The sequence below is a fragment of the Pseudopipra pipra genome, chromosome 2, assembly GCF_036250125.1.
Source record: "Pseudopipra pipra isolate bDixPip1 chromosome 2, bDixPip1.hap1, whole genome shotgun sequence".
NCBI classification, from domain to species: domain Eukaryota; kingdom Metazoa; phylum Chordata; class Aves; order Passeriformes; family Pipridae; genus Pseudopipra; species Pseudopipra pipra.
The window spans coordinates 73,447,177-73,519,265 of NC_087550.1; the positions used below are offsets into that span (position 1 = coordinate 73,447,177).

General features: G+C 35.6%; 1 long non-coding RNA gene across 1 annotated transcript; it reads left to right on the plus strand.

The window, feature by feature from the left end:
* The first annotated feature begins 6,306 nt into the window (after positions 1–6,306).
* Positions 6,307–39,954, plus strand: LOC135409873 (uncharacterized). Its single transcript, XR_010428402.1, has 4 exons — positions 6,307–6,885; positions 7,874–7,971; positions 17,008–17,495; positions 38,043–39,954. It is a non-coding gene; the product is annotated as an uncharacterized LOC135409873 (long non-coding RNA).
* The last annotated feature ends 32,135 nt before the right edge of the window (positions 39,955–72,089 follow it).

Consider the following 72,089-nt stretch of genomic DNA (forward strand, 5'->3'; position numbering starts at 1 on the left):
TTAAAAATTAGTACAGAGTAATATTAATAGATACATTTTACTTCAATGTTTATTTCAAAGTTAACAGAAAATATTTAATTGTTTGGAATTTTTTTTTCTCAGCTAAAAATTGGTCTATCTAGGAATCTGTTAATTTAATGAACTTTATTATGATTTAGGTTCTTATGGTATTCCCCAAAACTGAATTTATTATTTTATTTTAGAATATCATAGATCCTACAATTGACAATTACTTATTTGTAGTTTCTGAAGGTAATTCTTACACTGGTCAGGAAGTAATAAATGAAATACTTATGGCTTCAGTGCTGTCTCTATATTCAAAATATTTTCATAATCAATCATAACTGATACAAATGAAAATGTTTTGTTCTTTGTCATAGATTTAAGAAGTTGGTCTGTATTTGAAATACTAGGAATATATGTCCATTCTATCTTATTTATATTACTTATGAAAATAAAATTACATAGTCAAAATATCCTTTGAGGGTGGTGATCTGGTGGTATGAGAGCAAGAAAAAAGAGTAGAAAAGAGAGCTTTGAGGGTGTTGGGGAGAAATCATACCTCTTCCACCAACTCTAGAAAGCTTATCAAAAAGGTGGTTAATTAATTAAATCAGAAATGTTTAAGTGCAGTTTTTCCTAACACTATTTTAAAAGTGAATACATCAATAAGACTTAAATTAAAGCACTCTACAAATGGGTAGAAGAGGAATATATTAGTATTACTGACTGCTTGTGATGGTTCTGAACTATTAAAAATATATCACTTACTGTGTTTAAAATAAAGATTCTATTTAGCATATTGGCAAAAAAATGTAATGGCTTCTGAAGAGGCAACCTAGAGAATTTATAAGACTTCTCTTACAAATAGTATGCAATTTGGTAAATTAGGGTTTTTTTTTAAATTCCTAAATACCAAGTTAAATAGCTAAATAACTAAAGGACAAATACATAATTAAACATTCTATAAAATTTGCTAAACTTCCTCTTATTTCCCAAATGAAATATGTACAGCCATGCAAGCGCTATGCATCTATAAATTTTCTGTGCAAAACCATGAGTGTAAAACTGGGAAAAAAGCCTGCACAAATGCTGATTAAATATTTCAATCTTGTAAGATTCTTTAGTTGCAATTCTTGTGAGAGAACAGTTCAGTGGAAATCCTCACTTGAAATATGAACTGAAACAATTGTAAAACCTCATGTTACCACAGATGCTTCTCATTAGCCATTTTGAGGTAAAACACTGAAATCCCACAGACTTGATGTAGTGTGAAAACAAAAGGACGTGTCTGAAAACTTGAGTTTTCTCAAGATTGTCACAGTATGTGATGAATGAGGAAATGTCTTCAGACAGAAGTTAAGCACTTTTTATTTCTGTGTTGGACTTTTTTTCTGCTGCAAGAAAGGTAACTTTTTCAAACATTGTTCATAGAACCTGTTGTTAATGAATGTGATTTGTAGATCATGCATTTCAATGTATGGATGATCAGAAAAATGAAGACATTCTTTGTTTAAAATATACAAATCTGCCTTGCTTGTAATAGGAATGAAGACATAACAAATGAGAATGAATGAGACCAGAAACAAAACTGAGGACCCTGTGGTGTCACTCAGGCAGAGACTTAAATACCAGAACTGATATTTAGGAAAGCAAACTGGAAAATGTAATGCCAAACCTTAACCTTAGTTATGTAGGATAACAATCATGATCATATTTTCTACCAAAAACTTCCTCACAGGCTTATTCTTACAATCACTCTGCTGTGGATGAAGTGATCACCTAAGTGTTCAAGCTCACATGAAGTCAGAGGATGTATCTTCTCAACTAAATCCATTGGAAGTCTATACTTACTCTGGGTGAATGCAGCACAATGTGCTTCTGTGGTTAAATGTCTACTGCTTCTCTAATAATTTTGTGCCTGCATAGCTTATTAGAAAGTAATGATGGAGTTGGATGGTTTGGATATATTGATCCTGTGCAGTAGTTGTGGGTCAGGATTACTACTGCCTTCTAGTTGTCGCTGAGTAACTATGCCCAAGTCATATGAAACATGCCAAGATGCAAACAAAGAGGAAGTAAGCTCAGATAACACATCTTTATTGTCCTAAACTGAAGTAAGGTATTCAATATAATCCAGATAGGTCCCTTTATGCATCTTAAAATATATAAACTCCTGTTTTGGTTTCAACAAGCAGATGTGGATAGGTCTTATTCAACTTCAGCAGCCAGAGGTGTCCCAAAGCTTTCTGAAAGGAACTTCATCAGGAATCTTAAAAAGTTCACATCTTTCCAATGCAGTATTTTTTCTTTTTTTTTTTTTTTTTTTTTGTGTATGCCAGCTATATAGATGAAGGAAACTGATCTCTAAAGTTCACTTGAGACTCAAAGAAGGTCTTAATTATATAACTAGTTTATGCCTAAATGTAAGGAGCACAATCTACTAGGTTCACTTAAGTTCATAAGCACTTTCTCATCCCTGCTAACTTTTATAGGACATAGGATGCCCCTTTCAGGATTTTTTTTAAAAAACAGTTTCGTAAAATATTGATTAAAATAGGCCTCTAGGTTAAGCAGATGTTTCCCTTAGCTTAAAATGAAATGACTGAAGCTAAAATCATGGTGATAAAGATGACATGAATTTGTAGGATTCTGAAAATATTTGTGCTTTCAAATACTCTGCCATTATTTCAGATTTCTGAATCAGCTGTTGAGGGTGTTAAGAAAACTGAACTTTAAAAATATTCTCGTTTAGGAATGGTACTCCTCAATTCAGTGCCCCCCACTGAGACCCTCCCAAACCACATGTTGCTCTCTCTTGGTCATCTTTCCCCTCACTTCCTGTTTTGGTAGGATGGAGTTGAGAATTGGAGGCACAAAAAGAAAAGGTCACAGGTTGAGATAAGAACAATTTACTGGAAATAGCAATGAGATAAGTAAATGAACAGTAACGGCAACAATATTAATAACAAAAGTGTGGAAAGAGGGAAAATTATTCACATGTAAAAATGCTCATTACGGAGCCCACGGCTATAAACAATACCTGATGGCAGTCCCTTGCCACATTTTCTGGACCGGAAGGAAGACCTTCTCCCCACAAGAGAGAGTCCCTTTCCCCCAGCCCTGGCAATGAAGTGAAGTGTTATCAAATAACAACAGGGGCCTGGCCAGACCTCTACTTGGCTACTGCAAAAAGTTACCCCTGTCCTGGCTGGAACCATGCAAAAAAAAAAAACCAAACTGACAAAAAAGCTCAAACAAAACAAAACAAAACAAAAAGATAGATAGGAAGTGAAAAGGAAAAAAAAAATGCCCCAAAACCAAGTCAAAGTCCCTCACAAGATATACACATTTATTTACATAGATTTCAGTTTTGACAGCTAGCCACAATTCGACAGTATGCTGTCCAGTAAATCTTTTAAGGAAAAGAAAAATATTTCCCTCTTTTTTATTTTATTTTTTTTGTAAAAACTGGAATTTCACAAAAATGACAAAAGAAAATTGATTTTTTTTCTTATTTCACATAAGTTTCAGTCTTCATTGGAGTGAATTTAATTATTCTTGAAGACTAATGCACTAGGATCAACACATCTAATTTTGAATAATGTTTTTACCTGCATTACGCATGTTGGAAGATGGTTTTCTCAGTGAGCATTGTTCTGATACGAACAGATGGAAGGCATTATATTTTAGTTAACTTCTAAGCTTTAAAACTACATCTTCATTTCCACAGTAATTATGTCACTCATTCTAGTGTTGTCTTTCAGGCAGTTTGATTGTAGGAGAAAATATTATCTTGTCCTCCACCAGAGCTTATCAGAAAGTTAAACAAAGATATGAAAAGCCTAACAGTTACATTTTTAAGGTATAACTTCACATTTATTTACCTAGACAGCACTGCATTAAACCAATGAAAATATGAGTGTTTTCTTAAATAGGACAATTCCCCACTTAAATTCCAATTTTTCTACAGTTGTGTATATGTGAATGACTTCTGGTAATATGCTTACATATCTGAATAAAAATCCAACATAAAATACCACCTGTTTTTTCAGATAAACCTTCTGTTTCCCTCTTTGAATGCAGCCACATATGGTAAATTAGATTAGCATGGAAAGTAATAAATTCTGTGATGAAATATAAGATCAAAATGAGGAAGTTTGCAAAGGATTAGTAATGTGCTCGTTTTTGTTTACTTCTTCATGAGAGGAGTAATGAATGGATATTAAAATTCTTTTTTGTTGGAAGTCTTTTTATGTCCTGTTTTGGACATGCTTACTTAAGTATTAAGATTGATTTGTCTTTTAATATCAAACCCCATATCATTTGATTATTTTTAAAAATACAAAATAACAAAAATAACAAAAAAACCCCTTCACCTCTTTGGAAGTTAATTGTGTCTAAGTGGGACAAAAATAGCAAAAAAGGGAAACCAAACAAAACCAACAACAATAAAAAAGAAAACAAACACCCGAAACATCTCAGCCAACCAACTAACCAACCAACCAAAACCAGCACTCAAGGTCACATAAAGGGAAAAAAGTGATGGTTCTGCTGATGTCAGGGAGTAGTTTGTAGACTGCAGAACCTTTCACTCTCAAAACTGTTGAGTAATTTTGTCTGTGCAAAAAAATTTTTTCTTCTTATTACATGTTTTTCAAGCTGTGGTTCTTTGTGTGTAAACACTTGGGGAGGACCACTCAATCTCTTTAAGAAAGGAGATCTACTTCTTCCTTACTTGTTGCCTGGCAACCGGGAGCTAAATCCAAGTTCTTCATCCCCTGCAAACCCCTGTTACTACCCTGCAGGGAAATGGCTTTTTATGAAGGCAACTTTACAATTTTTCATCCCCAGCTTCAAGAGCTGTCAATTGCATGGGATTTAGCTAAGATGTTCTTCCAGGAAATTAAGACGATACAGGTCTTCTTACTAAAAACGCTACTTCTTACTAAAAATGCTACTATGAAGCAAAATGGCTGAAAAGTGAAATAATACAGATTTTAATGCTTTGATTTTTCAATCTTGCCTGTTTACACAGACATACTGTTCAAGCTAGTTATTTCAGATTCTCTCATATCAATGACAAAACTGAGAACAGTGTTAGCAATTCATAAAGTTTAACATGCAAATTCCCAGAAACTTATAATTTTTTCTGGCTACCTTGAACAGAGATGAATGGCCTGTACCATCCAAAAAAGGGGGTTGTCAGTAGATTTATTAAGACCCTTAGCATAAGTTAAAAGTGCATCAGGTGACTCCTACATGCTGTACTTTAGTTTTGTCTGAAATAGTCTTGGGCCTATATCCCAGAGCCAGGTGTAATTCTTAATAATAATAATCATGGAGCAGATAGGAGGTGAGGGGAGGGGAAGGGAGGGGAAAGGAAGGGGAAGGAAGGGGGAGGAGAGGAAGGGTAAGGGAAAGGCAAGGTAGGGAAAGGGAAAGGCTGCAAATATGTATTTGAACTTTCTTCCGTGAAATTTAAAACTTTACATCACTGTGTTTCTAGCTTCTTGCATTGTGCCATTTCTTGTTTAAATGGCACAATGTAAACAATTTCTTGTTTACAAAAACATTGAAGTACCTTGCCGTTTCCTATATAGTGTACATCCAAAGATCCAAACAGCAACAAAGGTAAATCACAAGCTGATATTGGCGTTTCTAATCTTAATTGTAAAAATTATGGATTTTCTAAAACAAGTTCTTTAAATACATTGTCAACTGGAATTGAAAGTTTATTTATTCTTTAAATAGAGGGACTTCTCACATCAGTTTTGGTTTTTACATGGGTTTTGCAGGTAATATGGATCAAATAGTCAGTGTTCTTTCGTCAATTTGTTTTTTATATTTCTGGTATTATCAAATAACTTTACAAACAAATATTTTGTAGCAAATTGCATTATCAGTTATATGGGATACTGAACTCTTTGTTTAGTCGTTCTGTATCAGACTAAAAAAAGTAGTTTATTCATAGACATAGCAAGTACAGTTAAGTGTTATGGGGTTTATTTAAATTGTAAGGGTCTTAACAATTTCTGGTGACGTTTCTTGTTTAGTCTACTTAGTGATTTAGTAATCAATGGAAAAATGCAGCATATAAGATACATATTTAAAGTTACTAAGAAAAATTATAATATTCTTAGCGAAACAACACAAAAATTACTGATATGTGTTCTAGCATATAATGAGTATAACCCTGAGGAATATGTACATTTATTCCATGTTACTTGAAAATTTCAGCCTTATTCTCCTCCTTATTTCTTATAAAATATCATGAAGATTCAATATGGCATGCCTTCTATTTATATGGTAGCAAGTTTCAATTCAAAACTTAAAAAAATCTAACCTCCTGACAGGTCAAAGTAGGAAAAAGACACACTTATTTTCAGTAGGGACACACCTAATTACTAAATCAGGAAGCCTAAAGGCTCTTACCTGCCAGCTGTAGTAGTCTGGTTCTGCATTTCTAACAGTTTTCTCACATTGAAAATCATATTTCCTGCTACACTTCAGACAAAGAAAGCTCGTAGAACAGTTGCTGAAAACCTTCTCCTTTAATATAAGCATAACTATTTTGTTTCTATTGCAACTATATAAATCTACCTTCTGCTTAGCCACCTGTAGAAAATTGCACCCAAAATCATGCAGAAAGTTATTGCACTGAACCTTGAAGACAGGTACTCTGACATCCAGCTGGAAATTCAAACTGTTCTAAAACTGAGAAAGTTTCTAAATAGCCAGTATTTGAAGCCATGAAAGGGTTTGGTCAAACAACAAGAGCAACAAAAATTAGGGGTGCACCTCTGAGGACAAGAAACATGCTGTCTTTGTGCCAATTAGAGGAGATACAGTGTCTGACTGGCTTTTTTATTGCTTCAAAACAGAGTAAGAGGACATCAAGGTTCACTGGATTAAAAATTTTTAGTTCTGTCCAGTAGTTACTCTGAGATAGTTATATTATACCTTTTTATCCTTTCAGGATCATATTAATGAGTTAAAATGCTTACTTGCTTAAGTAATATTACATATTTCATCCAGAGATAGGCAAAGTTACCTCTGAAAGACAATTGCTGGTTTTTGACTCCTGAGGCTTCTCTTTTTTGGCATGTACTCCCATTCTCTGTAGACATTAAGGACTACTTTTAAAGTGTGAAAGGTGATGCTTAGGCCCATAAACATTGATGCTACTGGAAGACAGACATTTCACCTGGGAGTTCAGAGTTGGTTTGTACAGCAAATTCAGATTGTCATGGTGAGCAGGTGACATTTTGCTTTTAGCTGTTGTCCTGAAATTAACAAACTAAATTTACTATCATGCTATTGTGATGCCTTCACAGAAAATAATTTCAGGCTTGTAAAGGTAAAGCTGACTGAACAAACATGGTATGATGAGATTTAGGACATTTGTTAAATCTAGTCTCAAGGTGATTATAGAATAGCCTGAAGTGCTACAGAAGCAGCTATGTTGGGGACTTCTGGGGGCTGTTCATCACATTTTGAAAAGTTAACATGATGTGTGAATCAAAAGGAATCAACACTGGTGTTTTAGAACATGGGTTGTTTATAACTACCAATAGAAACAAGCCCAATTCAAGTTAAATAGGGTGTACTGTTCTGTCTCTTGACAGCTAAGTTATTTTTGATCATACTAATGAGAAACTACTATCAGGATAGTTTGGTTCTCTCTGTCTAACTGAACTTTCTTGATAATTTTTCACCAATTGATATACTTTCTCTTAAGTATTTTGTTAGTAAATGACATGCAATTTTGGCAGAATGAGGCTTTTCCCTGCATCTTCCTCTTAGCTCTAAATAAGAAAACTTTTGTTTCTGCCATGGTACTACATCCATTAGATATTTTATTTTCTTCCAGGATAATGACCTGGACATCTGGGACAATCCTTTCGTTAGTTTTGGCTACATAAGAGATTGCATTGTTCAGACAAAAAGGTTGCAAGGTACCCTCTTCAGGTAAGGATCAGATGGCAAAATTAGCATGCAGAAAAAAAAATTCTCCAAAAAGCTAAAACCTCAAACAAGTTAATAAATTGCACACAATAACTAAATGGATCAAGAGCACTCTGGTCTGCATTAGGGTCTTTCCTGCAGGCAGCCAAGGGAAGTTATCCTTCCCCCCTACTCAGCACAGGCGATGCCACAGCTGGAGTGCTGAGTCCAGATCTGGGCTCTTCAGTACAATCAAGCAAGCAAGCAAGTAGGCAAGAAAAGACAGCAAATAAGCAAGCAAGCAAGGAAGGAAAAATATCTCAAAAAGTAGAGATTATTAGTTGCTTTGAAAAGCGTAAATTGAGAGGAATAAATTACTGCAACTACAAGATTTCTAACAAGATTTCTAACAACAAGATCTACAGCAAAATGTACAAGATTACTAACAGCAGATATATTGATAGATAGGAGTTATTAAAAATAACATTATTAAAACAGCCCTACAACAGGAAAGGCATCCTGTAGACTTTAATCTACTCATTATTTATAAAAACAAAAAAAAAAAAACAAAACAGCAAAAAACCTAAATTACTTCACTACCCAAAACAAAAACAGTAAAAATCCCAAATTGCTCCACTACGCAAAAATTGTGATTGTTTCTTTATAGTCACAGAAGCCTACATAATTTTGTCTAGCAATTTAAAATAATGAAACTCTAAGTAATAAATATGAAATCATGAAACAGTATAAAAAATGAAATATTTAAGTTATTCAAATATCTTAGCCATTAAAATTTGAACCATATAACTTTGATTGAAACTATTTGCCTTGCAACATTTTTTCATTCAAATAGCTTCACTGAATTTTGCAGGGGACTAAAATACCCAGTCCCCCCCAAAAAAAGCAACCTAAAATCAAAACCATTCCAAATTATAAGGTAGTTCAAATAAGTCTAAAAGGACATTTCCGTGTTTTGTTATTTTTATACAAAATAGTGCAATAGATTGGAAGATTACAATTCCATTATTTTTTGTTGTCTGGAAAAGTGAAGAAACAGCACAGAAATAATGTTATTTGGCATGAATCCGTTTGAGTCTTTCCCGAAAATTGTCACCGATTAATTTATAGTAGGATAGATGCCAGAACATAACTACACCACCCAGTGACATATCATGTCCTTCTTTACTATTGAAGATCACTGTATTTTACTCTCCCATCCTGTTTAAACCCCCACTGTCCTACCAGGCTAACAGGGCACTTGCTCTGTCCAAGATGTGTCCAAGTCCAATAGACTTCAAATGGAATTCTATATTTTATTCCTATCAAAGTCAGTGGTTTAATGCTGATTCTAGAAAAGGTAGAATTAGCCCATGGATAAACAATTTGAAAATTCTAATCTTAATAGTAGAATCATAGAAAGGTTTGGGTTGGAAGGGGCCTTAAAGATCATCAAGTTCCACACCCCTTCCATGGGCAAGGACACCTTCCACTAGACCAGGTTGCTCAAAGCACCATCCAACCTTGCCTTGAAGAGTCCCAGGGATGGGGCATCCACAACTTCTCTGGGCAACCTGTTCCAGCGCCTCACCACTGAGGAAAGTTGCACAAAAAAGTCTTGAGCTAGGTACACACTAATTTTTTAAAACTTTAAATATTAACAATTTCTAAACTCTGTGCTACATTGATTACTTTTCACTCAGATATCTGTATTTCATAATTTTGTGAGTATACATACATACCTTGTTCAGCTAAAATTTGTAACTTAATTTATTTTTTACTCCTACAATAACATTATTGAAATAACATTACCAAATGTCAATGTCAAATAGAAATGCCCTGTTCTGTGGGTTTTTTCATGTGCTGTAATATTTTGAGTGAAAATACAACATTCTATTGTAGAGTACTTAATTTAAGCATACTAGTGTTCACCTAATACTCTTTGTAGTTCTTTGGAAATACAGAATTAAATGTTGTAAGTGGAAACAGCTACCACTCATCTTGGAAAATGAAAACTAAATTTCTGCATACATACATTTACAAAGTATAAATTGTATCCCAGAGGCAAGAATTACTACAGTGCTGTCTAAGTCACATTAGGGGCCTTAATGTTGACATTTAATTTGGTAAATTATCCAGACTTCATATTCTGTACTCAAAATTATATAGTTCTCTTTTGGAAAATCAGGCAAAGAAACTCTTTCATATTCTTTCATGTTAAATGTAAAGAAATACAATCTTTACTGCAGCTTGGAGAATAGGTAGTTCTGAATGACATTGACTGGTAATAAAGCAGTACAGGATTTGAACTATTATGCTCAAAAATCTTTTTCTTTTAACTATTGCATAATTGAAAAGAGAAAATTAAAATAAAAAATTGGCGATAAAATCCACCATAATATTATTCTCTTCTTCTGAAAGAAAATAGACACAAATTTAATTGCTTGTGAAATGAAAACAAAAACAAACCAAACCAAACCAACCAACCAACCAACCAACCAAAAAACACTAAACAAAACAAAAAAAAACCCAAACCCACAGAATAAAGGTCCCTTTTTGATTACCTCTGGACATCATTTCAGCCAACCTCCCTGCTCAAGCAAGGTCACATAGAGCCAATCGCTCATGACATGTCTAGATGGATTTTGAATATCTCTGAGAAGAAAGACTCCACAGCCTCTTTGGGCAACCTGTGTCAGCATAGTTGGTCACCCTTACAGTGAAAAAATGTTTCCTGATGTTCAGTGTGTTAGTCTGTATATATTGCCTCTCGTCGTGCCACTGGGCACCATTGAAAAGAGCCTCTCTGAGCCTTCTCCAGGATAAAGAGTCTCAAATGTCTCAGCTTCTCCTCATAGGAGAGATGCTTCAGACCCTGAATCACCTTAGTGGCAATTTTCTTCTGGACTCTTTCTAGTATGTCCACATCTCTTTTGTACTGGTGGCCCCAGAACTGGATAGAGTACCCCAGTTGTGACCCACCTGATGCAGCTTTGAACCATTCTGCCCATGTATCCTGTCACTGGATTCCAGGAAGACGAGATCAGCAACTCCCTCTCCACTTCCCCTCCTCAGGAAGCTGTAGACAGCAATAAGGTCACCCCTCTGACACCTTCTGCCTAAATTAGACAAACAGAATTTTTAAAGTGTAGTTGGGAAATGTACACCTTTATCATTAAATAGTTATTAATTATTGCCATTTTTTGTCATTGCCATTTGAAAGCTAATAAAAACACTGTATCAAGCATCAGCTTTAAGAAAAATCTGTATTTCAAATATGGTAGTGATCCTGAAGCTATCACTCAGCTGTTGGGCTGCTAACAAACTATGAGACAGAGGTTCTTCTGACCTGTATAAGAGACTCTTACATTTTCTCAGCCTGAGCTGCAAATGAGATAGGGCTCCATGGTAAAGGAGAATGTGTTTTACATGTTATTCTCAGCAGAAGTTAGAAGGAGTCAATAGACATGCGTAGCAGTGTGATGGATGATATGAAGCAGGGATCCTCAGGCTCTTCTGTCTTTGCCACCTGGTAGTTCACATACTACAGCTAAGCTATACTTGGCTTGGTAGGAGGCCAGGACTTGTCACTGTCACCACTGATTTAAAGCACTGTACCTAGGCTTAGCACATTTATCATCCTTCTGGACTGTAATGAACTCTTCCTGTGTTGGATATACCCACAGAATTGTTTCAGATATTTTTAATAATTTTAATGCTTAGTCTGATGTGCACTGGACACATTGCTCCTAAGCAGTTATTGTTCAGAGCAGAAACAAAGAATAAACAGGAGGTAACAACTGGCTAATGGGTTGTATCTGATGAATGTATAGCTAACATAAATATGGAAATAAAGTATGTACAATAAGATGTTGTTCTTAATGTTCAATTAAAATCTTTTTATTTTGTCACTTTTAAGGAAGGTTATGTATTTTATACACGTTTGTTTGTCTTTGAGAAGAGAGCCCACTGGGAGAACTACGGTCATATTACAGTATTCCCAAAATCAGCAAAAAGGGAAATGTTGTACCCATCTCCCAGAAGCTCTGCTAAGGCACACAGAGGACAGGGAAGTGATTCAAGACAGCCAACAAGATTTGACGAGTGGACTGTTAAATGGATAAGGAATTGGTTGGATGGCCACATGCAGAGGGTAGTGGTTAAAGGATCGGAGTCCTGATGGACACCAATGACAAGCTGTCCCTCAGAGGTCTGTATTAGAATAGCTGTTATTTAATATCTTCATTAATGACATAGACAGAGGGATCAAGCGCACTCCCAACAAGTTTGCAGATGACACCAAAATGAGTGGTGTGGTTGACACCCCTGAAGGACAGCATACAATCCAGTGGGGCCTGGATAGGCTCAAGAAGTAGGCCCATGGGAATCTCACACAGTTAACAAGACCAAGTGCAGGGTGCTGCACCTGGGTTGGGGCAACCCCCGGTATCAATCCAGGCTGGGGGATGAACAGATCAAGAGCAGCCTTGATGAGAAGGACTTGGGGATGCTGGAGGTTGCGAGGTTGGACTTCAACCATCAATGTGCACTTGCAGCCCAGAAAGCCAATCATATCCTGGGCTACATCAAAAGAAGCAACCTGATCTAGTGAAAGGTATTCCTGCCAATGGCATGGGGGTCGGAATTATATGATCTTTAAGGTCCTTTCCAGCCCAAGCCATTCTATGATTCTATGAATATTATAAATGGGAAAAGCATTTATATTAATTCTGTGTTTATTAGAAAAATAAAGCAAAAAAATGTTGTTAACTTGGATTGGCTAGCACAAACATGCAATACACGTGAAACTAGAAGTGAAGAGAGATATAATTTTATTTTTAATGAAAGTTGGAAGTTTGAAGTAATCAAAATTTGAACAAAGTTTCCTTTATTTGAAATTTATGCTATTTTAATTCAAAATCTCTAAATATACTAGCTTTCCTCAAAGAAAAATAAATGAAAACTTTAAAATAACTTCTTTTTCTGGGATAAATGTGTCCATAATACTTTGTGATTTTGACACAAATGTTTTTATCTCTGGTAAAGGGGTTAAAATACCAATTATTGACATCTAGGTTGATTATTAGACATGTCCTAGAAAGACAGTCTTTGCAAAGATACTCTTTTTTTCAGATATTTTTCCTGAAAGAATAAATGTCACTCCATATCATCAGTTTCTTAGAAACACTGAATAACTGAGGTGGGAATACACCTGTGAAGGTAGCCCAACTTTCCTGCTTAAATCAAGGTCAGCTAATGCATGTTTCACAGGGTCATGTCACCAGATTTTTGACATCTTCAGGAACTCCACAGCCCCTCTGGGCATCCTGTGTCCGCACTTGACTGACATAGTGAAAGACTTTTACTGTAACATAAGGAAGTTCAGAATTCCCATGTTCCAGCTTATGTCCCCCCACCTCCTCTTCTCCCACTGTGGGTTTCTCAAAGGTGTCAGGCTCTTAACTGCCATTCTTATTTAGTAGTCATAAACAGCAAAAACTTGTCCCTTTCTCTATCTCTTTGTATAGCTCAAAAATTCACATTTCCTCAGATTTCCTGTGCTCCAGCACCCTGACCACCTTTGTGACCCATTTAGCAATGGGTTGTTCTATAATGCCCTGTTGTACTGGGGAGCACAGGATTAAGCATAAATGCCTGTCAATAGCAGAAACATTAGGAAAATTTATTTTATTAGTTCTGCTGATGTATTAGCATGACACATATAAAGCTATGTGTGGATTTATCATTACAAGCAAGAAGTGAGAAGAAGTTTGTAAGGAAAGTTCCAAAACCTAAAAGAATAAGTAATTACTTTACAGATATATTAGGACTAAGCATGAATTATACAACTTAGGAAAGCTGCATACACTGAAATTGGAGCATATATAGTATTGAAAGTCCAGGTAAAAACTGAGAATACCCCAAATTATTAAGTCAAGCTGCCTTGTACCTCATGAGACAAGTTAAAATAAATAAAAATTTTTTTGTAGTTAAAACTATCTACAAATATCTATATCTAAAAGAAAAACAAAACCCACAACCCAAAACAAGAACATTTATCCACAATGCACGAGAAAGAAAGATATTATGGACAACCTAAACCTAAAAAGTACACATATACTAATATGAATAGATATGACTCTGAATTTAAAGAAAACTCAGCTTGGAGACAATTCTTGGGAGAGCTTATTGGGAGCGGAGACCAACATCCACCTCACTACAACTTCATTTCAGGTAGTTATAGAAAATGATAATGTTTTCCCTAAGCCTCCTTTTCCTCCAGGCGAATGAAACAGGAGGCCAGGCCCAAAAGAGTTAACTAAGAAATTTGGGCCTGCTAACAAGCTAGAACATCCAAAATGATGTGTGTTGGTTCTGTTCTACTTACTGGACCAAAGCTTAAGAGAATAGTACAAGAACATGCAATAGGCCTAGAGGTAATAAATTAGAAATGCAGTAGGATAAGGTAGACATTTGAATAGAAGAAATAGGCCGGGAGCCAGGGCTTTTTCCAAGCTTCAGTGAGCGGGTCAAGAACAATAGAAGACAAGAAAGGTCAGGCTGAGGAAGATGAGTTTAAGCCCCCAGAACCATGGAGGAAGAGCAGAAGTACCACCAAAATTGAGGGCCAAGAGAAGGACCGCCCCAAGCCCCACCTGAGCTCCACCTATACTCCGCCTGTTATTAATATGTATAGATAGATGTTGTAGTCACTTGAATATGCATTTAATCACATCTGAAAATTGTATAAAGATGCTGATTTTGTGTGAAGCCTTCGAGCAAGTTTGTCCAGCGCGAGCTGGCTTGCTCCCAGCGTTGAATAAACAAATACCTTGCTGCTTAAAGATAAAAAAAGTCTCTGAGCAGTTTCTCGGACCGAGTTTTTCAGATTCAGTAAACAACCCCAGTTCCCTCAGCAGCTTCTCAGAAGACTTGTGTTTCAGACCCTTCACCAGGATTGTTGTCCTTCTCTGGATCCCCTCCAGCACCTCAATGTCCTTCTTGTACTAAAGGGCTCAAAAACTGAACATGGGATTCAAGGTGCATCTTCACAAGCGCTGAGTACAGGAGAATGATTACTGCCCTGGTCCTGCTGGTCATGCTGTTTCTGATACAAGTCAGGATTCCATTGGCCTTCTTGGCCACCTGGGCACACTGCTGGCTCACTTTCAGTGGCTGCCAGTCAGCACCCCCAGGTCCTTTTCTGCCAAGCAGCTTTCCAGCCGCTCTGCCCCCAACCTATAGCTGGGGAGCAGTGAGCAAATTCCTTGTTTTGCTTCACTTGCATCTGCGGCTTTTGCTTTGCTTATTAAAATGTATTTATCTGTGAAATGTCTCACTTTTGCGATTATCTCCCCATCTCACCAGGTGGGGAGTAAGCAAGTGCCTGTGTGGTCCTTAGTTGCTGTCTGGGTTTAATCCACTACAACAATCTATGCAAATACAAGCCTATTAGACAAGTCTCGCTATTAAAAACAGTTTCAGATTCAAATAATGAAGAAGAAAAATATAGAATACTCATATTGAGGGTGAATGGAGACCAGAGACAAATAATGGGATAATATAAATGTATGGTTTGAGTTGGAAGGGGCCTTGAAGATCATTTAGTCCCAGCTTGGGCTGACATGGGCAGGGACACCTTCCACTAAACCAGGTTGCTCAAAGCCCCATCCAACCTGGCCTTGAACAGTTCCAGGGGTGGGGCATCCACAGCTTCAGGGGAAACAAGGGCACCCACAACAGAGAAAACCTGTTTCAGTGTCTCACTGCCCTCGTAGTAAATAATTCCTTCCTCATAGCTAAACACTTTCAAATTAAAGCTATTACCCCTTATCCTGTCAGTACCTGCCCTTGTAAAAAGACCCTCTCCAACTTTCTTGTAGGCCCCATTTAGTTACTGAAAGGCTGCTAGAAAGTCTTCTCAGAGCTTTCTCTTCTTTATGAACAACCTCAACACTCTCAGCTTGTCTTCATAGGAGAGGTGCTCCAGTCCTCTCATCATCTCGGTGGCCCTCCTCTGGGCTCACTCCAACAGGTCCATGTCATTGATATTGTTGGGGTCTCTGAAGTCCAGGGTAGTGAGCTTGTCATGCCCTAAGGACCTCAAAATCCACCATTTCCTGATCAATGCAGCCCAGGCTGCCCTTGAGGTACAAGTTCCTCAACAGACTCTCCTCACTGGTGAGAACAAGGTCCAGGGTAGCATGTCTCCCTCCCTGGCTGCTCTAGCACTTAGACAACGAAGTCATCATCAATGCATTCCAGGAACCTCCTGGATTGTTCATGACCTGCTGGGACATAAGCTCCATCATAAGTATTCCAAAGGCAGGCTGTATCAGACTAGACGTATCTAAATACTGCTCTCATATAAGATTTTTTTGTTTCTTTTAACATAAAGTGGTCAAGCTGAGAATATGAATCTCATGAGATATCTTCTCACTCGTAAAATTTTTATCTAAAAGTGATGATTAATATAAGGAGAGAAGGAAGAAATTAAATGAGGGGAATATGGAAGAAGTTACTTGAAGTGTTTCTTTAAGGATCAGATTTGGGATATATTGAGTTTTCCTTTAATGGTCTTGGCAGAGGAAATGTAAGTGCTGATGAAATATGTTGAAGATGGGTTTGCTGAAGAGGTTTTATCAATATATAAGAGGATTGAATATCATAGGTAGAACTCAAGAATCTCAAGGGTGGGAGGAATAGAAAAGAATGGAAATTTAACAATACACAAAAAATCCTACATTAGGGAAAAAATGAACATTTCATTTACAAGTCCAAAATTTTTCTTTAAGAAATTGCTAAGAAATAGGTATGTTAGCTGATCCTCTTTGACATGTGGGCATACATCCCAGTTTCTGAAACTTGCTGGCCACAAAATACATTGAAATCACAAATCAAGACATTGTTTATGCAATGCACCTAAGAAAGGCAGAAGTATACAATTAAGTTTTAGCAAACAAGTCTTTTTCCAGTGGCATTAAATTACTAATAATGATATTACATTAGGTGTAAACAGTCTCCATAATAATATGTATATTTCTGATTTCATTTGTGTATTAGGTTTGCGTGTCAAGGTTTTGATACAGGGGTGGCTGCTCTGAGCAGAGAATCTGCTAGAAGCTTTCCCTACGTCTCATAGAACCACTGCCAGGTGGCTCCAAGATGGACCCACAGCTGGGTGAGACCAAGCCTGTCAGCAATGGTGGTAGCACCTCTAGGTTAACATATTTAAGAAGAGATACATCTGCAGCCCATGGAGGACCCTACACCAGAGCAGGTGGATGCCTGAAGGAAGCTGGAAAGCACACAGTGGAGCAGGTTTTCTTTCAGGATTTGTGACCTCTTGGGGCACCCAGGCTGGAGCAATCTGTTCCTGAAGGAGTGCACTCTGTGGAAGGGACCCACACTGGAGAAGTTTGTAAAGAACTGCACCCTGTGGGAAGGACTCATGTTGGAGAATTTCATGGTGGACTGTCTCCCGTGGCAGGAACCTCGTGCTTGAGCAGAGGAAGAGTGTGAGGAGTCCTCGCCCTGAGCAGGAGGGTTTGGTAGACAGGTGTGATGAACTGACTGCAAACCCCATTCCCCATCTCCCTGTGCTGCTGGTGGGAAGAACTTAGGGAACTCAGAAGTGAAGTTGAACCCAGGAAGAAAAGAGGGATGGAGAGAGGTGTTTTAAGATTTGGGTTTTTTTGTTATTACCCTATTCCTAATTGATTGGTTTCCCCTAGACGAATCTGTTTTGCACATGATGGTTATTGGTGAGTGATCTCTCTGTGTCCTTATCTGCACCTACAAGCTTTCCGTTATATTTTCAGCTGTTCAGCTTAGGAGGGGGAGTGGCTTTGGTGGGCACCTGGCATCCAGCCAAGGGCAACCCACCACAACTAGTTATAAAAGTGAATTTGAACTGTTGTCAATCCAGTAGAGGAATACTGTTATGGTCAGAAGAAAGGGAAACATTCAAGTGGAGAGCAAATCATCTTAATATACTTAATTTATTGGTTTAAATTTTGAAAAGGGATATAAAGGCTGTCTTTAAGTATACATGGGATAAACTCCAGTGACAAAAAGTTCCTATGTGAAGTGATAAACTATTTTGATACAAAAATGTATCAGTATATACCTCGATACTGGAAATGAAAGTTTCTAAAAATGGATGTGAAAATAATAGGCTACTACATGTTGAAAAGCAAATTTATAGTAAAATCCAGATACCTTTTTCCCAGTAGTGATTTTTTTTCCCTGAACTCGCATATAACTGTGTTTAAGGACATAAGTGATTCCATCTGGCCCCCTATATTCCTGACTAGAAAAGGAAAAATATGACTGTTATGGAAGAGAAGTAAGATGAAGAAATCCAGTTCTGGATGGTTTATAACTGCTTTTACTAAAACCATCCTGTGTCTGCAGTCTCCTCTTTTACTCTACATCTACATAACAAATAATCAAAGTTAGTAAGAGTCTGCAGTAGTCTCCTGAACTCATTTCCAGGGTAGGATGGAAAAACCCAATTTATTTAATTGTGTACTTTTATTTCTTAGGAGTTATAGAGAAGGGGAAGCAAATTTAGTTTGCACTGAAAAATTTATTAATAAAACTCCCAAGCTTGTAAGGCTAAGTCTGCATCTCTAATTATAGTTTTGTTTTATCTTGCTCTAAATCTTTTTCTGTATATCTACTATGCATATATTCATATATAGAATATATGTTTTTGTATCATGCACATTTTTGGCAATTCAGTAGAATCTATTATTATATTATATCAATATCAGACAGACATGCACACAGGAAGTAAGGCAGCTGGGTGACGGTAGTTAATGCGTGTGTAGGGCAGGATAGAACCCAGCCCCTCATTTTTTGTATCAATTATATCTGGAAGTAAGAACAAAACTAGAGATTAAAAAACAGCATAGCATGTGTCATGGTTTTCTAATGACATGGTTGCAAGTAAAACAAAGCTTGAAACTTCCTTGTAGTCTTGCTGGTTTTATATGGTTTGTAAGCTGTGCTTTATCTGAAGGAACATATACATGTTTAAGTTGCTACCTTGAGATGAGCTCAGTTTCTTGGAGCATGGTGCTAATAACACAAAGGTTGTGGTTTTGATCCCTGTACAGGCCATTCACTTAAGAGCTGGACTCAATGATCCTTATGGGTCCCTTCCCACTCAGAATATTCTGCGAAGAGTCCTTTCCGCATAAAATGGTTGACTGTATCCTAAGTTAGGATCTGATTAGGGAAAATGAGTATATAATGCAGAACTAATTATGAATACAAAAACTAACACTCATTACATTCAATAAATGATGAAACAGCTAAGACTAAGAAACACTTGCTGAGTAATTATACTCCTCTTTTACACAAAATAGAGTTGGAAATAACCAGTCTAAAAAAATATCTAATAACTCAGTATTACATGAAGGTAGGCTCCCTGATATTATTTTCTGTCTTCATAAAGTGCAGCTTTTCAAAACTGAAATCCTCTAGACCATTTAATGTCTTTAAGTGCACATTTCTACTGTGAAATATTGTGATTTAAGGCACAGAACAGTTTTGTTAACTGCAGTTATCCATTATACACCAGTGTTATACACCAGTCACTAAAGTAAAAATTCTATTTGAATGATTTCATTTGTTGCTAATTATAAAAATATTGAAAAATGAAATTAAGTTAGAATTCCCACATAAAGACTACCTGTTAGACAGGAGGTGATTGGGAGAAACAGGAGTTGGGGAGAGAAAGAAATCAAGCAAGAACAAAAGAGCAGAATAAGAAGTTATGGTAAATGTTACTCAGGAATACTTTCCTGTATGATACTTTGCTAAGGAATTATTAAATGCAAGCAGTCATGAGGGAATCTGAGGGAGAATAAAGGTGTTGTGACTGAGGTGGAATCCTTCATAGAGAATGAGGGTGTGCTCGACAAAAACCATCAAAATATTAAACATGTAAAAGCCTTTAGCCAGCACATTTTGATGATAGCCTTGGAAAAATCAGTCACTGTAAAAATGTTCAGTACTTAAAAAATATAGGTCCTATCTCCTAAAATCAGTGGTCAACTTTTTGCTTGCCTTTCCTTTTACTGTGGCTCAGAAACTGTCAGTGGGAAAAGACAAAACATTGTTCAGGATTAAAGGAGTATTTTGAGCACACAATGTTCTTTGTAAAGCTGTCAAACACAGTACTGAAACTAGTAGTAATAACTTGCAGAAATTAATATTTTTAATTTAAGAAATTATGGGTTTGAACAGCTTGCATTATATACTACAATTTGTCATTGTCAGAAGTATGGAGAATATAAAAAAATATAAAACTTTTTGCTTTTGTTGAAAAAGGGAAGCATATGATTGAAGACTATCTCACAGTGGAATGTTTTCATGTATAATTTTCTAATTTTTTATTTGTTTAGATTTACAAACTAGAAGGTTTTTAACCTGTATTGTTGATGATGATGTTTTATTAGATCCATAATTCTTAAATCAAATTAAGAGTTTTTTAGAAAGGAAATTGTGAGTTAATTATATTTTAAATGTGAAACCTAAATAAATAATTTCTAATCAGAAAAGAAAATTTCAAATCTTTTTGAGGTCAATGGCACAATTCTGATCTCAAGACAAGAATTTCCTCTAAGGACCTCCCATTCCTAGCTAAATATGAACATATTTGAAAACTTCTATATGGCTTAAGATTGTAATCTTGTAAATACATCTACCAAGTGAAATGCTTACTTCAACAGTCATCAAGAGACATAGACTTTTAAAGGTTGTTAGATACTTATCTGGTAGAAAAAATGTCCGGGACTCCAAATCTATGCCACTGATAAGTGCAGGAAAAATTCTTCTACTGGCAACAGTGGAGACTGTCACTATCAAAATCTTATGCAGGCTTACCTGAGTTAAAGCTTTTGAGTTATTTTCTTTGCCTTACACAAGCACAGACAGTGACAGACAATGGCAGTAAGCATACCAGCAACAAGCCCGGCATCACAACTGATAGAAGAAAGTACATTGGGCTCATGGTGTAGATGCATGGAGGACAGGGTGAGTCTGAATTAACCAAGAAGACACAGTATTAATTAAAGTGAAAACAGTTTCCATAGAACTAAGTTGAACAATGCTTTGAAAAAACTTGGTTATAAAGAAAAGTTCAATATGATATGAAGGCTTGTAAAGTTCAGAATAGTTTGTGATGTTTAGAAACCCTTGAGTTAATGCGTGATGCAACTTTACATAACGAAAATACTGGACTCTATAATTGTGAGATGAGGTTAATGCACTTCAGTCTTGGGATAATAAAGAAAACTTTTGAGCAAAGTAAAAACTACCCAAACATCCAAGGAATCTACAATGTTTAGTTTGTAAAACTGCTTGTGTACAGCATGTTCATTGAGCTCTCCAAGCTGATGCAAAACCAGTACTGGTTGGTAATTATGTGTATTTGTCAATAAACTTGTTCTAAGTACAAATACAATTTTAGGAGTTTTCTGATGAAGGAAAGTGTCTGGTGTGTTTAACCAGATTTATTACGTGTGAAATGGGGTTTCAAACCACGAATGTAGCATATTTCTACAGTTTTACATTAATTCCATTAAGTTCAGCAACCCTCTTTTAGTGACTAAATGGCTCAAGATATATAAAAATTAATTTTGATAGGAAAGCCCAAAGTCAGTTGCAAGTCCAAGAGCTATATTCTCTGCCAGCTTTCATCTGGGCTAGTTATTTGTTCACTTGCAGATCAGATCATTTACATATGGTATTAATGCAAGAAGCACAAGAATAAAATGCCTTATGTTTTCTTTTTTATTTCTTTTTTTATGATTATCTCGAAACAGGTAAAATAAATCTCTTCAGAGTATTCACTCATTTGGAAAAAAATATGTATTTTTTTAAATTTTAAGGTCAAAATCTCTATATTATTATTATTGAGAATAATGTGGCTGAAATATTTCTGTTATACATAGAATACTATCTACCTAGACTAACCATAAGATAAAAGCTTATATGGCTTGAACTGCCATAACAGGTATTTTGGTTAGATACTAGTAAACCATTCTCAGCTGCATGTGCAGAATAGATTGCCTAAGGAAATATCTGTGTCTCGTTCAGTGGAGACTTTGAAAACCATGTTAGACAAAAATGAAGGAAATTGATTAGGGATAGTTGATTCCATCATGCTTCAGGAAGATGGACTGGATAGACTCCCAAGGTCTTAATTTTTTTCAGTTTTCCCAAGATTAGTGTGTGTGTTTTTCATATATACATATATATATGTGTGTGTGTGTGTGTATGTATATGTATTTATATACATATGTATGTATGTATCTGTGTATGTGTACAGTTATATAAACTTTTCCAACTGCTTCTATAGATAGAGCTTAGATGCAAGCAAAGCAATCTAGGTAGTTTTCTTTATTTCTCATTTTGTTTTTGCCCTGCCTCAGAATATGTGATGTCCTGGAATTGTGCTCATATCCAAGGTATCTTCTAATAGAAATGTGCATCCAGATGGTTCTTGAATATTTCCAGTGAGAGAGACTCCACAGCCTCTCTGGACTGCCATTCAGAGTGACCTTGGCAGGCTGGAGGAATGAGCTATCGGTAACTTCTTGAGTTTCAAGAAGGACAGATAGAAAGCCTTCCCTTTGAAAAGGAAGACCCCTTTAAGAGCCATTTCCTAACTGTCAAAAAAACTTAAAGAAAGTGTCATCCTCAGGATTCACTGAAGATTACTGTAATTTGGTATTTAATTTGCATATTAAAATTATTCTCAAACTCCATTAATGATATCCTGAACTCTGAATGAGATTACATTCCTGCAATTCAGAAGCTCCCCTTCTGTAACTCAGCACAACTAGATATATTCATAAAGAGCAGTGGGCAATGACACCAAGGACAAACTTTACATGATTATATATTTTTTGCAAGCTTTTACCTTTAAAATCTCAATGATCTTCACCCCTTTTACAGATGAACATGTGTCAGCTTGTCTTACTTAAAATGTAAAAATATCAAACAAATACCACCACTTACAGCCAAAAACTGACCTTGAAAATAAGACCCTGTCTACACAGAAACTATGGTAATGATATAGGGTAATTAAGATACATAAGATCTTTATGTGGGTATTCTCATTTAGTTTCAGAATAAATTTAATATTATTTAACTTAATCTATTTTTAAAATTAATTATGCTAAATCATATTAAGGCCACTTAATAAGGAAAAAAAAAGCCCATAAAGACGTTAAGTCATTCAAATTAATTCATTTTCAGAGTTCATTAGAATCAACATAATGATTTGTTGTTATTCAAGAAAGTCATGGCCGTCACTGTACCTCTGAAAACTCATCATAGAGGTACCACTAATTTACATCCAATTTTTTCCTGTACTGTGGGAATGATAACTTTATTCTTTTCTCCCAAGATGCATGTAAAAGCCCCATTACACGTGTACCTAGTGCCATATGGCTTATTCAATCATACATTTCTTACAAACCCTTCTCAGATCTGTTATGATAATCCACATACAAAAGCCCCAAAACAAGTAGCTGAGTGTTGCACACAGTGCAGCAGAGGAGAGGGGCAATGCATTTGCATTTGTAAGTTTTCATGGTAGAAAACAATTAATTGGATTATTTTAAGGAGTAAACAGTTTTGCTCATCATAAATTGAACATTTAAATCATGGATTTTTAATAGGGAAATTTTTAATCATTGCTATTTTTCAAATTGTGGATATGTCAATTTGAATCGTTAGTCCAAATGTTGTTCAGAGACATTGACTTTACTTATATCTCTCTATTAATGTGCTGAGCTGCTAAGCACTATCTTGGTAGTGTTTAAAGAGGTTTTTACATGCACTGTTGATGGGAGATTGGATAGTAACCCATAGGAACCTCGTCTCTCTCATTATCTGCTATCTAGCTTTTTATATGTACCAGTTTGCTTTATGAAGCATTTTACAGTAGCTTCAAGATAGTCTACTTGCCTGGCCATACTCGTCTAGCAGAATTTTATGTCTGTACTGATCAACTGCATTCTTTATTTTAAATTGTTGCATAGCTTCATCCATTAATGCTAATTCTTTCATTCCCTATTCATTCTTTTTCTTCAACTTGTAATTTCATATTCGCCTTCTATAAGATTCTTAGTTAAAGAAATATTTTGTCTTTTCATAGAAAGGACTGCTGCTATTTTTCCCCTTTGGTAACAGCATCTGGAAGCAGATAAAATTTTGTGTTATTTTCAATAATACATAAAACAAAGAACCACAAGCCTTCATCAGAGTCTGGAGGCCTTTATGTTGGGAATTGAAAAACTGTCAAAAATTACTTCCAGACAACGAGAAAATAAGTGGATTTAAAAAAAAAAAAAAACAAAAGAGAGAAACAAGTGTGCTTTATGAGAAAGGGAAATGGCATTACAAAGTAGGTTATCATTTTTATTTCTGGACTTATCACAAACCAATGAGATTTATTTTCTTCCTACAGATTGAAAAGAAAAAATAAAAGGTAAAAGATTGTTTACCCACTTAAAGATGTCATCAAACAGTGTTTCCAAATTCTGTAAGGATAAGGATCTCCACAACTGAGTTTTGCTATTGCTGTTTAACAATTTTTCCCTCCAGTCAGGTATAAAAAAATGATCTTTACATCAATGATGATTGGATAGGGCACTGTGTGCCTTGTAAATTTTTTATTAATGAAAAAATATGTTTTGAAATCTGAATATATAAATTACATAGTACAGTATTTGCTTAGCTTTCTGTTTTGATTATTTTTCTGATTCCACAAATTTTGCATTTCTATTAAATATTTCATGCTACAGAAAATTTACTTGGCATTATTACAGAGAAGCAGCAGGATTTTTTAAGTTATGACTTTACAAGTCTTCTTTTTCATCAGTATTATCTTTAATTCTTTTCAGGCACTGGTAGTCAGGCATGCAGTGTCCTTTAGTCAGCTTCTGTGATTGATCATATCTACTGATACTGAAACACTTATGTTCCTCTGTTCCTCTTTTGGTAAATGCAAGGCTAATGATTCTTGATAGGGTAACTATTCTGTTGTCACATTTCTGTGTCTTTATGAAGAAGTATGCTTTCTTACTGGGGTTGAACTGTCTTCCAAGGCAAAATCATTAGTTTAATATATGTTTGTTTTTATATTTTTTAATACATATTGATATACATAGATATATCTAAAAATGTCAGAGGATTTTACTCCTACACTTCTTTACAAGTTTCTTACCATAATACCTTTTCAGGTTTTTAACAAAACACCTACATTCTCATACAGGTGACACTAAACTACTAAATTTCATTAATTACAGGGATTTTTTTGGATTAAAAAACCTTGAACAAACTAAAATCAAAACCCAGTTACATGTAGTAACAGCTCTTAAGCTTTGGAAATTGTTACAGTTCTGATTTTGTCACAGATTTTGTGATGGCTTTACTTAAAAAAAAAAAAAAAAAAAAAAAAGGAAAAATCCCCAAAATTATTTCATATATATTCTAAATAAATACAAAAGTATTAGCTTGTTACTATGGTTTGCTTATGCTGAGAATATGGTAGCACTATATAAAATTTACATCATGAATGTACAGAATAGCATATAAGTAATTATTTTTTAATTTTAATTAAAGTTAAACCTTTTGTGTAGTAACTGATTGAATAAAATATATCCAGGGATTTACAGAGAGTCATTTGTCTCCATTAAAGAAAAATCCAGAAGGTTTTCACTTTGTGGAACTGAACAATGGAGTGGTGATGAAGTTATATCTGATGATTTTCTTGGCAAGGCACTAAAGTCATTATCCTCCTACCTGCATCAGAATTAGCTACTTACAAGGATTGATTAGTTTTGCAGACTGACTACTTAAATAATCATGATCTTGAGTATGGCTGTGAAATTGCAACTTCCTTTGTTTCTCACAGAGAAAGAAAGTTGTTAAGAAAAAATAAGACCACAGATGAATAGCCAACCTTTGACCATCTATAGCTGATTCTATAGTTAAAAATATGTTGAATAATTAAAGTGCTTGGTTTTGACTTTAATAATTATCTTTGAATTTACAAACATTACTAATTCCGGAAGTACTGAATTTTCAGACTCGTTTGGTGATTCTTTCAAGAATTCCCAGCCTAGGAAGGAATTTATCTAATATCACAGTCTACAAGTTTTCTCGCAGAGGGGAAGACACCGATCTCTTCTCTGTGGTGATCTCTTCTCAGTGACAGAACTCAAGGGAATGGCCCAAAGTTGTATCAGAGGAGGTTTAGGCTGGATATAAGAAAAAAAACACCGCACCAGAGGGTGGTTGGGCACTGGCACAGGCTCCCCAGGGAAGCGGTCACAGCACCAAGCCTGACAGAGTTCAAGAAGCATTTGGATGATACCCTCAGGCACATGGTGCGACCCTTGGGGATGGTTCTGTGCAGGGCCAAGTGTTGGACTCAATGATCCTTGTAGGTGCCTTCCAACTCAGCATATGCTGTGATTCTGTGAAAATGTAGATATCTGCATGTAAGTGCTAATATGTACTTGCAGGTCATAATTAATCTCCTCCAGAAGTTGGCTTCTAAAATACAGTAGATTAATCATTCTGTAGGAGTGTCTGGCTATGAATATGGTAGCAATTTCAGATGTGGATATCTGTGGGTTGAATGTAATTGTTCATACAAAAGCATCTAATAACTTTTGAGATTAATCAGCACACCCCTCCTGAGAGATGCTTCCTGTAGAACCTATGTCAAATCTATCAGCCCTGTGTGGCTGTCTTAGAACATTAAAAAGTAGCTGGAATTGCTTTGTTCATTTAAGTTTCCATATTAAATACCCTATTTAAGGTTTCTAATCATGAGCTAGGTCTCAGTTTCCCACTTACAGATTTTATCAGTACAAAGAATGAGTTTTACAAAGCAAATCAAAAAGAAATGTCTACTGGTTCAAGGTGAACTGAAAAGTTGACCGACTTTGTTTACATAAAAGTACCTGCATATAGGCGGTTGTTTTTTTTTTTTTTAACTTTTAGTCTGAATTACATCCTCTGGACAGGGTAAAATCCCTAAACATAAACTTTTAGTACCACTTGGCATCCTTTGCTTCCAGATGGTATCTCAGAAGAACATGTCTCTTGCATGTCTTGCATCTTCTCTATGAGACCTGTGTTTTTGTTCAGGTACATATTGCATGTCAGATGAGACTGGATAGATAAGATTAGGCAGCAGAATACATATGACTTAGATATTGAAGATAGATACTAGTTAATGAGAAGTTAAAGGGAAGAAGGGATTATTTTTTTTGCAATGTGGAGAATCATACATGATTCTTGACTCCATAAAAGGAAGATTTAGTGCTTCCCATTTATCAACCATATATTCTGTAAAGACAGGCAGTGGGAAACTCTGGTACTTTAAATATATGAATAACATCAGATTTGTTGGTATCCAGAAACATCTTTCAATTCACTGAAGTTTATAACCAAGTATTCTGAGACAGGAATGTGATGGAGTAACAGGGAAAAAATTTGAAAATTTTTACCCATGAAAGAATTTGTTAAAGGAGTTGGAGCTGGGGTTTAGACCTGCCTTATAATAAAAATAAAGGAATCAGAGTGCACTGGCTCACTTCAAGCAAATTGTCAGAGATGTAAAGAAAACACTAAATTGTGATGGTGCTATTTTCTATCCTTACTGATGAAACTGAAACATTGTGCATAGAGAAATAAAAATAATCTTCTGTAGTTCATTGATCCATAGTAATGCTACTGTTCATGTACTTCAAGTCTTTCTCTCTTCTTTTTTTTTCCCTAAGAAAAATATATACAAATTCCTGAAACATGATTAAAATACAGGTAATCCTTAGACCCTTTCACAATTTTATCCATGTTATTGACTCCTCTTTCAATTTAATTTTCCTTTTTCTATAAATGATGAATTCTTTACCTCATGATGATTTGACTTCAGCAACAGTGAGGGAAGGATTACCAGTTAGCACAAAAATTATTCTAGAAAACTTGGAAACTAGGGCCTGGGTTACCACCTTCTTTGTTCTAGTACTCAGACCTCCCACAATCTTAACTAATGTTCTCATCATTACATTATTATGCAAAGGGCAGATAGCAACACTACTGACTATATTTCAAAATAAAAACTTCTCTCCAGATACTGTGACTGAGTTATAATTGAATATATAATATGAAAGGAAATGAGGATCCTACTTCTCTTCTGAGATTGGTTGTTAAACAAGTTTCTGCTAATCTAACACTTAGTACTATGATATTTTTTCTTGCTTTTGTTTTTTTGTTTATTTCTTTTTTTAACAGCAATTTATGGAAGCAAAGTGATTTAATTCCACAAATCATAGTGAGTTAACATATCCCCTAAATCTAAACTGCACAAAGCTTTGTGTAGCCATGCTTATAGGGAAGGGGATAGTATTATGTAAAATTCACACAACCTAGCCTACAAACCACATTAAGATCCCTACCTAGCAAATGAGATGGAGATGTAAACCCCACAGATAACCTTATTTGTTCAGCATAGGCCTTTCTTTGCCACGCAGGTACTCTGATGGAAAAAAAAGTGTCATTTTTGGGCATGTCTCAGGACAGTTCTGGGGTAAAAGAAGAGCCAGCTAGAAGGCATTTCTACTACAATTCTTCTAATATTTGGTTTAGACAGGCATCAATTCAGTGATATTTATTACAAAAGTAATTTGAAGTTCTTCCAAGATGAAGCATTTGAAGGTCAGAGAATAAATTTCATGACCATTAACTACTAGAAATAAACAAATAAATTTTCTAATCTAAGCTGAATTTAAATGCTAGTGGAGTTTTTGTGAGAGAAATATAAATGCTTGTGCTGCCTTTTTTTTTTTTTCAAATTAGGACATCTTTTTCCCTAAAATCAATTTAGGCATATAGGCCAAACACTCTGATATAGATTTTACACTTTCTTATAGACTAAAGTAAAAATCAGCATGTGGTTGGAGTAAGCTTTATTATTTAAGGTTACTCTTCCCCTTTAGTTAATTGGGTATTGTACAGTTCTGTAGACCTGTAATGCATTATTTCACTATCAGTTTCACTATCACTGCACACAATGATGATAATGTATTTATATCTGAATGCAAGTATACCACAACCCTCCTGACAGAGCAAAACCTATGAAACTAAGATGCAGTGGTCAATGAAATATTTACATTTTTCTATTTACATTTATGTATCCAATTTTATCTCCAGGTAAGCGCTTATCAATTAAATTGATGCCTATTATTAATGTACAGAATTATTTAACACTTGCTATATATTCTCTAATAAATCGAGGTAAAATTCTTGGAGACAGTCACAGCTGACATTGAGAATGCAAGATTTAATGTCAACATATTTGAATCTTATAATTAAAAATGTTTCTTCTGTTTAGGCTTCAGCCCTTCTTCAGAGAAATTTCTGAAAAACCATATTTCAGTTTTTCATATAATAATCTCCAAAATTCTTTCATTATTTGCTATTCTTTTTAGACAAATACTTTCCTGATAAATGTTCTTGATTAGCATTCTGTTCTATATGTTTGGGGGATTTTGTTTATTTGTTTGCTTGTTTCCTCATAATTTCTTTTATAGTCGTTATCTTATGCAACAGACTGTCATGGGATGTGTTGAAGAACAGAGCTGGCATTTACATTGTAAGTGTGTCTATAACCAGTTTCAGATACCTACTGCATTGACTAAAATAAAAGATAGGTTACTATGAAAAAAAAAAGCTTGCAAAAACACTTATTGCTTCCTTTAGTTTATTTAAAAAAATATAGACATAAAATAGTTTGTATTACTGTCCAGCTCAGACTTTTATTTTATTATTTTCATCATTAATTTAATCATTTGTTAATTTGAACTTACTGACCTGGTCCATCAGGTCGCTTTTAAATAGACACAAGGGCTGAGACTCATCTGTAAAAGCATAAGCATGTAGTGAAACTTAAAATATATGAGCTCATCATGAGTGACCTTCTATATGCTGTTTAGAATGCCAAATGTGTCTCTGAGGCTCTCAGCTAGTGCTGTGCAGATATCTTTGATATCTTGTAGTATCTGAAATTTCACCAGATGCATGTTAGGTAATTTGATCCCACTGTAGTGTCCATTTTAGTAGGTTGATCAGGAGGTGCTTTTAGAACACTCTAGAAATACAGTAGAAAGGTGAATCACATCTTGTGTCCTAGTCATCACTCTACATCCTGACTTTATCGATTGGTTGTAAGTGCTCTGCAGACCTAGTTACATGTAGGTGAGGGCTTTAGGTTATGAGAAAATATAGCTGTGTTAATGAAGTAACCCTCACTGTAAGTAGAATTTTAATATTAGTAACTTAATCATGATACCTTTTTTCTTTAATATTTCCTTCTAAAAATATGGTCTCATTCAGAAAATCAATGTATAACTTTTGTTCAATTCAGAAGTCATTTCAGGTCTTTTTTTTTCTGGTTAAAAATCTATATTTCCTTACAGAAATGATTCAGCATCCTTCCAAATTTTTGTTTTATTTGAGAAAAAGAATACTAAACTTATTCTTATGTACACAGTTAAGATGATGCTGTGTCATATGCTCATTTTCTGTGTATGTAAAGTTCAGACAACACAATTTTAATTTTATTGTCTATTATTATTAATATTTGTCAGATTTTTAAGAATACAAGACAGAAAGAGACTTGTTCACTATAGAAAAATAACATGGAAGAAAAACTGATCCTCTTGTGCTATGATTTTACAATTTTAAAAAGTAGTTTTGCATCAAGTCATTACTGAGAGCATTTTATTTCAGCTTAGGATTTAGGATTTATTCATTAAGAGCTGATTTACGCACAGTGAAAACATAAAGTAAAAGGCAAAATGGCTATGGGATAGTCCTACTTCCTAGAGTTCAGCTGGATTAAGAGTAGTGAAGAAACAAACAGTATAGACAGGAATTAGAAAATTTTAATATTTTATATAATTAGAGATTCATGTCTATTCCTTCCTTTTAGTCTGACAAATAATTCAGACTACAGAAATAAGATCACGTGATATTTGTGTGAACAGAATGTCTTAATACAACACGAAACTCTTTGCTTTCCACTTCCTAGAAGATGAACAGTTTACAGATGGAGATATTATGCTGGTTCAGGCTAGTTTTAGATCCTGGACTTCTTGTACTAGATACATATGACTGAGAAATTAGTCATTAGGTCTACTACACTAGCTGATAGAAATACAAAGACATGGACTCAGACACAAATGTCACCAGCTGTTACACGCTAGCAGCCTCAGTAGGAATTAAGAAAATTATGGCAAATTAAGAAAAAAAAAATTAACAGAAGTAGAAATTAGTATAATTAAGTTTCCTAGATGTGACATTTAGAAGTCTGATTTACATTTCTAGGAATATCTGAGGTCTTTAGGATTTGCATTCTACAGGCTGTGATACTAAACAAAGGCTGTTCGCGAAAGTTACTTCTGAAATCCAATTCTTCTCTCAGAAGTGGTAGAATTCTTCAGTAAGAACATCAGTAGCAGCAACAAAACTAGCCCATGACAGGGTTGTTGCTGACCTTCCTTCTTTCCTTTCTTCCTGCAGCATAAACTACGTACATTCTCTCTGGTCTTATCTGGTGCTCTTGGTCTGTGGAGTAAGCAAAGGAGAGAGTTTGTGTTGTGGTATCCACACAGACACTTGCTCATTTTGACTAACCAAAGTGGGATGACAGAGAGAATAGGAAGAGTAAAAATGAGAAAACTCATGTATTGAGATAAAGACAATTCAAGAAGTGAAAGAGAAAGCAACAGAAAAATGAAAATCAAAGAAATTATGCAAACATAATTGCTCACCACCTCCCACAAGCAGACTGATATCCAGCCAGTCTCGGAGCAACATCTACCTTGGAATGCAAACACTCTGCATCCCTTTTTCTTTCTATTACTGAATATGATGTTATATGGCGTGGGACACCCCTCTGGAAGGTGGCAGTGTGAGAAACTGAGAAAGTCTTGATGTTATGAAAGCGCTGTCCCACATACTAACAATATTAATTTAATTATAATTAATAATGACAAAACATTTGTGTCTTATCAGCACAATTTCAGTCACAAATCCAAAACATAATGTCATGCAGGTTGCTGTGAGGAAAGTTAACTCCATCCAAGCCAGATCCAGCACAGTTTGAAATCTGTATTCTCTTAATCCTGAAGAAAATTGAACCCAAGTAGAGTATTTCATCAGTCATTCTTGCCATCTTTCTGTTGATTGACTTAGAAGGATAATGTCTAATTTACCTTTTTCTTTAGTGCTGAACTGTCATGTTGCTGTGCAATTCAGGAACAGATAAACAGTAAGCATTACTGTGGTTCCAGACGAACGAAATAAGAAACTGCTTTCTCTATTGTTACATATTCACTGCTAAACATATGTACATAAATAGCCCTACGAAGACTGTTTCCTAATATTATTTATTGACTGCTTAATATAAGTGCAAAAATAACAGTAGGAAGAATATAAATTAATAAAGATTGGAGTATTTAGTTTAATTATTTTTAGTTCAAATTAGGCTACTAATCAGCAAGAAATGTGAAATTCATGAAGTAGGAGACAATATAATTCACTTGACTATGAAGATGGCAATCCTACTCTCTAGTCTAATGACTGATTATGTGTTCTTTTCCATCCTTTTTTTTTTTTTTTAAATGAAAAGTTATAGAAGGAAAGAACAAGATCAAGGACTTTCCGTGTTTTCAGGAGAATGCCAGAATCATTCAGCTATACAGTCACATTTTCTTTTCTTTGATATATCTTGATCCACTCATTTTGCATAATTTGTTACTCATAGCTGAGAAACCACAAGAAAGTTGAAGCATCACTCCTTACACTAGTATTCATACCTTCACAGAGCATCAACCGCGGGCCATACAGAATCACAACATTAGAACTTCTCAGGTGCATATTTTGAGGCAAGTGAATTGAACTTTTGGCTTCTTAATGATTGAAATATTAAATAAATGCAGAAATGTTTGAAATTAAGCTTTTTAAACACTGCTGACTTGCAGAAGTCTATATTCTTTAGATTATCACACCTGTCTTTTCATTGATCCCTATTTTAATGTACTAGAAAATTGCATCTCACTATTAGCAGTTCTACTAACTGAAAAGTATGTTTGTAAATATTACCAATACTGAAGATACATGAACTAACAGATTTGAATTAAAACTTTTCTTTTGGAGTTAGAATCAAACATTTACTTTGTTCAAGAATTGTATCTTTATTCTGTTACCTAAAGCTGGATATCTGATGCTGTTTGATATTTCTGTGGTTAATTCTCCTGGACTTCCAGCTGTCAATCTGGAAGTTTGTATTTCTTTCATGTCATAATGTTTAGCCTCCTGCAGTCATCTCAAATATACTGAATTATTTCATATATCACTGTAAGGTACTTAAGGGAAAGAATGAAGAACAGAAAGACAAGATAAGAAGCTATGCTGCATTCTATTGTAAATTATGTGACACAATTTTTTCCTATATGCTGACTGTTATCATTTTCACACCTGCAGAGTTTAGTTAGCCAAACTCTGGTATGATACTGCTGTGATGTATAATTATTTGCACCTAAGTATTTGTATTTGCCAGAAATCCTTCAGGAGGTCCTTAAACTGCAGCATGTAAAATGGGATGACATGCCTGTGAAACCCACTTTTAGGAGGAGTAATATGAATCCCACCCTTATGTTCCAGTTATCATCAAAAGAGGAAAATAGCCACTTACATATTTCATTTCACTGGGGACACTGAAATTTAACTAGCTTAATGCTGTGCTAAAAGCACTATATTACTCCTATAGCAGCAGAAGTAAATCACATTTTAGTACTTAGAAAGCATTCGACATGATAGCAGAAAATAAACATCACATTTCTCTGACATCTTTACATGAATATTCACAGAGGTGAAAATTGTGCAACCGGTCAAAGATGTACAAAAGTTTCACACTAGCTCATTATGACTAACATGAAAATTCTGTGGGGTTTTGGGACTTTTCTTTGTTTGTAATTTAAGTGAAGACCAAGATAATTTTATGTGTAGAAAACATTAGAGGCATTAAACTTGGGATATGAAACAGATTTTGAATAATTTGCGTTTGCCACTAAAAGATTCCACAACACAGTGAAATTTCCAGACCTCTGCAAGCTTAATAGACATACATCTACCTGAAATTTTCTGTCTGTATCATTCCATATTTGCTAATACTATAAAGCATTTTGTCAAATGCCAGTACTTACAGATTTTACTGGGAAACATAATTTCTAGGAATAATACCTTCCAAAGCTACAAAAGACTTAAATTTGAGTTCTTTTTGAATAATTGGAGAGATGATTTTTTTATGTTGTGAAAGATTTTTTATACTTCAAATTGCTAAAGCCTTCATAGCTCAACTTGATCCTTTCACTGACCTTTTTGAAAAATCTGCCTTGGCCTTTGACTTCTTAGGGGTAGCTCCAGAAGAAACCTGGAGCTGTTAGTGTATTTAAATATCTATCATTTGCTCACCACATCCAGAAACTGCTTCAAGTCCTTAGGATATGTCTTTTTTTTTTCCCCTGTATACAGTCTACTCCCATAATTTTAGGGATTCAGAAATAAACTGGCCAAGACTAAGATGTTTACATGAAAGTAAGTTTTTAATATTCTAGTGCCATATGCAGTGTCTTAGGATATCCAAGACATAAACACAGGTCTAGCAGAGATGGCACAGGGTAGAAAGGATAGTCAAGGCACTGTGTAACAGGAGTGACAGGTGAAGGCTAAGCAGGACATTCAAAATTGTTTAAACCATCATTAACTATCTGCTCATATATTACTGAATCCAGTCCCTATATATGAGAATGTTATTCTGGGATCAGTTCAGTTGCCCACCCATAGATGTCCAATGTGGATTCACAGGGCAACTGATGTGATCCTGGACCTCTATTAGATGTAAGAAATTTAATGGACTTCTTAAGATTTTATGAGCTTCACCAGGTTTTCTTTATTTCCTCTGTTTTTTCCCTTAGCAGTTTCCACATACTACTATGAAACAAGCAGATAGTTACTATGATTATATAAACAGATCTTTGTGCAAAAAAATGAATCAGTAGTTATACTTGTATATATTTAATATTAAAACATGGAGCTCTTTGTCCTTTATTAACTTAGAGGCAAGATAGTATTTTAATAATGCAGGATATTGTTGGCTATTGAGTCTACACTCAGTGTAGACCTTGTTGCAGGTGAATGAGCAAACTGAACTGCAACACACCATCCTATAAAACTCAGTCTTAACTCTAACTGGTTTGTTTAATCTCCTTTTGAGGAAAGTTTTGCACATCCCTCAGACAATCACAAACTCTTTCAGTTTTGCAGTGTGTGTTATTAAAAAGGCAATAGTGAGATGGACTGCAATCATTATACTCTCTTGTTGCTGCAGATGGCATTGTCTCTCTCCAAACAGCTGTCCTTGTCAGGAAACATTAAATGCCTCACCATACATATGCTATACAACTGATGCTATTCTGATTATATATGCTTCTAGAGTTGGTTTATCACCCAAAAATTAAATACAGGATACATGGAATGATTTTGGACATGATTGAATGATTTGCAGTTTTTAAATATATTAATAAAGTAAATAGAAGAAGCTCTTTACCAAAATGGGGCTCAAAAAGGGGGAGGCACTCAACTGGACATATACAAACTTCATTTTTTTGGTTCACCTAGTGTATGGAAACATGCCGAGTTTTTGTATTGTTGTTCAGAGGATTTAATTTTTTACGTCAAATCCTGTTATTTGTGAGGTGCCTGAAAATGTTGTAGAATAAATTTGGCAGTATAATTCTGTAAACTGCTTTCCTCTTCAGAGTAAATGCCTGTATTCTTGTCAGAAATGTTTGTGGAGTTTCAGGCTCTTTTCAATCTTATTGGTTTATCATGTATCAATTAGAGGACACTACTTATATGAGATACTTTATGAAAAAAAAATTGCATAAAACAATAAAACGAGATTGAAAATAATAAAACAAGATTGATAAATACATGAAGGGTTTTCATCAAAGTCTAAAAGATCTCAATGTTTCATTAGCAAACACTTTTTTGGATCAAATTTATACAGACATGACTACTGCAAAGAAGAAACTAGAAATTAATAAATATATGGTGTAAATATTTTTTATTTCTTTAATTTATTCATTTTCAGTAGAAAATGGCTATTGAATGATGAAATGCAAAATATTCAGTTAAGAAATTGTCATTTCTACATACATTTACAATAGGTACTGCAGGTATATGTTTAATCTACAGACATAAGACACAATATAATATATATATATATAATGCACATATAATATGTAATCAACATCCTATATAATAAAACCTACCAAAATTATTTGCATTTAATGTCTAAACAATTTAGTGAATTTTTCCCCCACAATTAATTCTGATGAATACTGTGGTATGAATTGTAAGTAAAGGTTGAACTAGAAATAGAATAAATATGAAAAGCTGTACAAAAATATTATGCACTTTTAGTTCTTCTTTTCTGAAAACCCTTAGATAACCTGTTATACCACTAAAAGTTCTGCTTTTTTAAATAAATAATTAGATATTATTAGATGTATAAGTATCCAGAAAAAGTCTCCTTAATTCTGAAAACTTTAGTTTTGTTTTGGTACTTTCATGAAGTTGTTCACAGCCACAGTGTCATTTGTTACGATGTCTCCATTTGGTAAAGAATAAGCAAGGACATTTGCACTAACAAAGATAAACCAGTCCCTAGTGATCTGACAAAGTACTGAAAATAATATGCAACCTGCTGTTCACATGTATAAAATTCTTGTATACTATTTTGAAAGACCTGCCCAAATGCCTCATATGGGAGATTCTTGATATTACAGGAATGTCTTAGCTTTTTTTCTTTTGTAGGACAATCTCTCTTCCGTTCTGCAAGTACGAAAACACATGTTGTTGCTGTCTATAGGGATAAGTAACTCATGAAAATCCCTGGCTTTCAAAGTGTTCATTGTCTCTCTCTTCACTCAACTATACAATGTAACATTAGTGAATGCAACAATGCCTTGGAACTTATTACAACATTTTCATATCCACTGAGCTGTCATAGTGCTTCTTGTCAGGTGCTACTATTATTAAATGCAGATGAAAAATAGTTTTAGCCCAAAAATCTCCTCTTGGCAGGTTGTCTAGAGGTGTCTATCAAAAAGCTTTCGCCAAGAAGAATGGTTTTTATTTGATGACAACTGGAAAGATCACTTCAGAGAAGTGTTAGCTTTTTTTTTCTCTGCAAATCTACAGTTAGTCTACCTGCAATATTTTTATACCATTATCTCTCAAGTGTAGTGCCCTTATGAGACGCAGCTGCTAAAGTATCAGCAAGGCTCAGGAGCAAGCAAACAAAAGAAATGCTTCAGGGGAATATCAGTGTAATACTGTTGAAATCAAGCAGGATAAATTGATGTGGAGTAAAGGTACCCTGCGTACCTGTGTACCCTGGGGAACTATGGTATATTGCACCTGGAGCAGAATATAGAAGCACTACCGGAGTGAATTTTTTAGCATCACTTTAAAATACTAAAGCAGCTGATTGATCAATCAGTGAAAAGATAGGTAGTACTCCTCAGAAGCATTTAAGAGCTATTGTGCTGAAGTTAGGGTTGGGAATATTCTGCTCGCAATTTCTGAAAGATAACAATTTACCTAGAAATATCAATGGCACAGATATTCCTTGATGACATGTCTGTTAATTTTGTCCTCTGATCCAGTGATATCTTAATCTTATCTTAATAAGAAATTATTCCTTCCTTTCTGTTAGGCTTCATATTCTTGAAAGCTTGTCCACTTTATAGCATAAGTTATTATCTGTATGTTTAGCAGGAAGATATGCCTGGTACAAGAATCTAGATAAGAGATCTTCCAATAGTTTCTCCAAAGGGATATGAGATAATTTTCCATAAAATTTCAAAAAATACCAACTCATATACCATAATATTCTACAGTGTAATTTCTGTCTGCCTCTCTGTCAGCAGGGCTTCTTTCATCTACTAACCTCTGAACTGCAAAGCATGAACTTTCAAGACAAAATACTGCATGATAAAGACGACATTGTTGATTGCCTCAGACTTGGAAAACTTTGCTACCACCAGTCTACACTATTCTCCCTAACACAGAAACTGCCTATGAACGCCAAGTATTTCTTCCAAGTATCAAATAGCATAGATACAAGACAATGATGTAACTCTCTGGGAAGAAGGATACTAAACATGTCTTTGATGTTACATGGAGAATGGGTAAGGATGACTTCAGGCTCTGAGGGCAAATGGCATGAACTAGATCATGTCTGTAATCCCCATTTGTCTTACCCCAACAGGGATAACACTTTTTAAGGCAGAGTGATGGTGTCCATACCTATGTAATTTTGGGCTCTGGAACATTGCTGGACTCCACGAGTGCTACTAAAGCCCTTAGACATAGTTCCTATCTTCAAATCACCTTCATTTTAAGAAAGTACACTTGTGGAGGCTTTTGATGATTTCACAAATTTGTCTACAGCCATGTTAGTATATCTGCGTTGGTAATGAATAACTGAGATTTATTGGTTTTCCTCTTTTTTTTTCCTTTCTTATTTCAAATAATCTGCTCTTTTTTTCCTTGATTTTGTTTTCCCTCTTTTTGTTGGCTAATAGATTAGAGCATAAAGTAGGACATAAAGCCTATGGTAAATGTCACGTGCCAATATGCATCTGTGGCCTCAGGACATAAAGAATGCTGAGGGGAGGCAATGTCTGTTACAAAATTTCCCCAACTGTTCAATATGAATTTAATATGAAGTACAGTCTTGTTCTTTTCGTTATTTTTTTTTTTCAAATTAGATCCTAGGGTAAATGCTCCCTCCAATTTATATTCTGGGATTCTTATTTTATGGCACATAGATACCTTTTGTAAAGAATCTGCACTTACACCAGGCAAGGTGCCTGACCCTTTGGTCCAGCTGTGGCCAGTACTACGGCCTCAGAGAAAATAAGAAACTCATTCCAACTCTCCCCATAGCTCAGTCCTGGCTCATGCTCTGGCTTCCACACATAGCAGTTCCAACCTTTTGCACTGTGTTCAGTCTTATAGTTTTTTCCAACATGGAACTATTGATTGCCGTTTTCACAGCTTCAAATGCAAGTCTTACCCCAGGCTTTCAGAGTTAAAGTATTTTAAAAATATTTTCCATATTACTACCACTGGGTAGCACACTGACATTTTCCCTTCTACTTTTGATTTGGTGTCTCTTTTATCTTGAAAGAATTATTATTTTTCTCTCCTGAGAAGAGTCCTGGTGGACAACAAATTGAAGATGAATGAGCAATGCTGACTTACGGCAAAGAAATGAAAAATCAGCTTGGGCTCAATGGAAGTAGCGTTGTCAGCAGGTTGAGGGAGGCAATACTTCTCCTCTGCTCAGCACTGCTGAGGCCACATATGTAGTACATTGTGTAAGTTTGGACTTCCCCATATAAGAAAGTCATGGACACACTGAAGTGAGGCCAGTAAAGGACTATGTAGATATGAAGGGCCTGAAACATCTGACATATGGGAAGTATGTAATGACATATTACATATATGATGAAAATTTTCAATGACAGAGAGGAACTTTCATACAGTGAAACCACTTCAACATAAGTACCTGGAAGGTACTTTCATCAGGAACTGTCACTTTTCATCAAACAAAAGGTGTCTTCTATAAATTATTACTGTAACTGATAGCAATATATCTTAGCCAACAAAACAGTCAATAAACATAAACCCAGTATTCAGTAATCTGCTCAATATTTTAGTCAGTGCCACAATACAAAAAATTTATTTGCAAATCTTTCCTCTATATCGAGTGCCTTGTTTGTCTAAAAAATGACCCTTTCACAATAAGAAATACAATTCTTTATTTATTTAAAAGTTGACAGCAATTCTTCTTTATATAGATAAATATTGAGTACGAAAGGGCATTTTTGGGAAATATAAATATCCATTTTCTTTATTTGTAGTTCAGAATTATTCATTCATTAATCCCCACTTAGACCAATCAAGAAGTAGTCAGAAATGCCAACAAGTAGCTGATTAATGAACTACTAAAATAGATAATTGATCTGAAATGAGCAGTTTAATTTAGTTACATCTGTCCTTTTTGGTTTAGAGTGGCCAACCTTTTTGAGTAAAACTAATAATTTTCCATACATCTACATTTGTTGCCATGGAATAAAATGAGAACACAGGGAAATACCTACCTTTCAATATTTTAACATAGACTAAGTTTAAAGAGCTAATGAACTTAGCTTTTGCTTTTATTTGAAGAATTTCAAAGAGTAATGTGAGCAGCATTTTGTATTACAGATTGTCATTTCACTTTGACTAAAATTTACTTACTCAGGTCTGGAAGTTCGGGTTCTTAATGTAAAAAGAGACTAATGCGTAAAAGTGCTGTGATTATCAAATCACCCCTAACCATTATATCAAGCACTTGGATAATTTTTTGTATTCCAGTGAAGTACCTATAATCGAGAATCTCAATACAAACTGGAAAATACTCTGCCTAGATTTATTCACCTAGATCAATAATTAAATCACACTAATTCTCTTTGCATGTAAACAATAGTATTTCTGAATTACATCAGTAGATAAGTGGAGTAGTGTTAGGTATTTTTTTAAAGTGTAGAAAGAAGATAAAATCCGCAGCTGCTCTAAATGTAGCACATAAAAAGCAATACTTCTAATGGTTTTGTCTGGATTTCTTCTATATAAGAGTTTCAATGACTCTTATGAGAAAACAAATGGTTACCTCTGGAGTACCTCTGGAGTGCTTTTTCACCAAATAATCTAAGTAGTTTGAAGATGATAATGGAGAGACAGGATCACCTTATAAAATACAACTAGATAATGACATAACCTATGAATAAGAGTGGTTTCTCTGGATAAGCAATTTGAAACTGTCCAAAACCAGCAGTGGAATATAAAAACAAATTTCCTCTGTATATAAGTACTAAACTCAGAGAAAAGGGATTATGGGAGCTTTTTGGAAAAGATAGCCAACCATAGCTAAACTACTAAAAAACAAACTACATGATCAAGAGTCTAAGACTGCTATAGTAGGTTACAAACTAGTCTTCAGGTATTGAAAAATAAATATTTTTTTTCCAGTGGGAACAGGATTGGTTAGAAATACAGTCTGTCACTTATGCCCACAATGAAGCTAACTTCAGGGAGAATGTGCAGGCTTTAAAGACAATGAAAAAGAATCTAAGAAAAAGGAATTGGTTTTCAAGACCTGTTGACATAAACAGAATCTTTAAAATTGCATATCGGATGGGGCTAAGAAGAAATTAAATTCCTTTCTGCAGATGCAAAAGTTGCTGCTATAAGAAATTCAGCAAAAATAAATTTCATTTTATACAAAGGCTTCTAATCTCCTATGTGGAATCGTGACAATAATCTTCTATCCAAGCAGTCACCATTTCTTTCTCATTGAGTATTAACTCTGTGTGGTAACTAGAATATTGTAAATAAGGAATAAAAATTTGATGTTATAAAATTAGTTGGATTTCATTATAAGGAGTTAAAACAGTGTGAATAATTCTGTGGCCACATGAGAGAAACCCTGACTCCCCAGGCTCAGTGCAGAGGCATGTGCAGAGCAACCCTGGTACAAGTGATGCGTGCCATGCCTTGCCACATCTGCTGGCACCCTCCAGCTCGCACTTCAAGCAACCTCCTGTCCCACCATGTGGGACACACCAAGCCTGAGACCCACTGTGCACTGCATGTGGATTCGTTCTCACTTCAGGAGCGAAAACAAGACCATAGATTAGGAAAAAAACAAGCTGTTCTCTGGCAGAACAAGGAGATAGAAATGGATGATAACAAACGGAGAGTACGATTTTTTTTCCTGCAGACATGGAGAGTTAGTGTCAGATTGCTTGTGCAAACTTCACGTGGCTTCAATTTTCTCACAAGTTTACTCTTCCACAGCAACATTACCCTGATACTAACAATAATATCTGATAGCAAAATAGACACTGTAGACTTTTTTTGTGTAATTAAGTTAAATCTAGATTTACTTTAAAAAATAACATACCACCACCACAACTAAGTAACTTTTGGAAGTCTTTTTTAATAAGTCAGATTATGTATACATTTTCTAAGAGTAAAGGGGGAAAAAGAGCCTTCTTGGAATATTTGGTATTAATACCTATACATATGGATGTGAGTAAGTCTGTGTTCCTGGTGTAGTTCTGTCTTACGCAGCTAGCTGTGAAGACAGAGCGGGGATAGTCCTTGTTTTTTTAAGTTCCCTTCCTTAGATTTAAATGTGATGGGCTAATTAACCACGTGCTGGGTTTAAATTCATGAGTGACATACTTTGGAGAACACTTTTATTTGTTTAGGCAGCATTTGGTATGCAGTTTTGAATAGATGAAAAATACTGCTGACTTATACGTGGATGAACAAAAGTGGGGAGACAGAATGGCAAGGTGAGGGTGATCGTGTAATTCATGGACATAGAGGGCAGAACTGTAGATATTGAATTTGGACTGGGAATTACTACAAGTATTTAGCAGTAACCGAAGTAAAATTTATTCTTTCTTTATGTCTATAACATTTGTAGAGCTGTGTGCAGTTTACTAGAAAATAAAACACATAATCTACACAAAACGTTGAGTGGATATTGCCTATGTGACATAAAGAGTAACTTAAATAAATCAACAATAATCAGCAATCCACTTTCTGTTGGTGAATCTTTCAAATAGATTTTGCCTTTGCTGCTCCAACTATCCCAAAACCAAGAAAACATTTATTCCCTTTTCTACACTGAATTTTGAAGCATCCAGTAAAATCATGAAGCTGGATTTCTTAAGTAGTGTTGTTGATATTTTGTGGAGAATTTTTATTTCATTCTTATTTTGACTTCATATGAAATATTTTTAGTGTAGAATGTCATGTATATTCAGTTACTTGCAGTGTTCTATAGCCATAAATCTAACATTACATGTGCATTCTCATAAAATGTAAAATTTACTTTGTCTTATGCATCCAGACAATTCCTTAAGTCCAGGTTATTAGATAGTAATAATTAATGTAATAGTAATAAATGTAACAGGTATTAATGAACAATGAGTACAATATAAAAATTTGTCTCATTATAAATTTTGTCAACTATGAAGATTGTCAAATGGTTATTTTCTACATCTGTTTTCCAGGAAATACAGTCTTTTTAGATGTCGATATTTTTTAATTAAAAAAAATCCATTAACAGGTAGTCATTTCTATTCCAAAATTAGTAATTACAGTAAGGTAAACAAACAATCATTTCAATGGGCCAGGAATTCATGCCTGTACTTCAATGACACACAATTTTGATTGAGGCAAACACAAAGAGGTTTTTTTCCCATTTTGAATACTACATTTTTAGAAATCTTTATAAAGAGAGAATTCTGTCAGGTGAAGGGAGTAAATTTTTTTTTCTAATGAAAGTGAAGTGTGAAAGATGCATTGTCATCACAGAAAACCATATAAGAATCCCCACCGCAGGTGCCTGTATTCACGAAGAATTATATTATCCTTCAAATTGAAAGGGGTGTGAACAACATTAACACACTTATTTGCATCTTCAAATTTGGGATTTTATTGCTTCCATTTTGTTTACTAAAGACTGTTTACAAAATTTTGAGGTAGATTCTTTAGTCTTCCATATCATGCAGATAATCTGTAATGGTAACAAATCCTTCAGTATTACTACCCACTAAGTATATGAAGACAAAAATCAATATGGATGAGTGTACAGTCTTTCTCCAAGCAAAGTGTTGAGGACAAAACTGTGGCAAAAGATGAGGTTAGTGATTATGTCACTAAGTCATTGTACAACTCTGCATTGCTACCCTTAATACTTACTCAAGAATTGATCTAATATCTGATTGTAAAGGATAAATCAGTCTAATTTCCCACCCAGACAGCATGAATAATTTTGTGCCTTTACTACAACTATATTTTCTTCCTCATTAGTAATGAACTTTTTGATTCTTACTCATATAGCTTCTGATGTGCTGAATTTCAGCAGCTGAGTGTCTGTTAGAAAGCCAGAAGCAGCTTTTTGATTTGCTGCCCAGTGTTAACCCACCAGGAGCTGCTGTAGACTGTGCAATGGACCATTTACCAGTTGGGAATTGCTGGGACCATATGCCAGATGGAATTTTATCCAAAACGCCTATTGCAATGAGGTAAACCTGTTGCATATTTCTCCATAGCTTAGCCAGCCATCAGAATTCATGATCTTCTATAACCTTGTAGTCTTCAAAAATGCTCTGTTATCAAAAATCATAGTCTTTCATTTTGTAATATAAATATTTTCTGAATAGAATCTGTTGACATTTGCTGATGACTCAAGTTCTTGATTTTTTTGAGAACTTAATACACATTCTTCTAGAAGTCATCAGTCATACAGCTGTCTTGAATATGACTTTATTTTCACCTTTTTGAACTACGGTATATTTTCTGTAAATTATCTTCAGAGTAGTACCCAAGGTTCTAAAAGTTAAGAAAATAGCAAATATTTCTTTACTCTTAACTGAGAGGGAATAATTTTGTCGGAAGTGATAGCATTTTAAATATTTGAGAAGAAGTGCTTTTAGAAAGAAGTAATAAGAAAATATGCATAGTAATTTTAATCTAGCAGCAGCAGCTGCTGCAAATGTATTGTATTGATCTACAAATGCTACAACCTACCATTTTTTACCCTATGATGGCAGCGAATTACCTTGATAATGCAAGAATACAGCAGCTGCAAAATTTCTATCACCTGGAACTTCATTGCTTATTATCAGAAAAAAATACGAGGAATTTGCAAAGGTCCATCAGTTCAGGAAAATCATTTTGAAATCAATGCCATCAGACTCTGATTTTGGAACATAAACCCTTTGTAAACAGAACTAAGAGAGGTCCATAGTAAAAGACCAATAATATTGTCCCCAATGGTTAATGCACTTCTTACTCAATTCAGGTGAATGGATTTCAGCTTGCAAATTGATAACAAAACAATGCTGAGGGGTTTTTTGTTGTTGTTTTTGTTGTGGTTTTTTTTTATGAATTATCCCCTGATATTTACCAACTATTTGCTAAACTATGCTTATAGATCCTATTTTTTTGTGATTCATAAGATGTGTTACAGTGTTCATGTAGTTTTAGACCAAAACTTAGCTAGTTTCGGAACATTGTAAATGTTTAATTTCAAGTAAAAATATAATCTCATAAACAACCATTTCAAGTTTCCAGTGAAACTCACTAGAATACATTTCAAAATTGTATTAGTTCCCTGATTTTATATCAGTAAAAAATACATAAATATGTTTTACAATAATATCATACTAAAGTGACTAAACATGCCTGAAAAAGTATGTATTTCCTCTATTTTTTTTATTTTAGGGCCTGATGCAATTCACTATTTACTCTATTGGGTGTATGTAGCAAGATTTTGGTAATGAGGTGGGAGGACTGCATGGGTGGCTACTGTGAAAAGATATCAGAAACTCCCCCATGTCTGAGAATGTCAGTTCCAGCTGGCTCTGACAGACCTGCCAGTGACCAAAGTTGAGCACATCAGTGGCATCTGTAGCGTCTCTGTGATACATATAAGAAGGGTAAAAACTGCTGTGCAGCAGTATCTGGGACAGAGGAGTCAAAATATGTGAGAGAACAGCCCTGCAAACACCAAAGTCAGTGAAAAAAGGCGGGGAAAAGGTGCTGCAAGCATCAGAGCAGAGATTCCCTTACAGCCTGTGGTACAGACCAGGGTGAAGCACCTGTCCCGTGGTAGCCCATGGAGGTCAACGGGGGTGCAGACATCCACCTTCAGCCCATGGAGGACCCCATTCACTAACAGGAGGATGTCTGGAGGAGGCTGTGACCCCGTGGACACCCCGCATTGGAACAGGCTCCTGGTAGGACCTGAGAACCCATGACAAAGAGCTCACATTGGAACAGGTTTTCTTCAGGATCTGTGATCCCACGGGAGACCCATGCTGGAGCAATCTGTTCCTGAGGCACTGCACCCTGTGAGAGGCAAGTAAACTGTTTATGAAGAACTGCAGCCCATGGGAAGGACTCATGTTAGAGGAATTTATGGAGGATGGGACACCATGCTTGAGTAGGGAGAGTGAGGAGAAAGGTTTGGAAGAGACAAAACGTGATGAACTGACTGCAACAACCGTACCTCATCCCTCTCTTCTGCTTGGGCAGAGAAGGTAGAGAATTTGGGAGCTAAGGAGGGTCTGGGAAGAAAGGAGGGGTGGGGGAAGGTATTTTAAGATTTGCTTTTATTATTCTACTCTACTGTTAATTGGCAAAATATTAAATTAATTTCTCCAGTTCAGTCTGTTTTTGCTGTTATGGTAATTGTTAAGTGATCTCCTCATACTTATCTCAAACCATGAGCCTTTTGTCATATTTCCTCTCCCTTTTCTGTTGATGAAGGGGACAGATAGAGCAGCCTGGTGGGCACCTGATACCAAGCCAAGGTCAACTTGCCACATTGAGAAACAAAAATCATTTCCTTTCTTGCACATATTATTGTTATTATCAAAATCACATTTGATTTAAGTTTTGTCTGGCCAATATTTTGATGGAGATCTCACTCATACCCATAAGTCCAAGAACTGACCAGTACAGGAACAATATTTACTACAATGATCAAGAATGCTTGGAAGTGTCTAATTTCAAGGCAATATAGTTTTTCCTGAGTCAGAAAGAAGGAAATTATTTTTTTTAACTGTGCAGAAGGCAGATGTTTTGTGCCTGTTCAGTGTACAACAGCTGAAATTTTATTAAGGGCCATTACTCAGCAAACCACGAATGGGTAAGAAAAAGACAGTTGAAAATCCTAGCCATAAGCAAGGTGAATGACAAAATTTTTCAGTCATAAGAGAGGGCATCCTGACTGACCTGAATTTCTATTAGAGATACTTCATGTATTACATAATCCAGTCAATCTCTGCTGTCTAACTGCAGACCACAAATTAAAAAGTGAGCTTTTAAAGTGGAGACCAGAAAATGAATCTGTAAAAAAAGCATAATAATTTCCTCATGGTAACAAACAAGCTGTTACTGAATTATTCAGTGGAGTTTTATTTCATGCAGTAATTCCTAATGTATTCAGTTTATGGACTGTCTCTTTATAAGCGAAGAAAAGGAAAGCAAGATATAAGAAAAATGTGGTAACAGCACAGCTTCAGCATGAACTGGAGGAGTACAATAATTTTGTTTGTTAGATCACTTCTCTTGAGAAGCATGGAGTCTATTTTCTCATGGAGTCTGAACTAAAGCTAAAAAACTAATGCTAAAAAACTAATACAAGAAAATCTATATGAAGCAATTGAGATTTCTGGCTTCAGTCAAATACCCATATGTAAGGGTGGGCATTGAAGGTGCAGTAAGACTTATGTAAGATTAAATAGAAATTGTGGCAAGACTTTTTTTGGCAGCAAGCTTTTCTTCTTCTATTCATATAGTTCTTATCCAAGCTTCTCATCATCATGATTACCACAGATACACAATGTTATGGTTACAAGCTAGGGGAGGGAGCTACATGATGAATATTCATACCATTACATCATCTGAAAGGGGCCACCTCGCCCACCTGGCAGGGAGAGTTCAAGAAAGGGGTTTTGCTGTGGGCCAGAACTGCTCTGGAGTCTCAGCTACCACCGGTAACCATCCCTGCCTTGCCAGGACAGCAGCAAAGCCGGGAGCTGCTGCCTTGCCCTTGCCACTCACCCACTACTCACTCACTGTGTGAAACCGCTCTCTGTGCTGGAGCCCCTGCCTCCCCTTGGCTCCACAGCCCAGCCAAGCCCAGCAGGCCAACACACCATGCCAGGGGTAACACATGGCAGGGAACAAAGAAACTCCGAACAAAGAGACATGGGTTCTCTTTCTGAAAGCTGTAGACTCTTTGAAGACTATTGGGTGTATGATCTTCCCACTTTTACTTTGGTATTGTTTTAGCTATAACAACGAGGGTTAGTAATAAAACATTTTCTCATTTCAAAATTAGAGCATCAGTGTATTTTAATTTACCAACGTTGAAACAGGTATTTCAGGGACAAAAAAAAACAACAAACAAACAATAACAACCAAGAAAAAAAACCCACACAAAAAAAAAAAAATGAAAACAAAAAACCCCACCCCAAAACAAACAAAAAAATGCACAAAAAACCAGTTATCGTATAAGAAAAAATCAGATAAGATTTGTTCTCATTTTTGTTCAGTTCTAATGCAAATATTTCTGTACATGTAATTACACAGAAGTAAATATTTGCACGACTGCACTCATTCATTCATTCATTCATTCATTCATTCATTTTCACATATTTCCATTCACCCATTCATTCTATTGCCTGTCACAAAGCTTTCATTTATTGACTTGTTTTCTTGTATTCTGACTGCTGTGACATATGTAACTGTTTATTCAACCAAAATGGACTCATCTCAATTTTAAATTTGAGAATTTTCCTGGAATTTCAAGAATTGTGTTGGTTTGGGGTTTTTTTTCCCGATCATGAGATCTACGTTTAAAATACAGTAAGAAATGTAAGCATGATTTCCAAAGCTTTTACTTTTACTGAATTTGTCATTTAGTGACTTAAGAGTTCACAATACAGGCTTATTTATTTGAAACACATATCAATACTCAAAAATATATTTGATTCTAATTTTTTTAGCTTTTTCAATTCACATCTAGTGTTGAAATTAGCCATAGCTATAAAAGAAAATGACGGATAGATATATATAGTATACTGAAAAATCAGAAGTTAAATATGAAATGTAAAAAACCACCAAAATTGCATCTACTATGCTACACTGGGACTGTATAAGTTTGTATTACTTACTTTTTTTTTAAATTTTGCTTTTAACTCCTGTTATTTTGTTGATTTTTTTTAATGAAATAAACATGAGATAAACAAAGATTCCTTCTTTTTCTTAGTTGTAGTTGCAACAGGTTTCACAGGTTAAACTTACACCTGCAACTCTGAGACAGTAGAAATAATTTTAAATCATAAAATAACACATCTTCTGCAAACCATGTCTTGTCCACAGCCACAAAAAATGCGTCCTGTATGATATGCACGTGTTAGTGAACTGATATTTTAAGTGCTGTCCTAGTAACCTCTATGATATTGCTTAATGTTTTGAAACACAGTAAATAGCACAAACACGTCTAATTCCAACTTTAGTATCCTTTCTGACAAAATTTACTTAAATAGTTACTTTCAAAATTGCCTAAATTCATCCATCTCTGACTTCCTAGTTTAATGAAGACTACATGGCTTTAGGCAATGGCACAACATGTAGTTTCAGAATTAATCATCTGAATATAAATTAGTCCTTTTAAAAGTAGATTCTAGAATTTTCGCAAAAATCTTAAGACTGATTAAGTAGGTTTATTCACATAAAATTTTCTAATAATTATTTTCATTCTCAATTGAAAACAGAGGTGGAGGTCATGTTTTCACATTTTATGGCTTATACATACAGAATATAAAAGAAGCCTTTCTCTTGGTCAAGGAGGATTGGGTTAGAAAACACCTAGGCAAACATGACATCCATGTCAAGTTCATTTGTTTGTCACATTAATTCTAAATTGATTCTGAGTCAAAATTCTCAGATTCAGGTGGACTTTAGTAGGCTTTATCTAAGAAACATTAATTCCAAATGTCGTTCTCATTTCTCAGTTGCTAAGAAACTGCATCACCATTCATTCGTTACTTCCATCTTCCTCAGAGTCTTCCACAGTTGTCACCAGTACTATCAAAGAGATCAGAAACTTTGACAAAATCTTTGTTTTAGGAACTCCTGGAAACAAGTCTAAACATATTTCATTATATCTACTGGCATAGTGGAGATTACAGGAGGGTTTATAAAAAGAAAGGTTTGCACTTCTTTTTTTTTTCCTAGCTGATTGATGATGAAGATGAGAGGATCACATGCCTTTTCTACTCTGCTTCTGCATGATCAACTACCTCCTGAGAAAGCAGTAGGAGGAAAACAATCTCTTCCACTCAGTAGTGAGATAAATATATTGCTTGGAAGCCTACATATTGTGAGATCCCCATTACCATGAATTTAGTGTACATTCTTTATTTACATTTTTAAAAAATTTATTATTTTTTATTGCATATTTTATTGCATATTAAAATCATTTTTAGAAAATCAGCTCGATTGATTTCCTTAGTCAATACTTCTGCACTCGTCAGTGGTGAGAAAGGAAATGAAGTTGCACAAAACTGTAGCAGCTGGAGCTTGTGAAGTGACACAATTTATGCAGACTGTTATTAGAGTGTAAATATATGGGTCATTAAGTTGCAATGCTTTTTTTTACTTGTTCAGGAAATGTTCATCTTAATCTGATGGCTTGTTGAGAATGAATTAAGTACATCAGAGCTGTACACTTAGCTTTTGCTGAAATAATACGATCATTCTAAATTTTCTGGCAAAGTGGGATCATGGAAACCCTGAAAACACTGTACATGCTTAACATGATTTGTGAGGAAAGATGTGTGGAAAGCAATGCTCACAAACAACTTCTCAACAGAGTTATTTGTTCCAAGCCAATTTACTTAGAAGGTTGATAACGACAGGCCTGAAACTGGACTATTTTAAGAAAGCCAGAAGAAAACCGGAAGAATAGCAAATTAGCTACTCTGTATCTGGTGGAGTCACAGAGAGAAAATATCAAATTATATCTTCACCCAGATGTCTCAGATGAAAAAATAATCATATGCTGCTGGTTTTGGTGAGATTGTGTTTGCTATTTTATCCGTTTCTAATACTTCTTAATCTCATTAATTACTTTTTTTTCTTTACACATAGGACTGATTTATACAGAGTTTGAATATGTGGAAGGTTTTTCCCATGCATTAAATCATAGCAAAACTTGCCACCTTCATTTGCAGACTTCAGTACCAGATGATACAGGGTCATATAGTTTATGGCATCACAGATCATTGCATGTCAGAAAAGTCTTTACCTTGACACTCAGGTGTCAATTGCTTGAGAAAGCAATTACAGAGGCCTGACAAGCTAAGAGCTTCAATGAGCAACAGAAGACACGGCAGGTTTTTGCTAATCCCATATGCAACTTGAACTCTGTAACAGTCTAGTACCATCTGTTAAAAAACCAGAAACCAACATCAAAAATTTGCCATAAAATTTCCAAAAAGCCTAGTATAAGCCATATTCCTTGGGATGAACCTGTACCTAGCAATCCTGACATACATTTGGTGCAGACAGAATCACAGGCAAACACACAATGAATGCCCTGCCATGTATGACAGATGTCATTGAGTGGGGCTACTATGCATACATATGTTGCTCAGGGGCTCAGTCCCACGAATATGAGCCAGCTGCAAATGATAAGCTGGAATATCTTCCTAAAACATGCCCTGACAATTAAAATTCAGCCAAGTCATTGACGTGAGGGCATTACTTCACAAGACACTTCACCCTGCTTTACCTCAAAAGCAATATTGCAGGTATCCATGGTAATAAGGGTGTCATACAATTCATCTTAATCTCTCCCTTTCTAATATTGATTAAAGAACTACTGGGACCTACTGTATGGAATGCATGCATTATGTAGTGACATCTAAATGAGCAGATATATCTATGAAGACTTTTAATGACTACTGTTGATCTTTAAGGGAGATAAAGTATGCATCAGGAACAAAGGTTGAATGCATACCACTGTGAAGGCAAATTTGTCAGAAAGTTCCCAGGGTTGTTTCATTGACTGTAAAATCTAAAAGAATTCTTCACAGATAAAACTCTTCACATCTAAAAAAATGTTTCAACTTTTCCACAGTGTCCATGACTACCTCTTTGTTTTCCAAAGCAGTTTCCACTTGTGATTCACAATGCAGTCATTGAAACAGCTGATAAGACTTCTGATCATTGCTTACTCCTAAACAATTTGTCAAAGTCTTCCACAGTCAAACATGCATGCATGGAATTATCCCCATGTGAACCAAATACCTAATGCCAAATGCCTAGCACAATATTTGTTGATGTCAATGAAAAGTAGTCCAGAAAATTGTCATGGTTTAAGTCAATTGATTAAGCATAAGTTTACGGTGCCACTTGAGAAGTCCTATAGCGTGCTTTTCACTTTCCTCTCCTGAAGAGTTTCATGTTCACCAACCTTCCTTTAATCTCTCAAGGAGCTTAAAGTATTTCAAAGAAGTCTAAGCGCTTGTGAAGGTCAACCTTTCATCTTATGTCCAGTCTCACCATTTCCCTTTTTCATGTAATCAGCAGCAAATATACCACACATTTCTGCACTTCAAAAGAAAATGGATAATTTGCTCTAAGCAGAAGTAGTCAAACAGGAGGCTATTTAGACAACTGAGAAATTAAATTATTTGATCTGTCAAGTACATCAGTCCCAACATCTATTCCAGTTTGAACTGTAACATCTACTATTTCAAGAGATAACAGCCTTTCTCATAATGTTCAGTTTCTGTAAAGCTGCACATACCCAGTAATACTGAGGTGTTTATTCCTGTTTGATTTAGCCATTTTACGGTTTTCTTCAGCTTTGCTCCTTTGAAGGTGTCAGTAATTATACAATCCACTGCTCCTAAACTCACATTTTTTCACTGTTTTTACACAAATGATCTTGATAGGAGACAGAAATCAGATATCATCTAGATGGTGCATTATTTTCCCAGGCCTCTTAATAGATTGGCTTTAACTTTAGGTACCGGGAAACTTTCAACAATAAAGGCTTAGATAATCATCAGTCTATATAGAAAAGACAGGGTATTCATTAAAGAGTATCTATGTGTCAAAAACTCTAGCTGGGTATTTTTTTTAATTATTTTTTTACAATGTTAACATATTGTAAATTATACAGTGTTTACTCAGCTGCTGACCACAGGTATGGCTCAAATTTGAAATTTTTCCTGAGTTCCAGAAGCTTGTTTATATATATTCATATATATATACATACAAATATATATATATGTATGTATTCATGTATATATATGTAACTGCATATGTATAACTGTATGCATGTATCTATAAAATTTATTATTGTGTGAAATTTTTCAGTCATTCTTTATCAGAGATTTTTGCGAGCTGCAAAGATCCTTACATTTGAAAAAAAAAATCTTCACAAGATCAATTGTTTTGATGATGCCTGAAATGCACTGCCCCAAAATTAATTTTTTTTATAACTCAGTGTGGAAGTTACAGTCTTTTTTTTTTTTAATTTTCTTCATTGTACAATGAGCTTGAAAGGGAGGTAGCGGAGAGACCACCACTGCTGGACAATTTCTCAATAAAATCTTGCTAAAAATGTAAAAATTAGGTGATGTTGCCAGTTATATTTTTGTGTAATTTTAATTACTGGCTAGTTTATAGAAGCTGTTATTTTTCCATTAATCATAGTCCAAGAAATTAATTTCCATTTATGTTAATTATCTTTTCTTCTGATTGTTCCTGGATTCATAGCTGTAGAATGTCCCTGTAGGGCTTTCTCATTCCCTGAATTGATGTTTTACCAGAACTCGTTTTCTTCATTTTCTTCAGTTTTAAGGACATCTTTTATCTAACTTAGTCCCTTTTCTGCCTCTTACTTCTCCAACAGCATCTCTTGACTGACCATCTGGACATTTGTAGATATAGTAAGGGATCAAACGCAAAATCATGTTTCTCCTTAGCACTTCAAGCTGTTAAGCAGAGACCTTACTACTTAACTTACATTACCACTAAAATTAAGGAATTTAAAATTGTAGGCAAGCTAAACAGAAAAAAAACCTTACAAGAGAGCTCTTTCAACACTTAAAATTAACTGATGTTCCCCCACAACCTCTTCTTCTAAGCATATAATTGGGACTGGACTCTCAAATACTGCTGCCACTCTGTAATTAGGAATAAATCAATTGTATGTATGGTTTCACCTGTGTGTGTTTAAATTGATAAACAGAACAGAAAAGCTGCTGAAAATTTTGTTGCTGGATTATGTCTCACTAGACAACAGCATCATATTTTAGCTTTCACAACAAAAAACATGATCACATGAAGATGATACACACAGGTAGGCTTTGCATGACCAGTTGGGCAATAGTGTTTAGCTTACCACAGACATAAGATATGAAAAAATTTCATGGGAAGCCACAGGTAGTACTTGCTGTCTAATACCTCTGTCTCATTTTAGGGTGGAATGAATCATGCTCTGAAGGTATCTATATGTCTTTATTGATCAGATCATTAAATGCTTTTACTTAATCTAGTTGATTAATTTTCAGACAGTCAAAGTCTAGCTGTTCAAGAGAATTTTAAGTTAAAACAGTGATATGCCTTAAATGTCTACTGCTATATGTTCCTAAAAGAAATGAAAAGCAAATAAAGATTTTGAGACGTTTTAGATTACTGATTTCAGCTTAAGTCCCACAGTGTACCTAATAAATGTCTAGGGATCCTTTGTTACTTCTTTTCTATAATGCAAGAAATGTGGATTCTTACAGACTTCAGTCTTTTACACTTTGCTGGATGTTATGCTCTTCAGTTACATAGCATAGTACAGCAGGTTGTATTGTGCCTGTTTTCTTACTGTAAGATTGTGGTGAAGATGTTTCCTTCCTGATCTCATAATAAATTGCTTTCAACTGATACATTTATTTCTATCAATTGGGATGTTTTACTACTAATTCACTTTTTGTTTTAATAAATTTCACATACCTTGTGGACTTATTTAGAACATTGGTATTAACTGTGTCAAAGTACCAAGTCATGTGATTTCAATCTTTTCCAGAATAGTCTAAGAAATGGTTGCTTTTACTGTAAGTGCTTACTATTTTCCACATATCCTCCAATGTAGGTATATCTGAAAAGGAGATGTAGTAAGATTTATTTAGTTAATGACTTGGTAATATCTTGCTTGAGCAGCATACACATAAATTGCAAGAGTCTGTCTGAAATTGTCACCTTCAGCTCTCCTGAACAGTTAATGGAAAGAAATCATATCCTTTTTTTATATATAACTATTAAGTATAAAAATAATACATGTTTTATATCCATTTAATCATTAGACATTATCGCTGTGTGTTATTTACATATTTTATGTGTCTATTACCATAAAAGGCAACATTACTGTCCAATTCAAGCTACAGTGACAATATCAGAACATGAACTCCCTGGACAATATGGATACAAGTCATGAATCTCAAAAATGTGTTTTGCCCTAGAGAGCATAGTGGTAGAAGATGCTGCTAACACTGCCATTTAGCCATCTGCATTCTGTCCCTGGTTCTGTAGCTATTGCCAAGCACATTTCCATGTATATTACCAATGGCTATGGCTTTGCATTTTTTAACTAGCAGTCATTTTCTTCTTTTTTTATACAATAGTTTAACTGTTCCTGCCTGGTTTCCTGTAGCAGCTGCCCCAGCATCTTCTCTGAATGCCAAGCCTGATTCAAAACAGAGCCAAAGAAGTGATTTCTGCTTCTTCTTCTTCTAACTCCCTTTTTTTTATAATTTATTTTCTAAGCTGTTCCAAAGGCATTTAACTACCATTTACATAGATTTGAGCAAGAGAACATTATGTTCTAGTTTGCTCATTTCCCACATATGAAAAAAGTAAGGAAGTGTTTGTCTTTACAGATTGTTTGCTTTTCTTCTTACTAGATGCAAGGAAAGTGTAATACACCCACAGTCATATGCACATGCACTGTCACCTTGTTGATTCAGTACTGTAAGTTGGAAAGCAATCAAGTACTGAAATTCAGATAATATATTTGGCCAGGGTCACTCTGACATTTTAAGTGTATATATTTGATGTGATTTTTACTGTTAATTACACAGGCTTTATGGATTCCTATTTCTTTTTTTCCACTGAAACTGAACGGAGGGAACCATACAACCCTGTCACATCCTGTAAGAGAGATTCAGATCAAAATAAACAGTGGGAAATTTGCCCCTTTTTTTTTGCACCATTGTCCCTATAATGTTTTGTCCTCACTATATACCCATTCTCCACTGTGCCACCTATGTGTTCCCACTTGTTTTCCTTTTATTATCAAAAGGGAGAGCCTTATTGAAAGAATAATGACAAAATCACATCTAACTTCAGAAACTGGAGGCAAACAGGAGGGGAAGAATCAGATATAAATGAGGTAAAGAGGCAGCAAAAGCAGCGTGAAAAAACTTGCTACAAGTAACTAGCTAGAAGTAGTTTATCTGAACGAACTCTGCATGGCAGAGCCATAAACTTGGGAAAAACTGTCATCTCCAGCAGTATTTCTTGCAAAGAAATTACTCTGCTTTCATCTATAAAAATAAAGTCCTTCAACTTCCTAACCTAGAGGTTAACAGCCCATTATTAAACTTCCTTAGTTGGCGACACAAGATAGACACATGGCAGCAACCCTTTTAACAATAGTCCTCATCCTGTGTTAAATCCTCAACACCTCCCAGATAAATGTTCAGGAGAATGCTTGTTGGCATAAGATGAATATGTTTTAGAGATCTTTTCCAACGATATAATCAGACAAATAGTAGCCTTCCAATGCCTGTAAACTGCCTGTCAGTCTTCAATTTATTAGAATCTGCATAGGTTTTCCTTTGTTTTCTCCATTGCATGGCTGTAGCATATGAATCAGGTCTATTGTACTCCTAGGGTAACTAATTCTGCCTTAGAGCTTACCATATGTCTATGCCAGTATAGTGCTACACAAAGCTAACACTGTGCTACACAAATGGGCTATGTTTTTTGGGTTTTGGTTTTGGGTTTTTTTTCCCCCCGAAATAATTTATATTATAGAATGAAAATATGCAAAACCTGTGATACCCTTACATCATAATAACGTAGTATATACTATTTGGCCTGAGCAGGTAGCTAAGCCAAGAAAAAGCAGAACTAGGACTGCTGTCCTCTGAACTCTGCAGGTGTATTACCTCAGTAGGACCAAGGGAATCTCAGTCACTTCATAATGCTGTGTGCGGCATGAGCATTTTTTCTGATTTTTAGAGCACAAAATTTGCAGTCAAACTACGGAAAATAAGTGGGGAAGAAAAATAGATAGATATACGTATCTTCTTGTTTCCTAGATTGGTATATTATTCTGTGTTAAGCTTCTTCCTACCTTCTTTCCTTATCCTCTTTTTTGCCTCTCTCTTTGTCTCTCTCCTTCCCCTGGCTTTCTTTGTTACTTGGCTGCAAGCTGCTTCTCCAACAAACTACAACATTTTGGGAGGAAGAACAAAATTTTCTCAGTGCTGAATGGAAAAATTAATTTTGCAAAATTGTTTTCATCCAATTAAACTCCTCAAAAATGCAGCTGATTTTGAAAAAGTTCCTCCTTCAAAATTTGTATTTTTTGTAATTACTGATTATATGATAGTTTTAATAGCCCATTTGTAATGTGATGATTCATGTTTTTCCAGAAAATATGTGGGATACATGATAGAAGTGAAAATGGACGCAACTTCTTTTTTATAAAAATAATTTGATTCTTAAAATGGCAGAGAATTTATATATTCTATTTTTGAAACACTGAGCTACTGTACACATAGAGAAAAGTTGATTGTAATGTAACATATATATCATGAATAGGAGAAAAAAGTTTCTTATTTTTGCACTAACACCTACAAGCATATAATTAAGAAGTGTTACTTAAGGTACAGATATTTAAAGAAATGCCACATGCATTCTTATATGTTAGATTCACCTAGAATTTTCTATCATATTATCAGGCTAGCCAAAAAAGTTTTAATAAGTATTCAAGAGTTTGCCTACTAATATTGACTTATCATGTTCTCTGTTAAAATATTTAAACACACCACTTTTCAATTGATCAATTGGTTGTTTTCATCCTTTAAGAGAATTTTTGATCACAGAATCCCTAATTTAATTTTGGAATGTGGTACTGTTATGATCAGTTTCTTTAAAGTTATTAGAGAGATGCCTTTACCCAAATTAAGGTTCAAAAGAGACCGTACGCTGAAGTCAGTAGTACAGCTTTTTATTTAAGTGGTAAATCTGAGGTAGAGAGAGATAGAAATAAATAGGAAAAAGAGAGAGGGGAGAGAGAGTGACAGGGAGATAGATTAAATAGAAAAAATATCACCACTCCGTGGACTCCAGTGGTGTTGATTCTCTTCTTGTGGTCTTCTTGCTGGTGGTGAGAGTCCCAGTCTTGTTGAAGTGAGGGTCGCAGTCTGGCTTCATTGGGGGAAGACCGGGGGGTGAGGCAAGCCTGTGTGGTGAGGGAAGAAGCCTGTGGTGGTTAAGGGAGTCCCATGTGGTGAGCAGAGTGTGAGTGAAGTGTATTTTTATGATGCTTAGGCTAGGTAGAAATGCTCCTGGTACCTTCCCTGAGGTGGGGAGTTTTACGCTGGATTATGTAATACTGGATCATGGGACATTTCAGGAATCTTTAACATCTTCTAAAATGTTATGTCAGCACAGTTGAATCTGTTAGGGACCATTATGGCCCATTAGCAGAGACTAATATCTTCAGGCTATGTATGGATTGTTCTGTATGGAGGGGCATTATCACAGCTGAGTCATTTGTGTAAATGATCCTGCAGGATTTGCCTCTCTCCTTATCTTGTTCAACACCCAGTTTGTAGCCTGAGGTGTCAGATGTGCATGCCCTCAGCACCTGGGCAGTTACTTTACACATCATCGGCTTGCACCTTGACTGTCTGAGCCATTAGGTGGTGAATTCACCATCCCTGGAGGTTTTTAAGATGACATTGGACATGGCACTTAGTGCCATGGTCTAGTAACCATGGTGGTGTTGGATCAAGGGTTGGACTTGATGATCTTGGAGGTCTTTTCCAACACAGTTGATTCCATGATTCTATGATTAGCGTTCCAGTTTCTCACAGTTGTGGATGCATTCTTCTCCTGGGATACTTGGTCCACCTTTACCTTATCTCATCACAGTCCAAGTTAGACGGCATATTTGGGGCGGGGTGGACTTCCATGAGTAGTTACTTCTTTACACAGTCTGTTACAGTAGACAAAAGTCTTTCAGCCTTAACAGTGTTTAAGCCATAAACTATTTCAGTCTCTCATAGGCACCTTTAAATAGTCTTCTACTACCTTACCCATAACACTGTATCTTTTTTGCCTGGTAATCTTTCACAGACTAGAAGATTAGACCCCTTGTAGATTCAAAGAATTTAGACTGAAAAACAGTAATCTGAATAATAATACAGAGGCTTGAGACTGAGATTTCTTTCCTTACTCTGTGTTGCCAGAATACACTTATAATACATCTAGCACATCAAACATGCAATGGTGTAGAGCAACAAGTGCAAAAACCCCCCTATATTTCACCAAAATTATATTGCACAAAAATTCATTCCATGAATATATTCTAGGAGAGTTATTTTTACATAGAAAGTTTTCAGAAATATTCAGACCTTTAGTAGTGGTGGCAGTGAGGGTTATTATTTTTTGGGTTTTTTTTGTTGTTGGGGGGGGGGTTTGTTTTTGGTTTTGGGTTTTTTTGTGTGTGTGTCTTTTTATTTATTTATTTTTATTTTTTGTTTTTATATTTGTTTGGTTTTGGTTTTGTTCTGCTGTTGTTGTTGTTGTTTTAAGAATAAGTTTTTTGTTTATTTACCCAGAGATATTTTAGAAATGCAAGACACAGAACAGCAAGAAGATTCAGAGGCTACTGAGTTCATGCATCTAACCTTGCAAGGAAAACACATTCTTTAATTAAATGCCTATATACTGGCATTTAAGATTAAAAGAAGCAGGAAGAAAGCACAATATATAACACAGGAAATTAGGCTGAGTCCTGTCTATTTTATTTCATTTAAAAACATACCCTGAAAGTTTTATATATAATAAGAGAGGGAACTTGGAACTCATTAGTTCAGGTACTACAATTAACTTAATTATCTTCTATGATTATAGAGTAGTCATACGAGCTTTATTAAATTTGACATTAGAAGATGTCGTTTTCAAGGTCTTAAAACATTTTCCATCTGGAAAATGTTACTAAGGACATGTTTTGAGAGAAGGGTAATTTGTTATAATTTGTTACATTTAAACTGGAGTATCAGTAAACTCAGAGGACTAAGTTCTTTATTGAATCTATGCAGTTTGTCACACCTGACAGGTGAAAGTTCAGATTTAGAGTTGCCTTTTTTCTGTTTTTAGGAAAGAAGGTCTACAGAGATTAAAGAGTAGAAAGAAAGGAGTGTGAAACAAGCAATATCAGAAGTCTTCCAGTCCTAAGCTGGAGCAATCCTGTTCATCCTTTCCTCTGTATACAGAGATGGCATTCAGGAACTCCCAAGTAATTTCACTACTGTGGTTTTTCAAACAGGCTTACTTTTCAGAATGGGGCCTAATTTATTCTTTTGCTATATTTTTACTGAAAAATATGTTTTACTTTTGTGTAATTTAGCACTAAGGAGAGCTGGGATCTATACTATATGTGATAATGTGCACTGGTAAACTAGTTTCAAGAAAACTGATCAAGGATGTATGGAAACACAGTAAAAGCTCCAAGAGACAAATTTACCATCTGGAGAAATTTCAATCTATAATTTTTATTGTAGTATTACCTTCATTACTCTTCCTTCCCAACATCCTCTGTACTTTAAATTTTGCACACAGAATACAGAACTTATTGATTCAGAAGAACTCAGTGGCCTTAAATAAATACTTAGATTGCATAGGTAATGCAGAGAAAATAAGAGCAACACAATGAAAACAAATTTAATCTTAAGAACAGTCTTCTCTCTAATACACAATACATTATTTTCACTTAGAGTGACATAAAAAGTCTTATAAACATATAATGTATATACCCATGTGATCATCCCTTTGGTACTCTTCTTCTGTTTGCCTCAGTAGTTTTTTTGTCCACATTTTTTAAATGCCTTGCATAGTTTGATGTAAGAAATGTAGCCCAAAGTCCTTGAATGTACTTATGGCAGATAGTGTTCTTCTGAATCTCTGTCTTTTTACCACCATGACTTGATTTCAGCATTGTTCAATGGCTGAAGTGAGGCCTGTTTAGATTTGTATCACTTATTTGTTGTCTTTTACACTGCTAATGAAGGTTCTTCTTTTCTAAGATTTCTCTCAACTGTCTGAGATTTTTACTGTTGAGAAAAGAGTACTGTAATCTTTTAAGGGTGCTTGCCCACTACTAAAACTACCCCCAAAAAACAAACCACAACAAAACAAAACTTTTTTGTTGTTACCTATTGAGCAGTTTCTGAGTTTATGTACATTTACAATGACTGCAGGGAAGGTGAGTGATATGACAGTAAGTTTTTGTGGAGTAGATATCTAGGTCTAAGATAATCACTGTAAGTATCCTTTACAGAGAGATGGATAGAAATATGCAGTTTTAAGACATAGTACATCTAATATGAAATAGACATCTGAAAACATTATGACCTACGTCATAAAAGTGTCCATCCATCTACTGTCAAAAAAGACCTAGCCAACTCCCTCCGATGTTTTCATCACAGATGTCTAAATTTAGGTGAGCTATTTCTGAAAAAAAAAAAAAAAATTAAAAAAAGAATTATGACATATTTAAAATTATGTTTATTTTTCGTTTATTTTTTTCAAATAGCACTAGGTTACTTGTTGCTTATCCTGATTATCATTCTAGTGAAATGCGTGAAGTAATTAGCTAGTAGATGGAACAAGAGGCATATATGACAATCATTACTCATTATGATCTTCCTACAGACTCTTCCTATCCAGTTTTAGATGCCTAACAGTAAGAAAAATGCTACTCTAAGCTAGGACTATAAACTATCTGATTATTATATACATAAAAGTGCAGAGGTAACACGGAAAACTTAAATTCACAGTACTTTACAATGGCAGACGTTCTGCAAGTTCTTCTAAGTATTTATCTCCATTACCTTATATGAAACTTGAGTGTTTAGGCTCTGCTCCTACTAGTCTAAGTTTCAGGTAGCTAAATTTTGGTCAGATTGCGAGTCAAGATCTAAAATATCTGTTTCTTAAGACATACAGGAGACCCTCAGTCTTGACAATTAACAGAAGGTTAATTCATTCCAGTCCTGCAACCTAGTCATTTATTAAGATGCTGAAGAGCACAGGGCCTAAGATGGAGCCCTGTGAAATCGCTCTAGCGACAGATCAGTATTCTGGTGTTCCCCCATTCACTATTACCCTCTGTGTTTGACCCATAAGCCAATTGCTCACCCACCACATGATGCATTTATCCAGCTGTGGGCTGGACATTTTGTCCAGGAGACCGTGAGAGACAGTATTGAAATATAAATTAAAACTAATAATAGATTCTTGATGAAAATAAACAGAATTTGTTATAATAGTCAAAGCAGAGAGACAGAACAAAGATACTCCTGGCCTGAGAGAATTTAAAATCTAAGTGCAATATATAAGATAACAGATGGTCACAGATGGGCATATATGCAAAACCATGGAAGCAAGGAGATAACAAGATTGATTTTTGAGTATCTGATATAGTTAATTTTTTTTAAATTTATCATGAACAAGAAGAATTCAGGAAAAAATAATAATAAGAGAGTTTTTAGATATTTATAGGGCAATAGTTCCAAACAGAAAGGTATAAATGTCAGCTGAAAGTATAACATGGTTGATAGAAACTGGTTACTAAACTGAAAAGGGACATAAACATTATCTTTGAAATGAGTAACCTAATATAATCTATGATAAGCCTTTGTTTTCTAAAAAATTTACATCAAGATGTAGGAAAATAGTGTCTTGATTACTTAAAGTTTATCTAGTTAGAAAAGTTTGTGCCTGTCAATAAAAGAAATATCATCAGAGATTTATTACGGTGGTTATGCTGCACTCAAGATATTCTGAAAAGGATATTGTTTCTGTCTAGGAGGGGGGATATTAACTAATATTGTAAGCAAATATGGAGGAAAATTGGAGTTCTTTCTGTGAAGAAAACAGAAACAGCAGTAGAAATGGAGCTGAGAACGTAGCATCCTTTAATAAAAAATTTGAGCTCATATCTATAATCTTGTTTCAGTGACTTTGGTTGTTTATTCTAAGCCACTGGAAAGTAGACCATAGGATCACATAGTTCTAGTTCATTGCATTTGATTGTTCCATTTTGAGTTCAAAATTTCAACGATTACTAGGAAATGGAAACAATTAAACAGGAATATGTAACATATTCATGGCATTAATTTTATGCCTCAGATAGCTAAGTCTAACCTGAGTATTTTTTTATTTAATTTTTATTATAAAAATTTGCAAAAAAGTAATAAATAATTAAACATTTAACTAGTCATAATAGATTTGTGAACCAGAAATATAACAGTGTTTTGGGGGTTACATTTTATATTATGAAGATTTTTGCATACAAGCCAATTTGAGTTCTATTACTCTTATATATGGACAAGTGTTTCCAATTAGAAAGATCAAAAGTGTCATTTCATAAAAGAAAATTCTGTAAATATGCAAATATGTAAGTTTTAAATCCTTGATTGTAATACCTTGTGAATACTTATAATGTCAGAAGAGTTATAACTGTGCTATCATTTCTGCTTATAAGCATAATAAGCTGCTGAGTTGAGCAGCTCTGGTGCCAACATGATGCACAACAAAGTGCTCTAGTGCAGAGCACAAAGAGGTTTCCTAAACTAAAGCAGCCTCAAGTTGCAAAAGAGGAGTTTAGAAAAACGTTAGTTACAAATTTCTTCACCAAAAGGGTTATAAGAATTGGAACAGGCTGCCCAGGGAAATGGTTGAGTCACTATCCCTGGAGTTATTTAAAAGATGTTTAGACGAGGTACTTGGGGACAGAGTTTAGTGGTGGACTTGGCAATGTTAGGTTAATGGTTAAACTCAATGATCTTAGAGGTCTTTTCCAACCTAAATGATTCTATGATTAGTAATAACTACTGTAATATGAAAAGGGAGATGACTTTCTCAAATCCTTTCTTTTTGATTGGTCTGTCAGCACCTCAGGAAAGCCGAGACCATTGTGCCCAGCCAGTCTGTCAGTGTCCCATTATGGGGACTCTCCACTGAGTAGGCTGCTGGATTGGAGGGTGGCTGACTTGTTGGGACATATGCCAACAGCATAAGAGAGACCCTCTCCTGGTACTCTGCAGTCAAATGAGTTACCTGCTGCCAGCAACTGCCAGAAATGCTCCAGTCCCTTGATAATTTTTGTTGCCTTCTGCTGGACCCGTTCCAGGAGCTCCATGTCTCTCTTGTCCTGAGGAGCTCAGAAGTGGGCACCGCAGTCCAGATGCAGCCTCACTAGAGGCAGGATCACCTTCCTTGACCTGCTGGCGAAGCTTTTCCTAATGCACCCCAGGATATTGTTGTCCTTCTTGGCCACAAGGACACACTGCTGGTGCATGGAGAGCTTGTTTTCCACTAGGACCTCTGGGTCCTTCTCCTCAGAGCTGCTTTTCAGCAGGTTGACCCCCAACCTGTAAGGCTGCATGGGTTATTCTTCCCCACATGCAGGACTCTGCATTTCCCTTGGTGAAATTTCAAATAGTTCTTCTCTGCTCATCTCTCCAACCTTTTGAGGTCCTTCTTAAAGAGGTAACCATACAGATCACCTGTTTTTATTAACACGATGCTCTGTGGAAAATTGAATCCCTGAAAACAATCCCACAGAAAATTTTAAAACACTCGATTTTTTCTTTTGTGGGGTTTTTCTTTATGACCCAGGCTGCAAAGCAAAGCCTTCTTTCTGCCTGAGATCACTGATGCATTGGAGATGCACTGTGCTGGTACTCCGCATCTGAGTACCAGGCAGCATAACTTGAAGATTTCTGCTTCTGATGGAAGTACGGGTTTATGTAATCTAAAACAAAAAAAAAAAAAACATACAAAAAGGAAAACCCACCCAAAATCCAAAACCACACACTTTGAAATCTCTTCAAAATGCAAAACTTCATTGATTTCACAAACCTTGTGGGTATCCTCCAGAGCCTTCTTTAGTTCAGCAGTGTTACATGTATCCATGCATTATGTCTGTAGACGCAGGATTTCTGAAGAGTTTCAGCACAGGTGCAGGAGAAGAATAATAGATTGCCATTTACCCTGACAGAAACCATGGGGAAAAGATCATAAAATGGATACATTTTTACTTTGAGTGTACAAAAATAGGCTGTCGAGTTGTCAAAATTGTCACATATAATTTCAGGATTCCCAGGAGGATATTGGTTTATTTTGCTGCTGAAGGACTACAAGCAATTAAATTTCTAGGAATGATCTTTCATCAGGGCTTGTTTTTTTAATATAAGTAGATTACTTTTGCCACTAAAATTGCCACTAGGATTCAGTAATGCAGGCATTTTATTTATAAAAATTCTTCAAGTTCCCCATCTGATTTTATTACAATGGTCTGTTCACTCTCCTGCATAGAGGTAATATTAAAGCTCTGACTTTTTGCATACTCTGATGTGGTCCAGGGTAATATTTGGTACAGATGTGAAACACCTTTCAAGCTACCGAAAATTGTTGGTGAATCCTCCCTGCTGAGCAGCACAGGGGAATGGAGAATAGGGGTTTTGGTGATTTATAATGATTTGTCTCTGTTGCTCCTTGGTCCTCACACTCTTCCCTTGCTCCAGTGTGGGACCCCTCCCATGGGAGACAACCCTTCAAGATCTGCTCCACCGTGGTCCTCATCTTCATCATAGGCTGCAGGGGAATCTCCATCTCCTTCCTCACTGACTTCAGTGTCTGCAGAGCTCACATTTTTTCCCCCCCTCTCTTTTCTCTGTTGAGCACAATTTAGCATTTCTTAATATGCTTTCCCCTAGTGTTTCTCACTTTTTTCTTCTCTCCCTCTTCTTGTGTGGCATTTTTTGCCTTTTCTCAAATACTCTTTCCTCAAGTGTTCATCACCTTGGCTGAGGGGCTCAGCTGTGCTCTGCACTGGCTCCACTGGAACAAGTTGTATCTTGCACAGGGCAGTCCCAACCTTTCCACACAGACACCTTCCCTATAGTCTTCCTCGTACCAAAATCTGAGCATGTGCACATAGTACAGGTATTGAACAGAGAAAATAAAAGATTTTATCCTCCTCAGTTTTAGCCATCTGGAGGGATAGGAGGGCTACACTATTTACAGAACATAAAAGAGTACACAACCATACAAGAAGAAACCAGCATAGGATCCTAAAAGGGATCTATAGACTGATCTAGGTAGCTAGATCATGTTTTCATCACCTTCTCTCTCACTGAATGTATTACAAAAATCAGCACTATAACCTCATTCCTGTGTAAACTACAGGGTTCCCTCATAGTTTCATTTTTTGTTGACAGTAGTAACTTGGTTCTGTTTGCAAGTGAAGAACCTTCTCTGTACACTAGCTGTGGGCCGTGCAAAAAATTTCTATCCCTCCCCAAGCTGTCCTCTCCATAATATTCTGTTTGTGGGTGAGGGTCTGAACAGTTATGATTTTCAGTATTGAAGAAAATGGAGAAATAACTTTTCAACCCTCAAATCCCAGCGCTTCAGAAAAGCTGCTTAGTTTCGCAGCCAGTTTAAAGCCTATGAAATATATACTTGGGGTGGCAACTTACACACACGTGAATTCATCATCTTACATCCTTTGCTACATTTTTTCTTTCAAAAGCTATCCAACTAAAACATAGTCAGCAGAACCTTTGATGTTACACACTTATGCAACTATAACCGCCAAACTTTGCATTCATAAACAACACAATAAAGACCATAAGATGTGCACCTTTAAGCTCTCATTCTTCTTCAGTTTTCCTTTTCCTACCTTCTTTTTCATCCCTTTTTGGTTTTGGTGCCAAGTCCAGAGTTATACTATAATTCGGAACATATACGCCAGTTTGTACATATATTCCAAGTCACAGAAAATATTTTTTTTTTCTGTTTCTGTTTTTTTGGTGATCTGTTTAAAACACATACCATTTTTCCAGCCTTTATGTTCATGAAGCTTTCCCATGCAGGCTTTACAAGTGTCACATAAATTCTTTGAAAATCTATTTGTTTTTTTTAAGGGAGTTTAACTGCCAAGACCTATTCCCATTGTAAACATTCCCCAGGCCTGTACAGCAGTCTGTAGGCTGCAGAGTCTGACAACAGGCAGGCACAGCAGTAGCATTTATATCTGTGAAAGTCTGACAAATGACTGACAAATCTAACCTTTATTTTTTTCAAAATAGCCTTAACAATAAAATAAAATTCAACATTGAAAATGCTGTCATTTGGCTAAAACACTCCCCCAGTATTTTTTAAAACTCTGTCAGGATGTCAGCACACATATTAATATAAAACAAATAAATAAAAACCATATAACTCAAAAAGTAAAATCTTGTTGTGCACTGACCACCCTACTTGGCCATGCAGCACTATTGCACTGTAAAATAGTTCTGGATGTCAGATCCCTCAACACTGTAAGGCTTCCAGCAGAGCGTATTGCCCCTGTTATTTAGATCTGTTGAATATCCCTAGTTCAAAAATTTCAGAATGGAAAATAGGTCTAGGGTATGGTGTATCCAATCCCCAGAGTCTTTTACACACAGCCAGATAAAAAGTTTGACCAAAACAAATTTCTATTTACTTTGGAGATTACTGATCAAGTCTAATAATTTCTCTGTTCACACTGCTTAAATATATACATAAAAAACATAGAGAGCCATGCATGCTGACAGCTTCGAGACAGACCTCAACATAATCAACAGGTTCAAACAGCTGGTGTAAATCCTAAGTGGGGAATTGTCCAAATTAACAAACCTGCACCCTTCGACATATTGCCTAGCCTTGAACCTCTAGTTTGGCCAATCCCACAGCTGCACATTCTCTAAGCTGCATATTACACTATCTCTGTCTCCACTGCAGCATTTGATGGAGAGGATAGTGTTTGGTATTTGAGAAGTGTTGGATATATCAAAGCTTGTAGCATGTAATGGCATGACAAGCAGTAAGTTCACTAACAGCTGTGGTCAAAGGATTTTTTGTTACCACCCATCATTTCCATGGTGGCACTTATGTCAGTTCTCTATTCCCAGATTTCTTCTGTTCACAAGCCCTTATTCTAGTGGAGGACTCCAGGCACCCCAATATCTGTTCAAGGGAAAACACTGCAGGATATAAGCAATATAGAAGGTTCCTAGACTGCATTGATGATAACGTATTTTTCCAATGAGTAGAGGAGCTAAAAAAGGGAGATACTACACTGGACCTTGTTCTCACCAAAGAAGAATGGCTTTTGCCCTCATGAAGTTCAAGAAATTCAAGTATAAGGTCCTGCACCTGATTCTGGACAATGTCAAGCACAGGTACAGGCTGGTGGACAATGGATTAAGAATAGCTCTAGGGAGAAAGACTTGGGGTGTTGGTTGACTCGAAGCTCAACATGACCCAAAAATATGTGATTGCATCCCAGAAAACCAACCATACACTGGGTTTCATCAAAAGAAGTGTGACCAGCAGTACAAAGAGGAAGATTTTTCCCCTCTGCTTTCATGAGACCCCACAAGGAGCACTGCATCTGACTCTGAGACATCCAACATAAGAAGAATGTGGAAGTGCTGAAGTAAGTCCAGAGGAGACCCACGAAGAGCATCAATGAGCTGGAGCACCTCTCCTATGAACACAGGCTGACAGAGTTGCAGTTGTTTAGCCTGGAGAAGAAAAGGCTCTGGGTTCACCCTGTATCACCTTTTCAGTACCGAAAGGGGCATACATGAAAGCTGGAGAGGGACTTTCTAGAAGTGTATGTAGTAATAAAACTAGGGGTAATGGCCTTAAACAGAAAGAGGATAGATTTAGACTAGATCTGAGGAAGAAATTATTCACTGTGAATGTGGTGAGACATTGGAAAAGGTTGCCTAGAGAAGCTGTGGACACTCCATCCCTCGAAGTGTTCAAGACCAGATTGAATGGTGATTTGAGCAAGCTGGTCTAGTGGAAGTTGTCTCTACCTATGGCAAGAGGTTTGGAACTATGTGGTCTTTAAGGCCCCTTCCGATAAAACCAGTTTATGATTCAATGTTTCTAAATACCTAGCCCATTTGTAATTTCTTCTGAATAATATAATTGTTTTCAGGATTCCATTGACAATTTTCCTGTACAAGCTCATAAGATGTTGTCTTCTTGTTCTCACTTTCCATTATAGTTGACAATGGTGCCTGTGTTGTGCTACACAGCACAAAACACAAAGGTTTCCTCAACAATTTTATATGGTTACTCTGGAAGTTCGGAGCTGAGGGTTTGAGGCCTCTAGGTCAGACTCCCACATATGGTCTCCTCTTTGCAAGGCACAGGTATTCAGTAATTTTTTCATGGCTGGCCTCACAGGAGTCATCCCTTGATCCACAGATATGTTCAGTTTTGTGCATGTCCCTCTACCCTGTCTTCAGTGGCATGATTCCCCTCTTAAGCTTACCATCCCCACAATGTGTTGAGAGTTATTCCAACCTTCTGAAGCCATGAGCCCAATCTGTCTTTTGACTTGTTTGATCTTTCTATCCACATTTAAACTTATCTAAATATTTCAGATTAAATAATATTTTAGATCCCTTTTTCACACTTAAATACATTTTGCATTGATTTGTAGTGCTATTGTGTATTAAATTTCTAGAAATCATAATTAAAATTTGCTCATTTTATGTATATGCATTTATATACATTGTATGTCCTTTTTATGTATACACTTATATACATTGATAGGTTTATGTTTCTAATGTATATGTGACTATATATAATTAAACTAATATATATCCTGCATCTATTTCTATACATGTATGTAGGCACATATAGATACATATTTATGAGGAATTTCTGAGCTTTCTGAAGCAACCATGTGATCACAGAATATTCGTAAATCACATATGACAAAATGACATCACACTGTTGGGCTATGGGAGGGACTTGATGTACTTCTAGGATTCAGTTGCCCTCCAATCATTGGGCATTCAGGGATCATATGAGACAGAGTGAGGCAGGTAATCCTGTCATGTGATGGCAAAAGGGGCAGGACTTCTAGGCCCAGGAGGTTAGGTGGCTGTAAAGGGGAGATGGGGTTTCCACTTGGCATAGAAACATGGGGCATATATGTAACTGTTTATCTTGCATGATGATTTCCCTTCAACAGCTGCTTTTGGGTAAATAGATTTTAAAATGTATTATATTGCTTCTGCAACTGGTCTGCAGCTGTATATGCCTCCATTACACATCCTGAGTTTTTCTTCTGGTATCAACTCATGTCATATTTTATACAAATATGAGAACTAACAATGCATGGAAATGGACAGCTTCCGAAGTTCCTTTTAATGAAAAGGATACTTAAAAGTTCACTTTAAAGAATTTTTTAATCATAATTTCCTTTATCAAACATTTCTGCTGGTTTCTCACAATTCTCTTCCTGTCATTTACCCACGCTAGCAGATTCATTATCTAACCAGTAATTTGTCCTGCTGTGACTGAAATATAACCCTATCCTAACACTGCCGATTTCTGAAAGAAAATTTAATAAAGAAATATAAAATAAGGAGGTTCATGTGTTTAAATGTATTTTTTAAGGTAATATAAGTAATTACATACAATATGAAATCACATGCAAAATCTACCACACTAAAAACTTTTATAACGTCTATAATTACTTTCTGCTGTGATGAGAGGTTTGGAAACAGTAATGAGTTGGACCAATGAAGAAGCTTTCAGTTCTCTATTATCTATAGAGATAGATAATGATAAAATTTAATGAATGACTGTCTCTGAAAATGTTAACTTTTTTAGTTTTTGACTTTTAAGTGTAACCAACCACCTACAGTGTAATATGGAAGCTTGTGTGAGATGCATAAACCCTTTTTACAATTCATAATCAGTTATATGCCTCTGCATTCAGACTGGAACAATGGCTCACTGAGAAACCACTTCTAGGTAGCCTACAGGTGCTACACAGAGGCACAGTCTTAGCTTCCTGTGCTTTAATTGAAGAATCTGAAAGGTATTTTCAGGTTGGCATGAAGTTATGCAATCCATTCTCCCTCTCATGAACTGAATGAACAGGTGACATTTCTTGTTCCCGGGTAGCTCCAATTCTGCCAGTTCTCTCACCTCCCTAGAAACCTCTGTTTTCCAGCTCAGCAAAGGTTTTATCTGGTACTTTTTCCTTTACATCAAAAAGAAATTATTTCTTGTTCTATGCGTTTGAGACAGTTTGAGAATTAATCAAACTGAGGATTCAGTTTCACATGAACCTATAATAAAAAATAAAAATGAAACAAATACTCTCTCCAACGCTGTTAATATTTCTACAGGGTCTGGACAGATGCATAGCAATGTCCTGTTAGTCAAATTCTTTCTGTTGACACTTTTTGCACCAGGATTATACTATGCAATTTTATATATGACTTCTGAATGCCGACCCACTTTTTTCATAGTAAATACACCTGAAGTAACAGAATTTAGCACAGAATTCAGAAGAAATAGGTACTTAGTCGTTCTGGAAAAAAGTGCAATGTCCTGAGAGCAGACTGAATACTATGTGAAACAGATATTTATGTCATAGAGACAATGACCAATCCTGAAATAGTAAGAGGAATGTTTTGATTGTCCAAGAGACAATTTGATGATGCCAAATGAACTCTGGTGCCACTTCCTTGTGCCAGATGTCTGTCATATATAGTGGAACAGCTAGTGAATTTCACTCTCTTAATTCAGTTTTAAGCAATGAGTTGTTAATTGCATACTCTCATCCTGTGTTTTAAGTGAATGCCTGTGAAGGAAGATATAATGCAAATGTACTGAAAGAGATATGGCTGACAATTTTTGGAGGCTGGTTAGGGAAGTGTTTTGATGAGTTGGAGAGCTGAGAGGAAATGTTCTAAAGAACATTATCACTATGACACAAAACCCATGCATTATAGTTCAAAACAAGCAGCTGTGTCGGCAGTAACATCTCACATTGTTTGCATTCTCAGAGGGTATACTGCCATTTTGAAATATCTGCAAATGCTGATCTGCCTCCACAGAAGGGTAAAAACAGCAGGATACAGTAGTTACCTGCAGGTGTCAGGAGCTGA